This window comes from Myxocyprinus asiaticus, chromosome 1 (assembly GCF_019703515.2).
Source record: "Myxocyprinus asiaticus isolate MX2 ecotype Aquarium Trade chromosome 1, UBuf_Myxa_2, whole genome shotgun sequence".
Lineage (NCBI taxonomy): Eukaryota > Metazoa > Chordata > Actinopteri > Cypriniformes > Catostomidae > Myxocyprinus > Myxocyprinus asiaticus.
This window is the reverse complement of record NC_059344.1, coordinates 47,862,396-47,923,343: the sequence shown is the minus strand read 5'-3', so window position 1 is coordinate 47,923,343 and position 60,948 is coordinate 47,862,396. Positions and strand designations below refer to the sequence as shown.

General features: G+C 37.6%; 1 protein-coding gene across 2 annotated transcripts; it reads right to left on the bottom strand.

Annotated features, from left to right (window-relative positions):
• Nucleotides 1–5,578: 5,578 nt before the first annotated feature.
• On the bottom strand, nt 5,579–44,692 carry si:ch211-288d18.1 (USP6 N-terminal-like protein). 2 transcript variants are annotated; one of them, XM_051702116.1, is made up of 14 exons: nt 44,549–44,692; nt 26,578–26,651; nt 25,644–25,729; nt 23,845–23,884; nt 18,985–19,065; nt 18,576–18,683; nt 17,927–18,036; nt 14,414–14,462; nt 13,960–14,080; nt 13,702–13,796; nt 13,149–13,214; nt 10,782–10,881; nt 6,865–7,017; nt 5,579–6,537 (listed from the first exon to the last, which is right to left on the bottom strand). In XM_051702116.1, exons 2-14 carry the CDS (start codon nt 26,641–26,643, stop codon nt 5,717–5,719), a joined length of 1,896 nt encoding a protein of 631 aa, XP_051558076.1. In that variant the 5' UTR covers nt 26,644–26,651; nt 44,549–44,692; the 3' UTR covers nt 5,579–5,716. The 2 variants fall into 2 exon arrangements, with proteins under 2 accessions (XP_051558076.1, XP_051558082.1); XM_051702122.1 differs by lacking the exons at nt 26,578–26,651; nt 44,549–44,692 and having other exon boundaries at nt 5,580–6,537; nt 23,845–25,544.
• Nucleotides 44,693–60,948: the final 16,256 nt, after the last annotated feature.

The window sequence follows — 60,948 nt, the reverse complement described above, 5'->3', positions numbered from 1 at the left end:
CAGGTAGGCTATATTTATTAGCTATAAATGACAATTAAACGGCTACAGTTGTTCATAAATGTCATGGGCAGTTATGAATGCATTCAAACTTTGGGGATACATACCGTGGAAGTATTTTTGTCATTAAAATGGGCATGTCTAAACGCAGAACTGCTGTGAATGGTATCACCACAGGATTGGCAGATGCTCTGTTGTCCTGTAACTCTCCATACTGTTCACTTGAGTCCAACTGGGATTTTTTCCCCCCGTAAAATCCCGTTTATAAGGGACGCATAGAAAGAGGGGCAATTCTTCAAAACACACCTTTATCACTCAAAATGAATCTGGTGATGTCTATCGGTCACTTTTATGAAGCCGTCAAACTTAATGTTTTCAATTCCATTGTGTCTTCATAGAGGGATCATTTCATTTTCAAGTCTCGTTAAATTGTGTTATTGCCATCAGAGTTTGTCACAAATCCTTATTCCAGTCGCCGGATGTGATGGGAAGACAGTGAAAGCGTTAAGGTTTGGTTTCTTTCGTTTCAGTCTGTTTCAGTGTTCATCGTCAGATGAAGACACATAAAGCGCCGTTCGCATTGAAGCATCGCTGTTTTCGGGTTGTGTTTCTCTTCTCGCGCTTATATCGCACTGATATGTATGAGCACGCGAGAAGGCGCACGCTTTTGTTTCACCGATGTCTTTTACAGCCGTAAAGGACAACTGCTAACATCTTCGTGCGATGCCATTATAAATCCTTGTGTCTGAATCGTCCTCATTAGAGCTCTTTCCTTTTTTTGTCTTGAGTTCTTTTCGTTCTCAGCTATGAAATATTTAGCTGAGCAGCATCGCCGCACTTGCATGACCGCATCCTAGTTACATACTCAGTGCGCTTTTACAGATGGATAGAGGGAGCTGTTACCTTCTTGTGCCAACCTGGGAAACAGTCACAATGAACTGCCAGTGCGTTTATTTGTTTATTTTTTGGACCAGAAAGCAAAATGCTGAAGATCTACTATATTTTAAGCTCCGTAGTCTTATTGCCTTTAGACTGACATTCAGGCTTAAAGTATTGAGTTACTTTAATTAGACTATTTCCCAAAGTTGCCATTCATTTGGTATACAGACATTCTGAACTTCTGAAATGCAATTTCATTAAACAATTTGATGAAATATGTCTATATACTGTATAGCATTAATTGAATGAATGTTTGCTTTATGCAGCACAGAGATATCTCTGTATGCAGTATTTATATTGTATATACGTGTGTATTTATACTAAATTGTGTGGACCAAATGTCCCCACGAGAGAAATGGCTTATTAAACTTTTTTTTAATTAAAATTATTTATTTATTTATTTTTAATGTAAAAATGCAAAACGTTTTCTGTGAGGGTTAGGTTTAGGGGATAGAAATTAGCATTAGATCTGTATAAAATCCATAAATGGCAATGAAGTCTATGGAGAGTCCCCACAATGATATAAAAACAAGTTTGTGTGTGTGTGTGTGTGTGTGTGTGTGTGTGTGTGTGTGTGTGTGTGTGTCAGCTCAAAATGTGTTACATTGAAAATGTAAAAATAGTTTGTACAGTATGAAAATCATTATGTCTATGGACAGTCCTCATAAGGATAGCCACACCAACGTGTGTGTGTGTGTGTGTGTGTGTGTGTGTGTGCAGGTTTAAGTGGTTTACAAGGACTTTTTTTTTTTAGGTTACAAACTGGTAATTACAAGGGTATTATGCTATAAATGTGGTTTATGAGGACATTTCTAGTGTCCCCATAATTCAAATTGCTTAAAAAACATACTAAACGATGTTTTATTGAAAACGTAAAAATGCAGAAAGTTTTTTGTGAGGGTTAGGTTTAGGGTTAGGGGATAGAATCTATAGTTCGTACAGTATAAAAATCATTATGTCTGTGGAGAGTCCTCATAATGATAGCTGCACCAACATGTGTGTGTGTGTGTGTGTGTCAGCTCAAAAACCAAACCAGAAGAGTCTTTTATTACAGAGTAATGGAGGAGTGCTGTATAAAAGTTTGGTCTGAATGAAGCATCGTTTAGAAAAAGAAAAGCATGTTTGGATTAAAGGTGCTCCCTTTAGAGATTTTTCTTCCAGACAACTATAACCTTTTAACACTGAATACTGCCTTCCTTGTCTAGGATACTTAAACACCAATGCAATGTCAAAATAAACAGGTCTTTGAATTAATAACCTCAGGTATATACCTGGAGGAGATGCGAAGGTAAGTGTAATCTCAGCCTTTCCACATGTGTGATGTTCAGCATTTGAGGGTTACACACCCTGGTAGTTGACTCAAATTCAGATCAGATCAAAGTCTAAAATTAATTGAAAAGAGATATTTTTGCAAGACTACATGCTTTGTACCTTTATCGGCTTTCTTTCATCTTTATCTAAAATACAGTATATGAGAGATATTTTCCTTTTTCTACAGATTTCTCTGGTTAAAAACCAGAGAAAGTTTAACTGATTGTGCAGATCACAATGTGGTCTGATAACTTTTGTAGTGCTGCATGGTAGAATTGTACACAGATGAGAGCATCAATACAAAGGGTTGGGGAGTTACGTATTTAAAATACAAAATAACTGTATTCCACTACAGTTACAATTTAAATCATTAGTAATTAGAATACAGTTACATTCAAAAAGTATTTTGATTACTGAAGAGATTACTTTGCATTTTATTGTCATTTGTTTCATTTAATATTTAGTCCTTTCAGATGGAAAACATTTATACATATAAATGATACGATCAAAAGTGCATTTGAACAGTAGTGAAACACTTTCTTATGATGTGTTACATTCATACGAGCAGACAGAGAAGTAAGTTTGAAGTCTGGAGCACAAAAAATAGAAATGAACCTTGTGTAAATTGTCAGCTTTACGCTAAGCTAAAATGCTATTTCTAGCCATTTTACATGCACATGTAAAAAATCGTAGGGCAAAAAATCGTATTCTTGATAATAATTTTTGTATTGCTTTCTTGTAAAAATATCTAAAAATCCTTAAAACAAGATCAATTTGATTTATCTTGTTTTAGAAACAACACTGCATAAGATATTTAGGTTTTTCAGAGAATGTATTTTTAACATGTGTATTTTGTCTTACTGTACTGGCAGAGTTTTTATAGCAAAACAAGTGAAAAAATCTACCAGTGCTGAAGAAGTAATCCATGTATTTAAAATACATTTCAAAAGTAACCCTCCCAACCCTGTCAATACATGCTCACTTATGATGATGAGTGATGATGCATCATCTGTGTCTGCATTTAGTCTATTTCTGTCAGCCCTTCTCTCCAACATGGGCTCAATTATGATGTATGGCACTCACAATTTGCCAAGGCGTGGCATCAATCACCAAAATGCTGTCAGTGTCCTCAGAGAGCAGGAGACAGACAACAAAAGATACACCATACTCATATTGCAGGCAAAACTGAAGGCGTTTGATGATGCCTGTATCAAATATCATTGAAGGTGTATCTCCAGTGTGTCCTCACTGAGGTGGAAATCTAAAAAATTGCTACTCCTACAGCCTAGTTCACAGAGTTTTTATCTAGAGCATTTAACACGTTTCCCCATGCATCACAAAGACACTGAATCATGAGACTCATTTTAATGCTTTTGAACTTTTTCTATAGGAATATAAAGAGGAAGTAAAATTTGGCATGAAGTCTGAATTATAAATAAGTGAAGGTCTATTGTACACAAACTTATGTGTTTGCAGAGCCCTCTTGTGGTCACATAGAGCACTGAAGTATTGTGTGTTGCTGAGTGTCTGAATATACAGTATTTCAGAATAAATCTGCACATCTAGCACAAGATTAGAAAATGTCTATTTTTGCAAAACTAACTCAAACATAGATGCAAATCTACCTCAAACATAGAATCACAAAGTAAATATGTTCACTATGTACATTCTGAATAAAACCAATGTCTTTTGGTTGGAGTTCTCAAAACTCCTTAAAAAAGGAACGTACACTAATGTATCCATAACTCAAACAATGCGCTGAAAACATGTCTATCCTTACAATACTCAGTTTAGAGGATAAGACATTTTCAGAGGATCAAATTTACATTGATATTCAATATAGATCCTTTACGAGAAAACCTGTTTTAAGATGTGATAATCCATTCATAATTATTGAAGTTCAGAATACTTATTTTCATTGTTTACCAAGGATTACATCTTACTTTCATAGTTATTTTCTCTTAAAATTATAGTTTTTGTATACATAGCAATGAGAAATTACTACAATACACATCTCAAAGCATGAATCTGTTAAATAAGTTGAAAATGTAAGCAGCACTTCCTTGGTACAGTCTTCCGGGACCAGTTAATTGTGTACAAAAAGTAGGCCTTCGTTAGACCATGCAACCATCAGAGAGAAAATCCATTTAAATTACCAATAAAAAAAGAAAATAAAAAAAAAAGCCAATGAGCATTAAAATACAATACTAATGCTACATGTACAAAAGCTAAATGTACAAAATGTTCATACAAATGAAAAACAAGTACATAAAAATTTACATCAAGTTGTGGTTAGAAATAACCAGAAAAATATCACTCAATCTTATTAAAGGCCATTTTTTCTATTTTCTATTATTTTAAGATTTGTGCATTTCAATTTCATAACAAACCTGAATTGAATGGAGTAATCTTTAATAAAATAAATAAATAAAAAACTAAATATTTTAAGCTTTATAAGTTTACATTTGTTAAACATTACACAATTCAATTTGATGGAATTTTGTTATGAAATGAAAACATATAAATGTTAAAATATTTTTTTAAAGTATATTGGAAGTTTCATTACAAAAACACTGCAGCTACGGATAACAAATTATTTTGGCAAATCATTTTGAGGCATTCTCTGACAGCCTGGTGCTCATTTGAATAGCTGCACATTCCATTATACTATTTACCATTAGTGGCATTTTCTATCAGAATTATAAATATTGGCATGTGGACATTGCAGAAATTGCATTTTAACATAAAGCTGGCATCAACAAATCATATCACAGACTGAGCCCATTTGAAATAAAATCACCAAGGACTACGAGTATATAAATCCATTACTTATAATAAAGGGCAAGCTGCTGTCATTTAATATGGATTTGAATAATATTAATAAATAAATACTGTAAATGTAATACATACACAAGCCATATCATATTAGCGAATGACTGATGACATTTGGCATGTTTCATAAAAAAAATTAAAATAAAAAAAAATGCTGCAGTGGAAATGTGTCACATTCCAGAGTGCGGTTCAGAACAACTCTTTTACAGCTATTATAATTTCATCATATCTGGTCAAAGAAATTGCAAAGACATTGGTGGTGTTGTTGTGTAATTCAGTGGTGGTTCTGTGCAAACCCACATCCAGCCTAGAAAGTGGGGGAGAAAAGTCAGAAGGTAGTTCATAATTTAATTGGTTATAGTTCTGTCTTGAGCAGTGAGCCAGCTCACTTTTGTTCTGAAATCTTTATCTTAGCATTATGTTGAGCTTTTAGAGTATCCTGGTCTTAAAAGTACATAATGCTGCTTCTAACACCCCCCCCCCCCCCCACACACACACACACACACACACACACCCTCCCCCTCCCCAAATCAAATCAATGGTAAATATTAAAATATTTGCTTAACAAAAAGCATTAACTGTATGCTTTCCAATAGAACACTGGCAATACATTGGGGTACAACAGTTGGCTGGCAGCTTAAAAAGTCTCTGACTTGGGCAGGCATTGGCTGGTTTGGGGTGGATGCTGAAAAAGAGGGTCTGAGTGAACTGTGGGGATTCCCTTAGCTGGTAACTGGGACTGGTCACAGGCTGTCAAGGAGATCTTGGTTGATATGGCAAATCTCTCTGAACATTTTTCCATATACTGATTTTCATCATCTCCCACCCGTCCCTCATTTAGATTTTCATAATTGGAAATCCTGGAAGGCCGACATGACTCACAAGCCATGGAAACGGATAATGTGGGTTGGAAATTGTCTGGGGGTATAGCAACCTCCACACTGCCCCCTGCTGTCTCTAAAGTGTCCTGCTCAAACTTCTTAGATGTTTGTGAAGGCTTTGTACCAGAAGACATTCCAGATAGCAATGTATTATCCAAAGTTGGAGATGGAGTAGGGTCGTGCAGCACAGGTTGGTTTTGCATTTCACCAAGCTCTGGGACAGTGTTCTTAGGGGGTTCATATGGAGGGGGCCATTCCCCACCATCTTCAGGGGCCCCTATCATTCCGTCAGGAGTAAGGGGAATCTGACTGTGCACTAGAACAGGATCGGGTGAGGGCAGGGGTGACATACTGCCTGTGCCTCCATCTTTGAAGGGCTTTTTGTCCTGTGGAGGACTGTCATCCAACATGATGGACTCCTGCTCTAGAGAGATGTGCAGAGAGGAAGGTAGGCGTTTGGCGAGTTGGGCTTTGTTGGGCGTATCTTCTGAGGGGTTTGGTTTGGGCCATTTCAACTGAGTCAGAACTACCGGCAGCTCCAGACCCAGAGGCTTTCTTGGAAACTCATCAGGCTTAGCTGAAAAGTAAAAGTAGTAATGGTTAACAATAAGAGTGGACTGAAAAATCTAGGTGACCTACATAAACTCATTAGCTGTGGTGAAAAATACATAATTTAGATACTAAATTATGCATGATCATTGCATAGGCTTTGATCAATTTCAAAATATAAATATTTAAACATGGAATATAGATTGGGTGATATGATCAACCACATACCATAAATGTTTAGGGAGTAGTAGTAAGCTCTCATCACTGATTATGTAAAGAACTTAGTGTACAGCTAAGCATAAGTGTATTGTATAGCTTCATGCAGTTAGATATCATGTGAAGAAAATTAATGGACCTGGTGGTGGGAAGTCCAGCTTCATTTTGCGAAGTTCAGACATGAACACTTTAAGCTGCTCTATGACCAGGTCATCACTGAGGTAGATGGATTCTCCTATCTTCTCCTGCAGGAACTCTCTCAGGTCCTCCAGGGACATCTTAAGCAAACGCTCTAGACAAGAGTAGCTACAGTTAGTGATTTGACACTTTAGAACCTTAAAGGGAAAGTTCACCCAAAAACAAAAATTCTATCATGATTACTCACCCTCATTTTGTTCCAAAACAATATCACTCTCTTATTTTCTGTGGAACACAAAGGGAGATGTTAGCCAGAGTGACAGCCTCAGTCACCCTTTACTTTCGTCATATCTTTTTTTGCAATGAAATTAAATAGTGACTGAGGCTATCATTCTACCTTACATCTCTCTTTTTGTTCCACGGAATAAAGAAAGTAATACGGGTTTGGAATTAAATGAGGGTGTGTAAATGATGACAGAATTTTAAATTATGGGTGAACTATTCCTTTTTTTATTTTTCTTTCTTTTTTTTTTATCCCTTTCCTCCCCAATTTGGAATGCCCAATTCCCACTACTCAGTAGGTCCTCATGGTGGCGCGGTTACTCACCTCAATGCGGGTGGTAGAGGACAAGTCCCAGTTGCGTCTGCTTCTGAGACCGTTAATCCGTGCATCTTATCACGTGGCTCATTGTGCATGACACCGTGGAGACTCCCAGCACGTGGAGGATCATGCTACTTATCCACGCACAACTTACCACGCGCCCCATTGAGCGCGAGAACCACTAATCACGACCACGAGGAGGTTGCCCCATGTGACTCTACCCTCCCTAGCAACCAGGCCAATTTGGTTGCTTAGGAGACCTGGCTGGAGTCACTCACCACACCCTGGATTTGAACTTGCGACTCCAGGGGTGGTAGTCAGCATCAATACTCACTGAGCTACCCAGGCCCCCCTGGGTGAACTATTCCTTAAAGGGGTCATGACATGGAGAATTACATTTTCCATGTTCTTCTGACAAATAAGAGGTCATTTTTTTATTAAAAAAAAACATATCATAAATTTCAGTTTCAGAAATATGTTCTTTGATTGTAATCTCGACCAAACGATTTGAGGTATTCAGAACCCCTTTCAAGTAGATAAGACTATTATACCGATTTTATCCATTGAAAATAACAGCATGGGAGCACTCCAGAGATGGCCGCTGAGTGGACTGACTTGCCTTGAAAGAAACTTTGGCGTGCTATGTCTTTTCTAACTGATTTACGGTTTCTAACTGATTTAATAGAATTATTGTTTTCAAACAGCAGACAATCAAAACTCTGAAAAATCCCATAGACTTACATAAACAGAATGTTTATGAGGGGCAAGCAACCTCCAATTTAAAAAAAAAAAGAAAATATAAACAAACCCACACAAGGCATTTGTTCTGCTTTAAAGATGCTGTAAGCTATTATTTTTTTCTCCCCAATCTGGCATGCCCAATTCCCAATGCGCTCTAGGTTCTTGTGGTGGCATAGTGACTCGCCTAAATCTGGGTGGCGAAGGACGAATCTCATTTGCCTCCGCGTCTGAGACAGTCAATCCACGCATCATATCACGTGGCTTGTTGAGCGCGTTAACGCGGAGACCTAGCGCGATTGGAGGCTTCACGCTATTCTCCGTGGCATCCACGCACAACTCACCACGTGCCCCACTGAGAGCGAGAACCAGGTTATAGCGACCACGAGGAGGTTAACCCAACGTGACTCTACCCACCCTAGCAACCGGTCTAACTGGTTGCTTAGGAAGCCTGACTGGAGTCACTCAGCACGCCCTGGATTCGAAATTGCGACTCCAAGTGTGGTTGCTGTAAGCTATTTTAACCGTTCTGTAATTTCCATGAGACTTGAATTAAAGCCGTTAAATTAGACAAGCCCCCTCTTTCCAAATCACCACCCTCCAAAGATAGCGTTGAGAATGACACCAAACAGTAGAGCAGCAGTGCATCTTCTCATGGTTGTCAAACACAACAGTAGCAAAATAGTCCCCTCAATGGACAACCTATATGACCCTGAATATGACGTTAAACCATAATGTGCTCAAAGAACATATCCACGCATCACATTTTGTTTGCTGTTTACACAGTCTAGTGCTGTCACTGAGACTGGTGAGATATCTCAGGACACTAATTTCTGATATTTTTCAGGGCGAAGGAACATTTTCTGCAAACCATTCCATAAAAATAAAAAAAACCTTACCGCACCATTAAGCTGCTCTCTCTCTCTCTCTCTCTCTCTCTCTCTCTCTCTCTCTTTCTTTCTTTCTTTCTATCTATCTACAGTTGAAGTCAGAATACATACACCTTAGGCAAACACATTTAAACTCAGTTTTTCCACAATTCCTGACATTTAATCATAAAAAACATTCTCTGTCTTAGGTCAGTTAGGATCACTACTTTATTTTAAGAATGTGAAATATCAGAATAAAGGTAGAGAGAATTATTCTTTCATCACATTCCCAGTGGGTCAGAAGTTTATATACACTTTGTTAGTATTTGGTAGCGTTGCCTTTAAAGTGTTTAACTTGGGTCAAATGTTTTGGCTAGCCTTCCACAAGCTTCTCAAAGTAAGTTATTGGCCCATTCCTCCAGACAGAACTGGTGTGACTGAGTCAGGTTTGTAGGCCTCCTTGCTCGCACATGCTTTTTTAGTTCTGCCCACAAATGTCCTTAAGCTATTGAAGGTATGCTTTGGGTCATTGTCCATTTGGAAGACCCATTTCTGACCAAGCTTTAACTTTCTGGCTGATGTCTTGAGATATTTCTTCAGTATATCCACATAATTTTCCTTCCTCATGATGCCATCTATATTGTGAAGTGCACCAGTCCCTCCTGCAGCAAAGCACCTCCACAACATGATGCTGCCACCCCCATGTTTCACGATTCTTCGGCTTGCAAGCCTCACCCTTTTTCCTCCAAACATCACAATGGTCATTATGGCCAAACAGTTACATTTTTGTTTTATCAGACCAGAGGACATTTTTCTTAAAAGTATGATCTTTGTCCCCATGTGCACTTACAAACTGTAGTCCAGCTTTTTTATGGCAGTTTTAGAGCAGTGGCTTCTTCCTTGCTGTGCAGACTTTCAGGTAATGTCGAAATAGGACTCGTTTTACTGTGGATATAGATACTTGTCTACCTGTTTCCTCCAGTATCTTCACAAGGTCCTTTGCTGTTGTTCTGGGATTGATTTCCACTTTTTGCACCAAACTATGTTAATAATACGTTAATGTGTGGCCCCATGGTGTTTATCCTTGCATACTATTGTTTGTACAGATGAAAGTGGTACCTTCAGGCATTTGGAAATTGCTCCCAAAGATGAACCAGACTTGTAGAGGTCCGCAATTTTTGGCTGATTTCTTTTGATTTTCCCATGATGTCAATCAAAGAGGCACTGAGTTTGAAGGTAGGCCTTAAAATACATCCACAAGTACACCTCCAATTAACTCAAATTAGCCAATTAGCCAATCAGATGCTAATTGGCTTATAGCCTAAAGGCTTGACATAATTTTCTGGAATGTTCCAAGCTGGTTAAAGGCACGGTTAACTTAGTGTATGTAAACTTCTAACCCACTGGAATTGTGATATAGTCAATTAAAAGTGAAACAATCTGTCTGTAAACATTTGTTGGAAAAAATACTCGTATCATGCACAAAGTAGATGTCCTAAACGATTTGCCAAAACTATAGTTTGCTAATATGAAATATGTGGAGTGGATAAAAAATGAGTTTTAATGACTTCAATCTAAGTGTATGCAATCTTCTGACTTCAACTGTATCTATCTAAGCCAACATCAAAGTTTGCTTTAAAAACACTTTACCTATGGATTTTAGTATTATAACACTAAATGACAAAACGTGACAAAAAAAGAGGAACTCACTTTTGTGGAGCTGTAGGATAGTGTACGCCATGGCTGTCAGAACTTTTTCGCCCTCTAGGATGAAGATGTCCCACAGACGTAAGGTCAAAGTGAATGGGGTCTATAAAAGGTGACAATTATGTGGATACATTAAAACTGACATCTCAATCAGTTCCTGACTTTATAACAAAAAAATTTACTCTGTGAGATATCTCTGTGCATAAGACCACAAATCCAGCTTTAAACTGGGGCCCCTATTGATCTAAAGCAAATCTCCCTCAGTCAGTGATCATCCTGCCAGCAGGGTTGGGGACTAACGAAATACAAGTAATGGGAATACGTATTTAAAATACAAAATATAAGTAACTGTATTCCAATACAGTTACAATTTAAATAATTGGTATTTAGAATACAGTTACATTCAAAAAGTATTTTGATTACTGAAGAGATTACTTTGCATTTTATTGTCATTTGTTTCATTTAATATTTAGTCCTTTCAGATGGAAAACATCTGAACAGCGGTAAAACACTTTCATATGATGTGTTACATTCATACGAGCAGACAGAGAAGTAAGTTTGAAGTAAGTTTGGAGCAGAAGAAATAGAAATAAACCTTGTGTATATTGTCAGCTTTACACTAAGCTAAAATGCTATTTCTAGTCATTTTACATGCACATTACCAGGCACGATCATATTTTTTTATCAAGAAAATTCACGTTGGATCATAATTTCTTTTTTCTAGTAAGACCTTTGATATTAGGGCAAAAATCTTATTCTTGATAATAATTTTTGTATTGTTTTCCTGTAAAAATATCTAAAAATCCTTAAAACAAGATCAATTTGATTTATCTTTATTCTGTAATCTGTAGTGGAATACATTTCAAAAGTAACACTCCCAACCCTGCCTGCCAGTCAACAAACAGCTCTGTGACAGTGCTGGACAGGATTCTGCAGTGCTCACAACGGCTGCTCTCTTTCCTCCACAGCCAAACCCACAGGATTGTGTAGACGTATAGTAAACACTGAAACAGCCTTGTCTGTCTGCTAATTACACAGTACTCCTGCCTCAATCCCTCCATCAAGAGGCCCTGACAAAGAAAGAAACAGGGGGGAGCACTTTCTTCCTTCTCTTTCCCATCAGTTTCTTAAACCCTAATTCCTCTCAGCCAAGCACCAACCTCAAATCTACGTTCTCATGATTTAGACTGGTGTATTGTGGCTGCTTATTTAAGCATTTATCAAACGAGTATGTCAAATATATCACTAGCTTGTACTGTGCTAAATGTGTTGATGGATAAAGAGTAGGGTTATTCCAAAAAGTTGCCCCCCTACTTCAATGACAGAAACTAGTGACCTCCTTCCTCCCACTTCATGGCAAAAGCTCTGGAACATGGTGTATTGAGCCAAATGCCAACCAATAAAAACCTGTTTGACTCCTATTAATCAGGCTTTAGTCACTCTACCTAAACTGTTTCCACGTGTAGCCAAAAGTGTATTCATCCGCTAATGTATCCTTGCTTAAAAAGATATCTGGAGTAAAATGGATAGTTCACACAGAAAGGAAAATTCTGTCATCATTTACTCACCCTCATGTTGCTCCAAACCTTATTTTATTCCGTGGAACACAAAAGGCGATGTTAACATACTGTACACCATTCACTTATATTGCATCTTTTTTCCATATAAAGTGAATGGTGACTAAGGATAACTCTGTGCCAAAAATCGTTTTGTGGCATGGAAGAAAGTCATATGGGTTTGGAACAAAATGAAGGTTAGAAGATGATGACATCATTTTCCTATTTGGGTGAACCATCCCTTTAACTCTTTATTTATTCTTGGATTACTCTGTCTCAACACTGTCACCCACAAACTGCTGATCACAAAGTTGAAGAGATGGTCATCTAGTGATCTGCACTTTCTTAGTTTATTTTCTGCTCGGATGACAGGCCATACCAAGTCAGCTGGAAAGTCTCACTCTCTTTACTATTTACCATGCTTGGCCCCTAACTTTTGTACACCAAATCATTTAGATTAGTCATCCCATCACATGGCATTTCTTTTACTGCATCACTGCTATTCCGATGATCCTCAGTCTGAGTTTCCACTTCTGTGTTCATATATACTATATCAGAAAAAATATCTGCCTGTATAACCCTTAATGTCCACTTAACACCTCAAGATAAATACACTGAGTCTGAACAGGTCTCTGCACACACAACTGATGTATAATTTCCTTGAATTTTGATATTTAAGCTTAGCAGGTGATTTAGCATGTAATCCTAGCTACCTAATATTTGCTGCTCATATATCACACTTATAAATCACAATGTAAAAGGTTATATTCATTCATAACAAATGGCTTCAAAACATCTACGTGCAAACACTTACCCTGTCAATAAAACATTGGAGGAACCATTTAGTGCTGTAAATGCCGCTAGACATCTGCTCCTTATCCTAAGGTTAGTGCAACACCAACAAATTCAGGTAGAAGATGGTGGGCAGGGATGAAAGAGAAATGTTAAGAGGGAACCACGGTGAGCAGGGAGAAATGAAGGGAAAGAAAACTCATTAGAAATTGATATACCTTACGTTTATATTTTTATTTAAGTGACAGTACGCCCAAAAAATAACTGACTTTACTCCAGTCATGTTGCTCCAAACCTGTATGACTTTCTTTCTTCTGTGGAATACAAAGGGAGATGTTATTGAGAATGTTATCCTCAGTCACCCTTCACTTTCATTGCATCTTTTTTTCCATGATATGAAAGTGAATTCTGACTAAGACTTACATTCTAACATCTCCGTTTGTGTTCCACGGAAGAAAGAAAGTCATACAGGTTTGAAACAACATGACTAAGTAATTTTTGGGTGAACTAACCCTTTAACTAATCTCAGAAATGCAAAATATATATGCAGTCTTTTATATGCTGAACAATCTTACCAAATGTTTCTTTAGTTTGGGTAAAAGCTTGGAAAGAATCTGGTCGTGGTGGTTCTGGAACCGCTGAAGTTTGGGAAATCCGGGGATGAAGAATCCTTTGATGGGTTGAAAAGGGAAAAGCATTATCAGAATTGCACATCTTTCCCAACACTAGAGGTACACCAACAATCTGTTAAATTCCCAAGCAATCTGAATCTCATGTTGTAACATTATGTATCTTATATGCATGAAATTAAATAAACATTTAAAATAGCTTACCATGCATGGCATGTTTCTGATTGGTCAACAACTGCGTCAGAGCCCAGAATGCATCCTCTTCATTCATGAACATTAACAGAATAGCAGCAATCTGACTCATGCCCTGGCAGTAACTCACTTCCTGTGGACAAGAACAGACGAAGTCAGCTGTTATGTAACTCACTCTTTTTTTAAAGGATAGTTCACCCATGAAAATTCATTTCGACCCTTGTGTTATTCCAAACCCCTATGGCTTTCTTTCTTCCAAACGGAGATGCTAGGGAGAATGTAAGGAACTAACAGCATTAATCACCTTTCACTTTTAATGTGTGGAAAAAGGATGGATTGAAAGCAAGTAAATGGTGACTGAGGCTAACACTCTGCCCTTATGTTCCATGGAAGAAAAGTGATGCCAGAATTTTAATTTGTGGGTGAACCATTAATCCTTTAAGCAAGTATCAGAGTGTATTCTTACCGTGTTATAAACTGAGTATGCAGAGAGTACATGGAATAAAGATTGCTGCCTGTGAAGAGAAGAACAGCTTGTGTCAGGCTCAGATCACAACCAAAAAACTCTCCTCTAGCAGTCTTTACTGAAAGCCACACCACAGTGAAACAAACAAATATCAGCAACACGTGAATCAAACATCCATATTTTTCTACAACGATCCACAATTCATTCCTTTAAATTACAGTTGAGTCCCTCCCTTCATGTGCAAGCATTAATGACACCCTTTAGATGAGCAAGACTTTCCACTTGGCTCTCTTAGGTCTGCAATCTATTAAATCCTCAGTGACACAAATCCTGTTTCTGGCCTGTTGGGGGAACAAGCTTTGAAAATCGAAAAACAGCTCCAGACATTGTCTGCAGCAGTAGTAAAGAGTGAGCACAATTATAAAGCTTTATTATCATACTATCTATTTTATAAACATAAATGTATATATGATACTATTTATTGGGATAATCATTTATACACACTTAGAAATAACATACGAACATACAGTGGCCCCACAATGTATCTATTGTGACGGAATTTAGACTTAAAGGGATGGTTCACCAATTCTGCCACAATTTACTCAACTTCTTGTTGTGCCAAACCTGTATGAATTTTTTTTTTTTTTTTTTTTTTATCCCTAGGGTACACAAAAGCATGTGTTAGGCAGAATGTTAGGAAAAATGACAGCCTCAAGGCCTCTGCAGACTTCCTTCGAAATCAAAGAACAAAGGGTTGTGACGTCATTTAGAACAAAATCTGGTCAAAAAGGTGTTTTTGAGTTTGTTTCTGTAGTTCATAAAAGCTTGCTAGGTCAAACATTCAGGAAAACGTCTTACTGGCTGTTAAATACCTTCTTAAGCCCCATGCACATTGTCAGCGATTTTGTCGCTGGATCCGACAGGAGACCATTCATTTTCAATGAGAGCTGGCGACTTCTGGTGACTCGAGCGACAGCGACAGTTGGTGACAGGATGTGGGCGTATCAAGAGATGCAAAAAAACTGAGAAAAGTTCGACTTTATGCAAATGCAGAGCGATATCGCAAAACAACAGTCACTGAGAAAAGACTGTCTCCTGTGAGATAATGGAGTGCAGGATAGATGGAGGAATTTTTGTTGTCATCGATTTCACTATTTTATATCATGTTTCTGTAACAACTTACAAGGATATAATAAAGCAATGATGTGTGGAAAACCGTGTCAGAAACTGTCAGCATTCTGAGTGAGTTTGATTGATACATTGAAAAATCTATCTTTGTGTTGATATAATGCATTGAGTTTTGCTACAATTTATAACTTTCCCATTCAGAATGCTCATTTTTAGCGGTAAGTAAACTGATTTATTATCAAATTGGATAATGTACCAGAAATTGTCGACATTGTGAGTGAGTTTAATTCATACATTAATAGATTGTTCATCTTTTTCATGATAGGATGCATTGAGCACAGCTGTGGTTTATAGAAAAGCACTCTCCCCTGCAGAATGTTCATTATTAGAGGCAAAACAAATTATTCCTTGACAAATAAGAATAATATATTGGTTTTATTGGCAATCTAGTTCATCTGCGATCAGATTTTCTAAAGCTACGGCCAGTTGTGCAGCCAACCAATAACTTTAGAGTGACAGCAGTAGGAACGCCCACTAGCAACAAGATACTGTTACAGATACAGATACTAGCGACAAAATCACTGACAATGTGAACGGGGCTTTGCTCCCTAGCAACCAGGCCAATTTGGTTTCTCAGGAGACCTGGCTGGAGTCACTCAGCACATCCTGGATTCGAACTCGCGACTCCAGGGGTGGTAGTCAGCATCAGTACTAGCTGAGCTACCCAGTACCCCCGAGCTCCACCTACTTTGAGGCTGACAGCTAATTCCTGTTCTTCAGTCAGTTAAGATCAATCAACATGAACACACTGGCGTGCAGAGTTATTAGAGAGCTGTTGCAAACTTACCTACATCTGTATGACCATTCGCATAGAGACATTTTCTAAGAACATGTCATTAAATTCTTATGTTCCATTAGTCTACAAAAAGGAGTCAAATCTACTCGAATACTCTTAAGTGCCCATTCACTCTATTCATGTGCCTACAGCAGCGAAAGCCATTCACACATCTGCCTATAGTACGGTATGCCTATCATCATTCTTTTGTCTGTATTCTGACCACTAACACTTTTATACACCCATTTTTGCAGTAGTATCAGTGCCACCATAAATTACAACAACAAAGTGTAACTGGCACATATTATGGCCATGAAAAACATGTTAGTGCATTAGTTTCATGAATTTAGAATGTAAACAAGACAAATTACACATTTCTCCTTCATACATATTACTGTAAATCATCATCAAGAAGTTAAAACAATTTATTTAATTGATCTTGTGTGAATTCTACTTATAGAATGAGGCATGAAGTCATTGATAAAACATTTTAATGTCATATTAGTTGATGTTTTACATGTACTCTTGAGCATCCTCATATTTAAATGTTCCTCAAATGCCTACCACAGCAGCATGGCCATTGTCTGAATGTTCACAAAAAATGTCGTTGCTCAGCTGTTTCAAACTTCTGTTTACCTCTGAATGAAGTATAAACAAGAACTTCTCCGTATGTGTGCTGGGGCCTTTAGTCACCATTCAGTTTTGTTTTATGGAAAAAAATATGCAATGAAAGTAAATGATGACAGAAATGGACATTCTGCCTAACATCTCCTTTTGTGTACCATGGGGAAAAAAGTCATTCAGGCCAGGAACAACATGAGGATGAGGAAATGATGATCATTTTTGGGTGAACTCTCCTCTTAACTACCTAAATATCTTTTTAGATTTGTTTTGCAATAAAAATGTGAATGTGTCTCTATTTTGTAAATGTGTTGTATGAAGTAGCCTACTGTATGATAACCCTTTTATAGGAAGACAATAAAATGTATACATACACATAGACAAAAGTAGATGTGGGCAGCTTGTTACTGGTTGTGGTTTCTTTAGACATGCATTTTTTCTATTTGAATGGGCCATTACTGTGATGTGAAACTTCAATATAAAGTAAAAATCAGTTTATTGTCATTTCTCTACTGCATGGGTGGTGAAACCAAGCAGAGCTGTTAAGTAACCCAAAAGCCTGTAAGGAATAAATAGTTCTTGAGTCAAGTGGTTCTGATGCAGACACTCCTAAGCCTCTTATACTGTATATTCAGCTGTAAACTGTGGTGCTCAGCCTATGTGCAGAAAATTAGTGCCAGTGTAGTGCAGAATGTTGGTGTCAGTGTGCTAGTGTTAATTCATTGACCAGCATTCTAAGATAAGCGTTTACATTGCACATGAGGGAGATGAATAGAACAGAGCTAAAGAAACAAGCATTGTTTTGCAGAAATAGTAGTAGAAGACACATTTTGGAACCGATTTAATTTCAGACTTCAAATGCAAAATCAAATGAAATCTATTACTGTATCTCACTATAGTGCATTTTGAAGCATGACTGTGTTACTTACTTCAGACCGAATCTATCCATGAACATGATGTGGTTTCGAAAGGTCCTGTTGATATCAAGGTCAATTTGTTTTATTTCTGGGGAGTACAGTTGGGCTTGCTCCTTCATTCTCTGTCAATCAAATAAACTTCATTTAAATGGTGTTCAAGACAAGCATTTCAGATACACATTTACGTAATCATTTGTGTAAAATAACCTGTATAAACTGTAGAAGTGGTAACTTTTTATTAATACAATTGTTACCTTTCTATCTGATCTAAACTAATTTTTCTGGTGAAACCTAATGTAGTCAGATTGATTCAGTCATATTAAAACATATTTTTGACTAGATTAAAACCAGTTAATTTAGATGTTCCCAAATGAAGCACATTTTTTTGGTTGCCTGACAAAACAGGTAATGTTTGTCATGTTTTGTTCTATTCTATCTCTAGCCATGCTTTGTATCAGCCATCTGCCTGCTTTCAGATCCCAAACTAATCCTTATGAAATAGCTCTACCACAACACCACTCCAGTAATCCCACTCTCACCAAACAACTGGCTTAAAGCCAGCAGAGAGTCACGATTACACAGTGACCATAGGTTGCAGCTAAAACTGCTGAACTATTGTGTGAGAATGAGTATGTGTGTTTACGGGTTTTAGTCCCTGTACCTCATACTTTCCTGCATTATCATTCTTCACTTTCTCAACATCCAGTAGCAGGGCCCAGGCCTGCCCTCTCAGCTGTAGTGGAATTCCTTTATAAACCCTCTTAATCATCTGCACAAAGACACAACGAGTAAGGGGGTGTGTTTAATACATTAATTGGCTTTTCCTTTGAGAAGAACTAAAGAGGGTTTAAGAACATCAAGGCCAGATTTGCCAACATTTAACTTACTTAATCTTTAAGATACAATGCCAAATTATACATTTCTTTGGTCAAGTTGTGTGGTACATTTAATTTAGGCCTTATTCAGGGCTACAAAACAAGAGCTCTCTCTGATTTTCAGATAAATTATTGTGTAACAGCTTTGCTCTGCATGCTTGCAGCAAGTTTCTGAGATAATGGTTGCAATATCACCCGGTCACTGTTCTTGTACTTGCTCCAGTTCTTTAACATCTTCAGCCATTTCTGCACCCTCTCAATCTCCACCTGTTTTTGCTGCACAGGAAGAAACAATGAGATTTTAAAAAAATGATTTGCAAAACAAAAATAATTATAATAAAAAAAGACCAAGTGAATTAATTTTATAATTGTCCCTTCCTTTCCTGAGTTGACATATTTCCTATTGAAATAGGAAGTTTGGGCGAGACATAAATATATATAGAAAAAAAATACTCAATAGGCTTTAGTTATGTCACAACCATGAACATGATGTGCTACATGCACTTAAAGCCACAAACTTCTTATTTTGATTTCATTGAAATGTTTTTTTTTTCTCTCTGATTAACACTTTTATTGATTCAGACACATGAAACAGAAAAGCAAACATATATACACCAAATCAACTTTTAACCCCCATAGTTCCCTTTCGCCATCCCAATCCCCAACCCCACCCTGACCCCGACCCCCAATAAACATACCTGTGGTCCAACTTGAGAATACACAAAAAACAAAAAACAAAACAAAACAAAAAATATATACATAAAAAATCAAAAAAAATCACACATTTAAAACTACACATCTTTCTCCACTTCCCCTCCCTGAGAGACCTCCAAATATGCCAAATAGCTGCCCCATTTTCCATTAAACAATTCCAAGTTTCCCTGCCTTCTATATGACATTTCTTTGAATGCCGCCACCCTGCCCATCTCTATGTACCACTCCCGAAATGAGGGTGCTCCAGCCAACCTCCATCCCCTAAGGATGACCTGCCTGCCGATCATAACACTGGCTAGGACCCAATATTTTATATATTTATCCCTATATTAATGACCACCCCATCGCCTAAAATACAGAGTCTGGGGCAAAATGAAATTTGAGTGAACCCTCAACCAAAAATCTTGGATTTTAACACACCACCAAAAAACATGGGTTGTGTCTCTATCTTCTGACTGTCATCGCCAGCAGGTGGGTGTGTCTTTAAGACCAAGCCTATAAAAACTAGAGAGGGTCCAATAGAATCGTTGTAAAATCTTAAATTGCATAAGGCGCACCCTGCATCTCTAAATGTAGACTTGATGTTTTTTAGAATACTAGCCCACACTCCCTCCTCCAATACCAAGTTTAAATCTTTCTCCCATAATCTCTTGAGAGAAGTTGAAGCTCTGCCCCCAGACTCTGAATTAGCAGGGAGTAATACACTGATGCCTCATGGCCTTTTCCAAAAGCAGTAATCACCACTTCCAGAACATCTGCTGCTTTAGGGGGGTGTATGCTACTCTCAAAAATAGTACAAAACAGGTGGCGCAGCTGTAAATACCTAAAGAACTGAGATCTGGGAATCCCAAAATGATGAACCATATTTTCAAAGGATCTCAACACTCCACTCTCATACAAGTAACCGAGCGTACTAACCTCCCTCACAATCCACTTTGTCCAGCAGAAAGGGGACTTATTAATACATCAATTTTGGGTTCAGCCATATGCTCGAAGCAACATTTAAATAAATGTCTGAATTAAACACTCTGAAAACTTTTATCCATACCGCGTGCAAATCCGAGATAACGGGGTATAACTTAACTTCTCCAGTTAGTTTGATAGAAAGGCTTTGCAATGGCAAAATAGGGGCAAGAACTTCCTGTTCAATACAAAACCAGGGAGGGGCTCTCTCAGGTGGAAGCGACCAATGAGCCAAATGTCTGAGACCGAATGCATTATAATAAAACTAAATCTTTTGTAAGCCTAGCTCACCTTTGTCAGTCGGCATATGCAATTTACTGAAATGTAATCTGGGACGCTTACCATTCCAAATTAAGGACTTCGCTATGCTATCAAATTGCTTAAAATAAGAGAGAGGGACATCTACAGGGAGAGATTGTAGCAGGTAGTTGAATTATGGAATACAATTCATTTTAATAACATTAACCTTCCCAATCATAAATAAATGTAATGAAGCCCACCTGCCCACATCGCTCGAAAACCTTTTTATTAAGGGGTCAAAATTAACTCTTGTATTCTTTGGCGAATATAAATATCTGCTAAATGACATAAAGAAAACAAAATTAACTCTAACTAAATCACACAAATTTGCTGGGAATAAAATGCCCAAATACTTAATGCCCTGTTTGGGCCACTGGAAGGCACCTGGCTGAAAAGCCGTTATTGGAGAGTACGCTGTCAGAGCCAAAGCTTCGGATTTAGACCAATTGACTCTGTATCCTGAGGATGAATAATTCTGTGGAGGCAAGGCATAGATCTAGTAGAGTCGGAAACGAATAATAAAATATAATCTGTTTAAAGCAAAAGCTTATGCGACATACCTCCCGCCACCACCCCTGGAAAATCATCCTCCTTTCTTATCGCGGCTGCTAATGGTTCCAGGGCAAGACAGAACAATATTGGGGAAAGAGGGCAACCCTGCCGGGTGCCCCTATCCAGAGTAAAATAATCTGAAATTAATCCATTTGTTTCCATAGACACCCGGTACCGCCACTACTAGGTGTCTATAAAGTAACTTAATCCATCCAATAAAAGTATTCCCGAACCCGTATATTTCCAAAATCTTAAAGAGATAATCCCATTCTACCATATCAAACGCCTTTTCGGCATCAAGTGAGATGGCAGCGACCAGAGTCTGATCATTCGCCACTGACCACATGATATTGATGAAACGCCTAATGTTATCAGAAGAGCTACAGCCCTGAATAAACCCCACCTGATCTATATGTATAAGAGATGTCATAACTTTACTTAATCGGTTAGCCAAAATTTTTGACGATATTTTAATGTCTATTTTTGTCCTTTTTAAGAATCAGACTGATCCGGGCTTGTGTCTTGGTTGGCGGAAGCTTTCCATTTTTTAATGATTCCATATAAATTTCTAGCAGAAGTGGAGCCAGTTCTGTCATGTAAGATCTAAAAAATTCAGCGGCAAAGCCATCTGGCCCCAGAGCCTTGCCTGTAGGCAAGGCCTTAATTACCTCGCCAAGCTCCTCCAAGGTTATCTCAGAATCAAGAGAATTTTTTTTTTCAGTAGTCAGTTTAGGAAGTTCTAATGGTTCCACAATGTTTCTAACATCTTCATCAGTAGACGAAGACGTGGAACTATAGAGATCAAGATAGAATTCTTTAAAAGCCTTTATTAATAACAATGGCCGAGGTAAATATTTCAACACCAGCAGATTTCACTGAGGGAATGGTAGAAAAAGACTGTCTCTGTATTAAATATCTACCCAAAAGCTTCCCTGCTTTGTCCCCTGACTCAAAGTATGACTGTCTTGCCCTGAATAGCCAAAACGACACCTTCCGTGACAAAATAGTATTATATCTGTATTTGAATTGGGTCAATTCTCTGAGGCCATTAGACGACATTCAGTGCTTCAGCTCTGCCTCGGCACTTTTAATATTTTTAGTATGATCCGGCCCCTAAGAAAAAAAAAAAAACCTGCGCATTAACCCCACGCACAACAGCGCCAACTGGCGTCCATCCCTCCAAACACAAACAGTCCATGTACGCCTACGAGAGCCCCCGTGAAAACTTTGCCATCAGATTGCTCAAGTCCAATGATTCTATACAAATTTTGTGAGACAGAATTACACAGCAAAAGATAATCTATAAAACAAACTCCAGCCAATAGGCAAAATAAACACAACGAGTGTGTAGCTTCATCTACATAACTGTCCAAAGGGTGTATTATTCTACAAAATAAACTCCAGCCTCTAGGCGGAACCAGCACAAAAATAGCATGCAGATTCTTCATCCAGTCAAACGAATGTTCAGTGAGCCGGTCCATTCGGCTGCAACATGAGTACAAGCAAATTACTTACTCACTCTAATGACTTTTCCAGAAATACTTGACAAAATAAACTCCAGCCAACAGGCGGAATAAGCACAAAGAGCATGTAGATTCATTCACAAAACCATCCCGAAGGTGTGTTGCTCTACAAAATAAACTCCAGCCACTAGGCGGAACCAGCACAAAAGGAGTGTGCAGAATCTTCAAACAGTGGCCTGCTGATCAGGGGTGTCAGCCTAAGTACGTAAGTGTCTTTTAATGTCTCCAAAGCCCGAGGATTTTGAATTCTTTGACATACTGTCCTAGAACAGTTATGGAACAGAGTGTATCGAATCTCACCGGTTTATGTCATTAAAAGTTATCAAAACCAGCAAAGTGCGCAGAGCTCGCCATTCACACCTCCAATCCTCGCATGGCGTCACATGACTCCCGATTTCAATGGGTCTTTAAAAGAAGACAGAACTCTTACAATATACTGTATGATGTCAATGGTATCTGGTGCATATCACACAATGCATAGTATTCTTTGACGAATATAAATACCTGCTAAATGACATAAAGACAAAAAAAAAAGTTATGTAGTAGTAATGTAGTAATGTTTCATTCCTCATTTGAGAAAGTTGTGCTCTGGGATTAGGTGCAGGATAGTATTTTACCCTCCTGCTATTCCCATCTGTTCTAAGGACAGTTTTCACTCTTTCCATCCCTAGTCTTTAAACTTTATGTCCCATAACACAACTGCACAAATGTAAGCTGGGAAATGCATCAGCCACTTCCATGCTGTATATGTGTCACACAGGAACACACCTGCAGACGGCCCAGCTGTTTCTGCAATACATTCCTCTCAGATTAAGCAAATAAGAAATCAAGCTGACCTTCAGACATGCCATTTTCTTATGTGTTTTGTCTATGATTTTCATCTTTCCCACCATACTACAAAATATAATTTGTATAGTATATACAAATGTTGTTTGTATACACAACCCCTATTTACAGTAGTATATTAATATTATTTTTGTGTATGAATGGTACTTCACATTACCTTCTCTTCAAGCACACTTGGTGTGGGGAGTTCTTCTTCACTGTGGGAAAAACAAAATTTGCACAATCACACTAATAAAATCAGACTGCTCGACGTGTATTATGTTGACTGAAATTGCATGTTGATACAAAATAACAGTGACTAAAAGAAACTGTTATTATAAGTGATGATTTGTTACAGACAAAATAGTTTAGAATAATTTTTTTTTAAAATGGTTATGAAACCCCAAAACACATTGCTATAGATGTTAATTAACAGATATGTACAGGTTGCATACATCATTGAAAACAATTATAGCACTCATTATGTTTATTGTTAACGTTAAGTTGTTATTTTTCTGTTGGTTTTTTTTGTTTGTTTTTTTAACCATTTTGTTCTTCTGGTTAAACAAATTTAAACTAGAAGTAACGTCATAAAATACGAGGTATATGCCTACACTCTTAGTTGTGATTGGTATTAGGGCTGGGCGATATGGCTTCAGAAATTATATCTTGATATTTTTCAGCAAATTGACGATTTTTTTTTTTTTTTTTAATCAGAGGAACCATCATTTAATCTAAACAGCCACTGTAGCCAAGTAGAATGAATATTTCAAAGGCATTAAATAAAAATCTATTTAAAAATAATGAAGGCATGTTTCCCACAGTTTTTCGCTAAATAACCACAAGGGAGAGTAAAATGTAATCATTTTCATTGATTTGCACGTTTATACTTATTTTTTACATACAATCATACTGGATATGGAAGCTTAATAAAAATCTTATTTACCTTCATATATTTTTACTAAAAAAAGTTTGTGAATGAACAAGGTATGCAAAAATTACTTCACTTCACTGGAAACCAGATGAATACTGCATAGTACTAAATTATTACTGTAGAACCAAGTCAAGTTTATTATTATCATATAACACTGAATCATTATTATATGCTGGATAAGACTTGTTAAAAATAAATGTATATATTTCTGTCCTATTTAAATCGTTAATTATACAGCCCTGAAGGATCGTGAAATTAGTCTACTGATGCATTCTATGAAACTTAATGGCCAAATAAAAGGCTTAGATTATAATCATCGCAATATTCACGATTTTGTTGACATTTTTATCGTCAGAAAAATTCTCGCGATTATATCGTAGGCATTCAATGTATCGCTCAGCCCTAATTGGTAGTAGAACATGCTAATACATCATTCGATTCTGAGTTGTTCTCCATATTATTCATGAGAAGGAATGCTTTCATCCAATCACTGTGCTGCCTCATGCACGAGCTGGCATAACAGCTGGTTCCTGACCGGCAAAATTTCAATGGTACTCGTGGAACAGATATGAGATATGAGGTATCCTGTGAGGATAGCATTAAAGAGGAGAAATCAAAAACACATGCGGACGTGACAGCAGATCTTGGACAGGTGTGAGAGTGAACATTTACACAGAACACTGTGGTGAGATCGGAATCACTAGTCAGAATGGACCGCAGTCGATAACTGGCCTGGAGCGAGCATGTTTCTTGGCAGCCCGCAGTTCTGCTACTCGAGCTCCAAACATGAAGCGGCTTACAGATGCACATATTCCATCGCGTCTTCTCCATACGTATGATCATGGAAAGGATAACCCGACCTCCGATACCCTCCCACCTTTTTACATCTTTTCACGAGTCTGAGGTGTGAACAACTGGTGCTGAACTAGGTGGGTTTCATGGCACTTTAAAATTAACAAAGGCATGTTTCAAAAGTTATGACAGTGTTATATTGATAGACTCTGAAAGATAAAATACAGAGTCAAATTTTATCCAGGACTTACTGAAGAAATCCAAAGCGATCTGTGACTCTGTATATACTGTAGTCTGCATCCTCCCAAGGATCAATCTGAACACCTGCGTCTCTGCCCTAAAAACAAACGCACAAATGAATACTTACATACTAGTCAAAGAAACATTCGATTCATCTGAAAAGAAATTGTGTAGAGTTTAGCAGAGGTACAACAATTTATCATACGCAATTTCCAGGGCAGCATTTTAGACTTCCATCTTGACTGAACTAGTAGATTATCAAAGAGCTGACACTCAGAGTGTATATTATTGTGTTACAAATTGAAATGGCAATGATTGTAATAGCACATAATGGCCAGGTGAGGAATTTGTTAAATTCACTAAATACAGATAAACACAGCAAAATCATATCAAAGGGGTTTTCATTTACACATCTATCATTTTTATTTTTAGGATTTTTTGAAGATCTCTTACATTAAGACTGTCTAACAAACTTATCCACTGTATATTTTTCTTTCTTTTTTTTATTTTTTTATTGTTAGGCTGTTATGAATGAAGTGGCAAAATAATTTTCACCCTGTCTACTGAGTTTAGAACAGCTGAAATTTAAAAGCTTTTCCAGTTGGTGTGGATTGATTCCCTGAGGGGGACAGCTGCTGCTCTCTTGCCCCCTCTCAACACCATGGTGGAGTGAAGAGTGGAAAGCAAGCAGTGATCCGTGACAGACAGCCGAGTATCATGGTCCCAGTTTTCCCCCAATTTCCAATTAGTCTGAAAGAGGTGATGTCAGGATCAGAAGGGGGGGGGTGTAGGCTCTCTCTTTGAACTCCATCATCTTGATGCATACATTTTAATGATCAATGGATGAATATCAGCTAATATCCAAATAGCACAGTACCATTTCAATGAGTATCTGCACTAAGTATTTGGGTAAAACACAGTATTAGGATTTAATAATTCATGTACCTTATTATATTTAGAGAGGATCTCAGCACGTTCCTCTGCTATCAGCACCTCTATGTCCTTCTTCATGTCAATATCTAGAAACACAAATAATGAACAATTATTTACTACAGGAAAATCAGAAAGCAATATTATAAAGGAAAAAATTTAACAATCTGGAAGAAAAGGTAGGTAGATCATCATCACACGCAAAATCTACATGTTGCTACCGAATGCTCAGGTACCCAGAAATCGACCCCATTCTGCAGAGTTACTGCACATAAGCAGCACTTCCCATCAGACATTTTTGCATCAATTCACTGTATTCAATGTATTTACCTTTTCCTGTGCAAATACTGATAGCACGTCACTGCACGAACAGCCTCTGAGACACGGGTTATGGTCCATTGGACACCAGGAAGTAATCGCGTTCATATAAACAATGAGCTAAAAGGGCCTCTGAGGTAGTCAAAATGATAGAGTATCCATAGTAAGAAACATTGAAAGCAAACGTTCATTAGATGTATGTCAGTTTATGTCTACTGTGTCTCCGCATCCATATCTCCAATGTCTAGCACTTCTTCGCCACTATAAACACTGTTAAACACTATAAAATCTGAAGCCAGTGGCTAATTACAGACTTTTGTAGTCGCATAGCATGAAATTCGGCCGCATATCCGAGTGATTTCCTTGCCTTGTAGAGGGTTGCGCATATAGTGTAAAAGATCGATCTTGGAATTTAAGAATCAATAACAAGATCATACAAATAAAAATCTATATTTTTCCCCATCCTTATCTAGTACTTTTGTGCAAAACATCATTATCTGCATAACTCCCCAAATCTCTTAACCAGCCAAACAATACTGAGAAACACAAGTTCTGATTTCTTGGTTTGGTTGCAAAACTGCTAAATATGTTGCTTGCTTTAATATTACCATAACCAATCTTTACTAAAGTGCATGTACTGCAAGACAGAGCTCTGTTACTGTATAATGTGGTTAAACAGATATGTCTTCTTCTTTAGATATATGTTGTAGACTTCAGCAATGGAAAAAAATAATTAGCAGTAGGCAGGGTTGGGAGGGTTACTTTTGAAATGTATTCCACTACAGATTACAGAATACATGCTGTAAAATGTAATTTGTAACATATTCCGTTAGATTACTCAAGGTCAGTAACGTATTCTAAATACTTTGGCTTACTTCTTCAGCACTGGTAGATTTTTTCACTTGTTTTGACTATAAAAACTCTGCCAGAACTGTAAGACAAAATACACATTAAAAATACATTCTCTGAAAAACCTAAATATCTTATGCAGTGTTGCTTCTAAAACAAGTTAAATCTAACTGATCTTGTTTTAAGGATTTTTAGATATTTTTACAGGAAAACAATACAAAAATTAGTATCAAGAATATGATTTTTGCCCTAATATCAAATTATGATCTAACATGAATTTTCTTGATAAAAAAATATGATCGTGCCTGGTAACGAGCATGTACAATGGCTAGAAATAGCATTTTAGCTTAGTGTAAAGCTGACAGTTTACACAAGGTTTATTTCTATTTCTTCTGCTCCAAACTTACTTAAAACTTACTTCAAATGTACTTGTCTGTCTGCTTGTATGAATGTAACACATCATAAGAAAGTGTTTCACTACTGTTCAAATGCACTTTGGATCGCATCATTTATATGTATAAATGTTTTCCATCTGAAAGGACTAAATATTAAATGAAACAAATGACAATAAAATGCAAAGTAATCTCTTCAGTAATCAAAATACTTTTTGAATGTAACTGTATTCTAATTACTAATGATTTAAATTGTAACTGTAGTGGAATACAGTTACTTATATTTTGTATTTTAAATACGTATTCCCGTTACATGTATTCCGTTACTCCCTAACCCTGGCAGTAGGGCATGCCGGAGCTCTCTGCATTTTATCTTACTCATCTTCATGAAAAGAACTATCTGTAATTTAACATGGAACATCAAAATGCAAATGGCATTGTTCAACATGACATTTTAGATTGTATTCCATATACATTACAGACCTACATTGCTTCAGTAAGGACCAGGACTGCTGGTGAAATTTAAACAGGATATTATGGATTCATGATAACCCATAAACAAAACAGTCGCATTAACACAACACTTATCTGAAATCTGGATCCATTGGCTCGATCCCAAACTTACAAAAACCAAGATGACAAAAAGTTCCAGGATCTTTCTGACATACTTTCCTTAAAGATAAGCCATGAAATCCTTTCTCCTGAGGAAAAAGTGTTGTCTTTGCAGCAAACAGCCTTACGGTTATACCATCTTCAATAAAATCTAAGATTACAACACTGAAGGTTGACATTCATGCTCAGAGCAACATCTATTTGACAATATTTATGTTAACATGTTCTTGTCCAAGTATAACAGTGCATTCACACACACTCAAAATGAATTCTCTGATGTGTCTATGAGGTCTTGTCTCTCTAGACCTCTAATGTGAATTTTCTGTTAGTCTGTTGAACAATCTGTAATATGTCACAAAGACACAGCTCCATCTCTTATGTTCACCATTACCTCAATGCAACCAAGGTCTGTATGTGTGCCTTGCATACAGTAGTATAAACTCCAACTAAAACAAGGCCATACTTTTCAGTGTATGCAAAATTATGTGTTCTTGTTGAATGGCTGCAGGTCTTAAATCAAACTCCCTGTAAGTCATCTGCATCTCCTGTTAGCATGTAACCTCTAAATAATCCTTTGCCCTCCAAGTAGAGAATGTGAAAAATGCATTTCCACTGCCTCTCACTGTAAGGTGACAACAAGTCCACAGCAGATGTTTTCTGAGGGGCTTGAGGGATTGTTTAATTGATTACAGTCCCCAATAGGAGGGGCAAGAGTCCCCTCCACAGAACACTGGAGGACACACAAGGCCTCAATATACATCCTACGAAATTGAAAAATGAACAAGTGTGATGTAATTTAGAACAAAATCTGGCCAAAAAGAAGGTGCTGGCTGTAATGTTATTTACATAATCTTAAATCTCAAATTTCAGCATGCTCTACTCCACACAGAATGCATTGTGGTAACATGTGGAATCTGCTTCTCTAGCATGGGCTCCTAGATTTGACTGTCTGTGAAGCAGGGAAAATGGAGAGAAAACAGACAGAAAAACTGTGGTTTTCATACAGTGACAGTATTCGATAACAGTACGCACCATCATAACTATTCTGCATTAAAGATCTACATTCTGCTGGATTCATTACTTGACTTAATCTTTATATTTTTATAGCATAGGTTAGTGATAGATGGACAGATTGCATGTATCATTCTCAACTTGGCAAGAAGTCTTAATGTCTTTGACTGTATTAGCATTGTGTGTAGTACATTAAAGGCTTAGTTCACCCAGAAATTTAAATTCTCTCATCATGTGCTCACCCTCATGCCATCCCAGATGTGCACGACTTTCTTTCTTCTGCTGAATACAAATAAAGATTTTTAGAAGAATATCTCAGCTCTGTAGATCCTCACAATGCAAATGAGTGGGTACCAAAACTTTGAAGCTCAAAAAAGCACATAAAGGCAGCATAAAAGTAATCCATAAGATTACAGTGGTTAAATCACTTCAGTAGTGACATGACAGGTGTAGGTGAAAAACAGATCAATATTTTAGTCCTTTTTTACTATAAATTTTCCTCCCTACCCAGTAAATGCACAAAGAATGTAAATCAACAAAAACAAATGAAAAAGAATGTGAAAGTGAAAGTAGAGATTGGTATTAAAAAAGGATTTATATATTGATCATATTATAATGATAAATATTTAAATGATGAGAGAATTTTCATTTTTGGGAGAACTATTCCTTTAAAAAACACACCATTATGGCGATATGCCATTATGGCAAAACTTAAGATCCCTTTCAGGACCAGTGTATGTGTTCATTCAAGTGAAACTACAAAAGGTCGAAATCCCACAGCCCAAACTGCATAGACTTTCTGAGACATTCTAGCTTCATAGATTATATTACAAAAATCTATTTCATAAAAATGAATTTAAAAAATCTGTTTAAACAACAAAAAGTCTGAAAATCTATTGCTGTTTCCATCCAAACTCATGATAAGTCACAATAATAGTACGAAATGGCGTAATTGTAAGAAATGGTGCAAGCTGGCTTGTATAATATTTTTTGACTTTTTCTCCCATAGAGAGAGAATATTTTTTATTTTTTTTATAAACAATGTTATAAGGAATTTTCCCTAAGTTTAAACCCTAACCCAAATCTAAAACTAACCATGATTTTAATAGGAAAATAACTGTTGTGTACCACAAAAGAAAAAGAAACATCGGGGGTTTAAACAAGCGTTCTTACGATTTTTCCTAAGTTTAACCCTAAACCCACAATTTAACCTAACCATAAAGTCTGACTCATTACCCAAACCCTAAACCTAACCATGATTTTAATAGGAAAATATCTTCTGTAACATAGAAGTAAACAAAACACTGTGGTTTGGAACGAGATGAGGGAAGAGTGTTACAAGTAATTGACATACATCAGTCATATGTTCAGTACATAAATGTAGAATGAATAATCAGATTTGTTCACTGATGTTTCCTATCTTGAAATAAGGTCTTGGATAGGAGGCTAAATACATTTTGATGCCTATATTGCATCAATCTGAAATTCTATATGCTGATTGGATGGTCTCTATGGTAATAAAATCCATACTTTTTTGTACAATCCGTCGTTGTCAAAGGATGTCTTACAATTTCGCCATCTCGTACGAATTATTACGAGTTGTCATGAGACTATGTTGGCTGTTTCCTTCAAAAATATTAAAAATATATTAACAAAGGACTAACCATTTTTACGTTGCATTACATTTTACATTGCTTTTACATTAACCGGCACTGGCCACAAACATACAGTGTGTGTCGTGAACCATATAAAACTTGCACTTTCCTCTTGTGATCACACTTAAAAGAAACAGTTTAATAGAGGCAAGTTTCTAAATGCACTGGACTGATTGAACAGTTCAACCCTTAGTTATTCCTGAAGAACAAGTATGACAGAAATTCAGAAAATATATTGTGTTCTTGTCTGAGAGCAAACTGGGTGTGGTTTTTATTTAGATTGCTTATGTTTGAGCAGTCAGCGCAAAAGACTGTTTAATTCATCTGAATTTTCCATTTTAGGTCTGACTGCCGATCTTCTCCTATTCTGTTTATAAGCCAAGTACAGAGGGAAAATGTTGACCTGTGGGCATACATCTTACACAAGGTGCCATAAATAGCCATTTCTCTAGAGAGCTAGAGTGTAACGGTTTGCTTTCTATTTGTGTCAACTCTCACTAGTCTATGGAATGGCAGGCCTTTCTGCTCAGTGTCTTCCCAGCTTGATGTGGAACTCCATGCCTGGCCAAGGAATCAAGGCTCACTTGTAAGAAATGTGCATACTGAATAGAGGAAGAGATTTTTTACAAATGCTTGGGGGATTTTATGTTTATGTTGAAAGAAAGCTAAATTCAAAACAGCAAATGAAATGCCTGGTAGCGATATACAATAATTTTCATTCATCATAAAACTCATTACCAAACAATATTATGCTTAACAAATCATTAGTACATGTACATTCACATATAAATGTATATGAAAACATAATGTTTTAAACTAAATAATGTTTGTTAGTTTTATTAATGACAGTTATTCTAAAATGTTAGAAAATATCCCCTTGAAATCTGTTTTCAGTGCTGTTTCAGAGTCATTGTCACATTAATTGTGCATTTGTTGTTAACTCGATCAAAGAATATGTTGGCAAAAGAACACAATGACTTGTATGTGACGGTAAATTTACATGATTGAATAAATGTGGGTTAAAGCTCTGAATTGCATGAGTCTTGGGCATTTTTAAAGAGTAATATGCATGGGGGCATTTGAGGTCCAACGACATCCCCACAGCAGTCAAACACACTGTAAAATTACATCTGCCCGTCTATTGTGAAACTTCTTGTATGAGTGCTATTTGGCCTTCATTTTTATATTTTTATCAGAACAATTTAGACCATCCATATGATTTATTGTGCTCACACTTCCTCTATAAAGACAGTGTCTTAAAACATTCAAAAGCATGTCAGAATTGTATTTCATACAAAATGTCAAAATATCACTAAAGTTTAAAATTCTACATTGTCTCCTGTCCAAAATCTGTTGGGAGGAACTTAAATAGTTTGTATTATAGGTCGGCCGATATATCAGTTTCACAGATTAATCTGTGCCGATAGTTGATTTTTGGTATTATCGGTTATCGCAAAATCTACGATAATTGCTTATATATTTTTTGATTGTATTTTTTTTATAACATATTTAACATATTACTCAAATAGCATTTATAGCCCATAAATGGAAGCACATTCTTTTCAAAATAAGAGTCCCTGGTGTATTTTGGGCTTGTTAATAGTTAAATGTCCCATGTTATGAACCATATCTTTATTTTTTTCTGGTTATTATTGGGATTTTGGTTGCACAAGAAACAATATCTGGGATTTTATTCATTTTGGACTCCTGTTGCCTCTATGCCTCTGCATATTACAGTAATGAAAGACTAAGATTTATTTTGTATTTTATTTTTTACATTCAGTAAATCGATTTTTAAAAATATCGGCCAATTAATCGGTTATCAGCCTTTTCTACCAACTTAGTTATCATATTGGCGAAATCCACTATCGGTCAATCTCATGTTTGTACATGGTTATTTTAAAAAGTCTGTGCCTCCCCTTGAGCAGAAGAGCCCAACACACACACACATTACTTTCAAGTCAAATTGCTTGTACTCCTTATGTTTGTGTACCTGTTAGGGTCATTCTCAAACCTCTGGTGACACTACATCTTTCAAACTTTGACATCAGGCCTAGTTGGCTAGACACCTAGGCATGCATGGTAATCTGACGACCAAACTGAGCTTGGCTACGTGACAAGACTAACTGAAAATATACTGGCACCCATTATGGAAACATTATGGAAACAGACAAAACAAAGAGGTCAAAGTTTAAGTAAAGCCAAGGCTGGACAGTATGACGTTTTTGTTTGATGAAAGAGTACTAACTTGGATTGGGTTAAATAATCATATAGGTCTGCTCTGTTGACATTTACTGTAATGACATGAAAGGGAGAAGCTAAACATTTAGAGCCGGGAGAGTAATAGTCAACAGGGGGTGAACGCTTGTCCAAGGTCAAGCCAGGACAACTGACATCACTTTCACCACCATCTGGGTGGGCCGTCACTGCCTCGTACTAGCTAACAGATGTAGAGCACTTCAAAACACTGAGGGAGCCTTGTCCCGGCTGAGAGTCTTCATACAAACACAGAAGACAAGCTCTAACACATTGTGTGCATGTGCTTGTATACCACGAACAATACTGAGTTCTAAATACTGTCTACACCATTTCCTGTCCACTTTACAGTAATGTTCAATAAACATTTGTAAAATAAATAACATAAATAAGATACAAAAAACTAAACAAAACAAAAACCAATGCATATCATACCATTAGTTTGATTCATAGTTATTTTCAAACTGCTTTAAACGGACTTTTCTCAGTAGTGAAGTCTCTCTAATAGGAAGGCAACTTTGACAGAATAACTCAGTGTCATCTAAATATGCTTCTTAAAATGTTCTCACTGCACTAAAGACAATGTCATCAGCACTTTGTGTGATATCAATACAAAGCACACACATTAGTGAACTGAAAGACATGAGTAAGGCCTGAGCCGTCACCTAGCTATAAGCTCACATTCTCTAAAACATTGAGTGCATTTACATGCTCTTTGTAAGTCTGATTTCAGTCAGACTAAAGCAATAATTTGTCTTTTTAAAATGTCATATGAACGCGTTAGTCCAACCAAAATTGTACCTTTACGGCTGCTGCAAAATTGACCATGACAGACCTAGATAATACAATTGTAGATCTGTACCATCTAGCATGTATAAACTTAAATCGTTCTAATTATAGGCCTCGGAGTATGCGCATGCTCCGAAAAACAGAGGTGCCGCGCAACCAGTGTCATAACTTGGATCTTGTGGGCCCCAGTGCAAATAAACCTTTGGGGGGCCTTGGTCGTTTTTCATCACTCCTTAGGCCCGCGGTCATTTTTATGTTTTATTTTGATCGACCGTTGTGGGCCTCCTCTTACCCCGGGCCCTAGGGCAGCTGCCTACCCTGCCCTCCCTCTAGTTAAGCCCCTGCACGAAACGTGTATTTAACCCGGAAGTCGAACGCAACACAAAGCAGAGAAAAAGAAGAGCAACAACAACAACAACAACACAGAGTGCGTTTCATTCAGAAGTAATCATCTGAGAGCTTTAGATAGTTGAAAGGTGTGGGACTAAAACATAACTTTTATCCTGATCTCATCTTTAAGTCATTTTTGTTGGAAATTCAGTTTCAAGAGATCTTACAGCATGGCTACTTTTGTCTACTGTTTACTACTGTTGTCCCTTCAAAGTGCCCTTCGGAGGCTGATTTATCCTGTTTGAAACACAAGGACACATGGTGAACGCTAGAAATTTTAATTTTTGGATGGATCAGCAGTCTCAACCATTTATGGCAATGACACATGATGTGCCTCTAAATACTATTCTTTTGTCTGTTGACTAATCCTCGTATCTGTCTGCCATAATAAGACTTATATCACCCAAGAACAATCTTTGCAGTAGCAATAAATGTCTTTCTTTAATAAAACAAGTATAAAAAATGTCTCATGATCTTATGTGGACTATTTTCACATATTCCATCATAAAATAAAATAAAAGATGGTAACAGATGCATTCCATGGCCAAGGTTAGCACTATGAATTCAAGATGTAAACATTACAAATAAAGCATTATTTACTGCACATACCGTAACTCACTTTCAATTATCATTGAGTGGTTATAACAGCTTCTTTTACTGATCTCATGTGGATTCCATTTATAGAATAAGTTAGAAAGCATGATATGTATTGAATATTCAGCCTAAATAGGGTTACCACCCATCCCGTAAAATACGGGATCGTACCGTATTTAAAGATAAAATGATGCGTCCTGTATTGAATCAGTACGGGACACAATTTGTCCCGTATTTAAGCTGGCCAGATGGCGTCACGGTGAAATCTTTCCAGATCACCAATTTAACAAAATTTGCCTACGGTGGGTAAGGGACCATCTGAAAAGTCCACACATTGTGCTAAAACATGCTAATACTGTGGAGGGTGTAGTAAGGGACCGTCTGAAAAGTCCACAAATGGTGGTAAAACTGTGGAGTTTTTTCTATATAAATGTTCAATAAGATCAAACAATGTATGAATACAATCATAAAGACAAGTACAGGCGAAGGAAAAATAAATAAATAAATAAAATAAATTATATGTATAAACCATCCAAAATGTATATATAAATAAGATAAAGATGACAAACAATAATAAATAAATATATATATATATATATATATATATATATATATATATATATATATATATATATATATATATATTTAACATATAAATGATGTTTTTGTTTTTTTAAAGTCATGGGTCAGGAAAGTTCTCATTTTAGCATATAAGAAAGGATATACAATTTTTTTTAATAACGCATATTAACTCAATGCATTTATTGCTAAAACTGTGGAGGATGTGGTTAGGGGCCGTGATTCTGAAAGCTGTTTATACAATGAACTATATTTTTTAAATTATTAACAACTAAAACAATAATAGCATTTGTCGCTCCACAGAGTTACAACTTAGGAACCTTGGCTGTTGTCCACAGCTGTAAAGGCTGAGAAGAACATTTTTATGTTTGAGGAGGGCTGATGAGAACGTAAGATGAATGACAATGTTATACACATTATTCATGTCACTTCTAAGATCTGTTTTACACTATTTAATAACAAGAAATGAATGCATTAAATTAATTGCTTAAATAAAAGGCAAACTTTCTTTGGGTTTTAAGCATTATATATGCAATAGCACAGCAGGAAAGTTTACAGGATCTGTGCTCAATAAAAGCTCACTGAAAGATTCTAATATTTCAAAACAAACATTCTGAAATACATATGTACACATGATACACAAAAACGGATAACATTGTAGTCCTTGAGCAGATTTATAAGAATAACTAATCCCTTTGACATCAACAACAGCAGATAATGCACAAGCTATCAGTGAGAAATGTATTTGGCTGCCAGATGAGCAGTGCTGATGTAACATAAACACAGCCAAAGCAGTCCCCTACAAATCCTGAGATAGAAACTAAAGGCCTTTTTGTAAAAAAAAAAAAAAAAAACAACAACAGCAACACCACAGTCATCAGAAACACTGGACTCAGTTCAGTAGAATTTTTAAATCTCCCTCTGATCATCACTGAAAATGTGTATTACTTAGTTTAAAATACATATGATAAAACAACACAATTTCACTAAAGGAACTAACATATCATTAATACAGTGCAGTGCACAATAAATAAGACAGTATACACAGACTTAGGCCTCAGTAACATTCATAGGCAGAGCGTGTGTAAGGCTGGGCGAGGCTTAGCCTTCCCCTGGCCAGTAAACTTTCTCAGTCCCCCCACCTCATATAGCCTACAAACTTTAATTACTAGCGGGAATGGATAGCTGACTCTAGATCAGTGGCCGTGGCCAAATTCATCTTAAAATGAGTCACTGTATGGGTTGTCTTTATTTCTGAAAGAATTTTACATTTTAAAACAAATATAAAATAACGTAGTGCAATTCTTACATTAATGCATATTTATTAGATTATAGTTGCATTGAAATGAGTGTATCCGCATTTGTAACATTCCATTCCTTGCATCCATTCACATTTAAATCAATAGCCTAAGCATCCAATCAAACTCAAAACAATCCAGCAAGGAGATGACTGAAAATATCGTTCCTTGAGCTTGTGAATAAGTCTCTCTCCTCTGGATTTTATGAGTGGTGGATGAGTAGAGTCCCCTGTTCACTGTGTAAAGTGCTTTGAGTGTAGTGTCAGAAAAGTGCTATATAAACGTAACATTCATTCATTCATTGGTGCGGGACCACTTTTAACGGCGTAGGCAGGTCCAAGTGGTTCTGTTTTTTATTACTTTATTTTATTTTATTTATTTTTTTGCTGCGTAAGCAAAGAGTGCTTACTATATGGTATTTAATTTGCTGTTATGCCAATAAAATAAATCATGCATATTTGCTTACTGTAGCCTAATATTGAGTCGCTAAAATAATTTTTAATATGAGTAGCCTACTGGCATCTGTGAAAACAACAATAATAACCATTTATTCATCTGGAAGGTTTTGTATGGAGTGTGAACATTTACAGTTGGTAGAAGGTGCCATTTAATACAATATTTTGTCTTGAATGCAGGGGTTATTTCGGAGGTGGGGAACCTGTTATAACATCCATTCAATTAAATATATTGGTGTCTAAATATGTATATTCATAGGCCTGTATGGTATGGTATTTCATAGAATATATATATATATATATATATATATATATATATATATATATATATATATATACAGGTGCATCTCAATAAATTAGAATGTCGTGGGAAAGTTCATTTATTTCAGTAATTCAACTCAAATTGTGAAACTCGTGTATTAAATAAATTCAATGCACACAGACTGAAGTAGTTTAAGTCTTTGGTTCTTTTAATTGTGATGATTTTGGCTCACATTTAACAAAAACCCACCAATTCACTATCTCAAAAAATTAGAATACATCATAAGACCAATAAAAAAAACATTTTTAGTGAATTGTTGGCCTTCTGGAAAGTATGTTCATTTACTGTATATGTACTAAATACTTGGTAGGGGCTCCTTTTGCTTTAATTACTGCCTCAATTCGGCGTGGCATGGAGGTGATCAGTTTGTGGCACTGCTGAGGTGGTATGGAAGCCCAGGTTTCTTTGACAGTGGCCTTCAGCTCATCTGCATTTTTTGGTCTCTCATTTCTCATTTTCCTCTTGACAATACCCCATAGATTCTCTATGGGGTTCAGGTCTGGTGAGTTTGCTGGCCAGACAAGCACACCAACACCATGGTCATTTAACCAACTTTTGGTACTTTTGGCAGTGTGGGCAGGTGCCAAATCCTGCTGGAAAATGAAATCAGCATCTTTAAAAAGCTAGTCAGCAGAAGGAAGCATGAAGTGCTCCAAAATTTCTTGGTAAATGGGTGCAGTGACTTTGGTTTTCAAAAAACATAATGGACCAACACCAGCAGATGACATTGCACCCCAAATCATCACAGACTGTGGAAACTTAACACTGGACTTCAAGCAACTTGGGCTATGAGCTTCTCCACCCTTCCTCCAGGCTCTAGGACCTTGGTTTCCAAATGAAATACAAAACTTGCTCTCATCTGAAAAGAGGACTTTGGACCACTGGGCAACAGTCCAGTTCTTCTTCTCCTTAGCCCAGGTAAGACGCCTCTGACGTTGTCTGTGGTTCAGGAGTGGCTTAACAAGAGGAATACGACAACTGTAGCCAAATTCCTTGACACGTCTGTGTGTGGTGGCTCTTGATGCCTTGACCCCAGCCTCAGTCCATTCCTTGTGAAGTTCACCCAAATTCTTGAATCGATTTTGCTTGACAATCATAAGGCTGCGGTTCTCTCGGTTGGTTGTGCATCTTTTTCTTCCACACTTTTTCCTTCCACTCAACTTTGTTAACATGCTTGGATACAGCACTCTGTGAACAGCCAGCTTCTTTGGCAATGAATGTTTGTGGCTTACCCTCCTTGTGAAGGGTGTCAATGATTGTCTTCTGGACAACTGTCAGATCAGCAGTCTTCCCCATGATTGTGTAGCCTAGTGAACCAAACTGAGAGACCATTTTGAAGGCTCAGGAAACCTTTGCAGGTGTTTTGAGTTGATTAGCTGATTGGCATGTCACCATATTCTAATTTTTTGAGATAGTGAATTGGTGGGTTTTTGTTAAATGTGAGCCAAAATCATCACAATTAAAAGAACCAAAGACTTAAACTACTTCAGTCTGTGTGCATTGAATTTATTTAATACACGAGTTTCACAATTTGAGTTGAATTACTGAAATAAATGAACTTTTCCACGACATTCTAATTTATTGAGATGCACCTGTATATATATATATATATATATATATATATATATATATATATATATATATATATATATATATACGTGTGTGTGTGTGTGTAACCGGTCCTGCTCGACCCGCTCCGAACGGCATCTCTTATGTGGGAGGCGGGCATGCTAACAAGGAGGCTAAAGGCTACAGCCTTTAGTGTCAGTCACTAGTGCGCCTGGGGTGTGAAGTTTACACACTGCACAGCTACCTGCCAGCTGGCTACCTTTACATATATATATATATATATATATATATATATATATATATATATATATATTTCTCTCTCAAATGGATCTCTTTAACTGGAAGTCTGTTATATAATTTGTCATTATTTAACTTAATTGTGAACATAGTTATTTGATTTAGTGTTTTACATTAAATGACAAAAAATAGATTTTTTTAATAATGATATCAGATGTATTTTACGCATTTTATAAAAATCAGATGACAGCTGGAACAAGTTTATCTTCTTCTTGCCCGAGGTACGGCGTCATCTTGCCTTTGAACATGCTGAACTATCCACCTATTTTACAATTTAAATGTAGGCTAAATGCACATTCTTAAGGGGTATTGTGACGAGGCAGGCGAGGAATGATGATCTAAACGCAGCTTTAATAACAGAAAAATAAACAAAGAAACTCAGAAATTAAGGAAACAAAACACAGAGAACCAAGCACAGAGCATCAAACAATACATGCGAAGACTGACAAACTAACCAGGGGAAACAAGGGCTTAAATACACAAGGGAAAACAAGGAACACCAGGGGGAAACAATGAGGGAACGAGGAACACTGTCTTTCATGAAATAAAACTACAAAGGACTACAAAACTAACACACGAAACAGGAACGGGGAACTAAACAAGAATTTCAACATAAAAGTCTAGACAAAAACAGGGAATACATGACAGAGCCCCCCTTTAAGGAGCGGATTCCAGATGATACACAAAAAAAAACTAATTGTCCATGGGGTGTGGGGGGAAGGGGGAAACAGGTAGTTCAGGGGGGCACAAGGGGCAAACAGGCAGTTTAAGGGGGCACAAGGGGCAAGGGGAGCAAAGGAACAAGGCAAAGTCAGGGAGGCTTGAGACCAAGGAGAAGCCGGAGGGATGGAGAGCCAGGGCGAAGCTGCAGGCTCGGAGGACCAAGCTGGAGCCAGAGGTTCAGAGGGCTGAGGTGGAGCTGGGGTCTCGGAAGACCGAGGCAGAGCCGGTGGGAGTGAGGACCAAGGAGACCATAGCAGATCAGGCAGACAGCCAGGATACCAAGGAGACCAGAGAAGATCAGGCGGATGGCCAGGAGACCAAGGAGATGTCCTCAAGGTGGGGACTGCGTCAGGAGGCCTGGGAGGTGGCCAAAGGTCCGAGACAGGGTCAGGAGGCATGGGAGGTAGCCACAGGACAGGGACTGGGTCAGGCGGTGGAGCCACTGTGAGAGGAGTCTCTGGTAAGGTGGACAGAACTGCTGGAGAAGGAGTCTCTGGACGAGCGGGTGGAGTCGCTGGAGGAGGAGATTCTGGGGGAGTGGGCGGAGCCGCTGGAGGAATAGACTCTGGGGGAGCGGGCGGAGCCGCTGGAGGAGGAGTTTCTGGGGGAGCGGGCAGAGCCGCTGGAGGAATAGTCTCTGGGGGAACGGGCAGAGCCGCTGAAGGAATAGTCTCTGGGGGAGCAGGCGGAGCCGCTGGAGAAGGAGCCATGGGAGGCTCGAGACAAAGAATCCTGGATGACTGGGAAACGACCTCCATAGTCGCGAACATGGGAAGAGACTCGGGAACGACCTCTGTGGTCATGAACACTGGCAGAGACTCGGGAATGACCTCTGTGGTTGTAAACACTGGCAGAGACTCGGAGACGACCTCTGTGGTCGTGAGCATGGGCAGAGACTCGGGAACGACCTCTGTAGTTGTGAGCATGGGCAGAGACTCGGGAACGACCTCTGTGGTCGTGAACACTGGCAGAGACTTGGGAACGACCTCTGTGGTTGTAAACACTGGCTGAGACTCGGAGACGACCTCTGTGGTCATGAACATGGGCAGAGACTCAGGAACGACCTCTGTGGTCATAAGCATGGGCAGAGACTCGGAAACGACCTCTGTCATTGGGAACACTGGCAGAGACTCGGGAACGACCTCTGTGGTCGTGGGCATGGGCAGAGACTCGGGAACGACCTCTGTGGTCATGGGCATGGGCAGAGATTTGGGAACGACCTCCGTGGTAGTCAACATGGGCAGAGACTTGGAAACGACCTCTGTGGTCATGTATATGGAAAGAGACTTGGGAACAGAAGCCTTTCTTCTCCTCCTCCTCCTCTGGATGGCCGAAGTTGGCAATGCTGGCTCTGGGAAGGACGAGGCTGGCAATGCAGGCTCTGGGACGGACGAGGCAGACAACGCAGGCTCTGGGAAGGACGAGGCTTCCAGCTCACTAGCCGTGGCAGGCGCGGGTGCTGGCTCGTTGGCCCTACGCACCGACATCAGTGGCAGATCATTCAACTTGGAGACAGGGGCAATGGAAGGCTTGGCTGTGACATGGCGTGGAGCAGACTCAGATGTGGCTGTGACTTGGCTTGGAGCAGACTCAGGCGTGGCTGTGACATGGCATGGAGCAGACTCAGGCGTGGCTGTGACATGGCGTGGAGCAGACTCAGGCATGGCTGTGACATGGTGTGGAGCAGACTCAGGCGTGGCTGTGACACGGCGTGGAGCAGACTCAGGTGTGGGCGATGGCTCGTTGGCCGTGGCAGGCGTGGGCACTGGCTTGGAGCAAGGAGCCGTGGAAGGCTTGGAGCAAGGAGCCGTGGAAGGCTTGGATCCACTGAGTAAAGGGATCTGCAAAGTTCCAGAGCCTTCTCCACATATACGCAGAGCGTCCAGTGAGGATCGGTCGGAGGCATTAGTTCCTTCAGTGCACTATTCAGACTGGTCCGGAAGAAAACCACCAGAGAGTGGTCTGGATAGTGCACTAAATTTGCTAGCTCTAAAAACTCGTGGACGTGATCCTCAACTGGACAGTCCCTTTGCTTCAGAAGCAAAATTCTGACAGCCTCTAGATCCATTTTTGATCAGTCTTTCTGTGAAGAAGCAGGCGAGGAATGATGATCTAAACGCAGCTTTAATAACAAAAATAAACTCAGAATATAAGGAAACAAAACACAGGGAACCAAGCACAGAGCATCAAACAATACATGCAAAGACTGACAAACTAACCAGGGGAAACAAGGAACACCTGGGGAAACAATCAGGGAACGAGGAACACCTGGGGAGACAATCAGGGTGAACCAATCATGAAATAAAACTACAAACGACTACAAAACTAACACAGGAAACAGGAACGTCGAACTAAACAAGAATTTCAACATAAAATTCTAGACAAAAACAGGGAATACATGACAGGTATACAGCTTCGTTGCAAAATTGTTACTGCATATTGATCTCATGGGTGAGCAGTTGATTCCATACATTATTTTGCGATTTCTATGAATTAGGGATCGGACCACAGCACAACAGAAGATCAACGCGAGTCTGTATGCGGGGGCGTATGGTCTCAAGCCGTTCTTGAATAGCTGCCTCTACTCACATGCGGAACAGACTAGAGAGAAGCATAATTTGTCAAACAAATACGGTGCCGGAGCATAAAAGGAATAGAATAGACTGACAAACAAGCAAAGGTGCCGACCCTTGTAGGCCTTGACTGAATTGAAGCCCTGACGGAATGTATGGATATGGTAAAATTTATTATTATTATTAATTTATAATAATAATATAATTATATATATTTATATTATTAAATATAATAATATAATTATATTATATTATATAATTATATTGGGGGGCAGCCTTACCCTGCAGTTCTTTCACCCTCCGCCTATGATAACATTGCAGTTGAGGCTGCAACAGAGATACATGATTTTGAGTTATTTTGTGGTCATCTACAATTAAATGCCGTAGAAGGCTAAAATAACTATGAAAACAGACATAAAGAAGCCCACTCATAAGCTTACACATGACTTATGCACATATCTGTCATTGGCCTACTTCCATCAACTTAACATCTGTGTTGAGAAATGGCAAAAGCATCATAATTTACCCCTCAATGTGCGTGTGTATGTGTGTGTGACAAAGAGAGACAGTGATAAAATAAAGGCAGAGAGAGAGATTACAAATGTAGAAACAAAGGACCACATTTGGTCTGTGTCTGGCATTGAGGGATTCCAGCACACAACCACTTGCACTGCATTTTACTTGAGGGATACATTTCATAGGTGTAATCAAAAAGGGACCGTTTGTAAACAGTTTCAGTTTCACCCAGAAACAAACTCGTGCGATGAAAATGAATGAGTTTGCATTGCTTTCACTCATGCACCGACCAGTTCTTAGTAACTGCCAAATACACCTACCCGAATATTTTGTATTTCTTTCGGTAAATTGGGAGCACGCGATGTCCTAGGATGGAAGAGCGTGCTTTAATAATGCCAAAAACTGTATTAAATAATGATTCTTTATTATTACGAGAAGCATTTATATTACATCATCAATACTCGATGCGTTTTTAAACGTATACAGCCCACGCAAAGCTCAAGATAAGACACTGACTGTATTTTGACAACAGACGAGGTACAATGGTCTGAGCCTAAATGTGGTGGATTTTAGATCACTCTTAATCCAGCTGCAAAATAATAATAGCCTATATATAATCTAATGAAAATAACCTAAAATGACACTAAAGTGATTCCTGCTATATGTGAGATCTTAAATAACATCAATGTTACAGTAGTGGCAGAAAATCATACCGACAGTATATGATGGCATGACAGCGAATGTGTTCAGAAAATGCCTTCAGAAGAAATAAAGAAAAAACATATTACCGTTTATTGAGCAGCCTCTTCATTCCTGAGTCGCTGAATACATGGGAAGTCAAGCGGACCGGATACCTAAAATCTCGAGCAGAATACAACAGGCGAATTTAACAGCACAGCGAGCACCACAGAGCTGCACATCTGAGCGCACTGTATCTTGGCTAGCTGCGCGTCACGTGAAATGCCAGTGAAGCCAGGGTATACTGGCAGGTCACGTGACCAGTTGACCGCTTTTGGAAACTTGGACCAAGAGCATCTACATCGTGCAGGCTTGCATGCGTCGAGATATTTTGATAAGGTTTGTTAAATGTTAATTTGAATAGGGAATTCAAATTAAGATTTTGAATTCACATGTAGGCCTAATGCGTGGTCTGCACGAGAGTGTAGGACACACAGTGTTAAGGAGTACCAGAATACATGTAACAGGATTACATATTTATAATACAAAATATAAGTAACTGTATTCCACTACAGTTATAATTTAAATAATTGGTAATTAAAATACAGTTACATTCAAAAAGTATTTTGATTACTGAAGAGATTACTTTGCATTTTATTGTCATTTGTTTCATTTAATATTTAGTCCTTTCAGATGGAAAACATTTATACATATAAATGATGCAATCCAAAGTGCATTTGAACAGCAGTGAAACACTTTCGTATGATGTGTTACATTCATACGAGCAGACAGAGAAGTAAGTTTGAAGTAAGTTTGGAGCAGAAGAAATAGAAATAAACCTTGTGTAAATTGTCAGCTTTACGCTAAGCTAAAATGCTATTTCTAGCAATTTTACATGCACCAGGCACGATCATATTATTTTATCAAGAAAATTAACATTGGATCATAATTTCTTTTTTTCTAGTAAGACCTTTGATATTAGGGCAAAAATCATATTCTTGATACTAATTTTTGTATTGTTTTCCTGTAAAAATATCTAAAAATCTTTAAAAGAAATCAATTAGATTTATCTTGTTTTAGAAACAACACTGCATAAGATATTTAGGTTTTTCAGAGAATGTATTTTTAATGTGTATTTGGTCTTACGGTACTGGCAGAGTTTTTATAGTCAAAACAAGTGAAAAAATCTACCAGTGCTGAAGAAGTAATCCAAAGTATTTAGAATACGTTACTGACATTGAGTAATCTAACGGAATACGTTACAAATTACATTTTACAGCATGTATTCTGTAATCTTTAGTGGAATACATTTCAAAAGTAACCCTCCCAACCCTTAGGACACATAATCTTAAACATGTCAAATACTTCTTCAAAATAGTAGTTAAAAACTGACACATGCCATGTGAGATTTCTAGGAGATACTTATGTTCAAGTAAAAAAACAAAAACAAATACAAATAATAAATAATTCATGAATACTTTATATGGTAAATGCAGGTGGTGAAATCACAAAAGTTCAATTCATTTCAAATGCTCAGGGTGAAACAAGAAACAGTGCAGTCCTCTGTTGGTGAAAGGACCGATCTGGTCCAGGGTGGTATGCATACTTTTATTAAGGTGTTAAAGGAATTGTTCACCCAAAAATGAAAATTCTCTCATCATTTACTCACCCTCATACATCCCAGAAATGTATGACTTTCTTTCTTCTGCTGAACACAAACAAAGATTTTTAGAAGAAGGTCTCAGCTCTATTGGTCCAATCAATGGAAGTGAATGGTTTCCAGAACTTTGAAGATCCAAAAAGCATATAAGGGCAGCATAAAAATCCACAAAACTCCACTGGTTTAATCCATGTCTTCAGAAGAAATATGATAGTTGTGGTTGAGAAACAGATCAATATTTAAGTCCTCTTTTACTATAATCTCCAACTTTGAGTAGCCCTGGCCAGTAGGTGGCGATATGCACAAAGAATGTGAATAGGCAATAACAAAAGAAGAAGAGCGTGAAAGTGGAGATTTATAGGTAAAAAAAAAAAAGGAGTATAAGTAAAATGTTGATCCGTTATTCACCCACACAGTCTCTCACTTCTGAATACTGTATATGGATTTAACAGCTTGAGTCATATGGATTACTTTTATGCTGGCTTTATGCACTTTTTGGAGCTTAATAGTTCTGTCCACCATTCACTTGCATCTGGGATGGCATGAGGGTGAGTAAATGATGAGAGAATTTTCATTTTTAAATTATATTAAAATATTATTATCACACAGAAGAGATTTGTTGAAATAATTTTATTATTATTACTATTGATTTATTTAACCTATTATTTACTGTGGTATGGCAAATCCAACCAAACTTTGTTACCTGGTGGACTGATAAAATCCTATGCACCCCATGACTCCCACAAGTTGGCCAATAAAATTATTATTATTATTTATTTATTTATTTATTTATTTATTTATTTATTTATTTATTTTTTTTGCCAGCTCTTGCCATTTTTGTGTGCAATACGTATCACTCGAACCGTGAATGGTCTGTAGAAATTCCATGGGCATGCTGTATGAACTTGAGAGACTAATCACTTATATGTTCCCTCTAATTTTTTTTTTCAGCATTGAGCAAATTTACATCTCTTTAAAGCTTCCTTAAAGTGTTTTATAAGTGAAATAACATACACATAATTATAGGTGAGCTTAATGTAATCAATCAAATTTTTATTAAACCTAATGCATAACAATTTTTGTATATATCATTTAATATTTAATTTGGCCTGCAATACATATTTATGTTGCCTCATAATTTCCTTGACTTATTTCCTGCTTTGTACTTTAAACAACAATAATATTGTTTATTATTCGATTAACTGCAAATATACATTTTAACTGTACTGTATGTATATATTGTATAACTTTGATATATTTAATGCATTAGCTTTCCAGACCAGAGTATGTGAGTGGTGCAGTTTGGAGTTGTGTGACTTTAACCTGGAGTGTGGAATCTTTCATGTACCAATCTTTTTTTATTTTTTTATTTTTTTATTTAAAATACAAAAAATATGATAATATGACAATATAGTATTTCTGTAAAAGCAATGCATGGCAAAGGCATTGTCAAGTAGAAAGTGACCCAAATTTAGTTTGTCAAAAGAGACAAACTAAATGTGTAGTCCCCTTTTTTTGGAGGTCTCAGTCACTCTATCTTTACATGTTTTCAGTCTTAAAGGGACAGTCTACCCAAAAATGATGACCAGAACTTTGAAGCTGAAAAAAGCACATAAAGGCAGCATAAAAGTAATCCACATAACTCCACAACTTCTCTTAAGAAGCCATATGATTGGTGTGGGTCATTTGTTTACTATAAATTCTCCTCCCTTTCCAGTATATGGCGAATGTGAATCGGCAAAATCAAAAGAAGATAAAACTCTTAAGCTGCCTTTTCACTGTCTCCAACATTCACATACGACTGCCATATTTCTCCCTCTAGTGGCAGTAGTGATGAACTGTCATTTTGATCACAATGGATTTTATTCATTGAGGGAGATGCTATCAAAGGTTTACCTCAGAATGACATTACTGAGTGTAATTTTGTTGAGCAGATGGATGAATTCAATGAAATACATGAATAACATTCACTCAGTATTTAATTAATATTATTTATTATTTTTATTATTAATACTGTTTTTACAGTTGTTATTGTGATAATTAACAGCAACAATATCCATAATTCAGGAAATAGAAAGCAGACATTCAAAGATCTGATTTTAAATATGTAGGTTTTGTGTGTGCAGACATAAATGACACATTTAATCACACATTTACTTTAATTACAAAGCTTTTTGTGATAGGCTATATTTTCAACGTAAACAATAATTTCTGACTTTAACATTTATAATTGTCCAAAATATAGAAGTAGCAGGCATTTATATATAAAGTTTAGGTGAATATCCATTTATATTTCTCACTTTGCGCTGATAGTTTTGCATGAATACATCACATCAGTCAGTCAGTCGCATACGGTCTAGTCGCACAAGTTGAAATGTTTCAACGCAGCCGAAGCTCAAATTGGATCCGAAAATGTCGCATCTGCAGATGGTTGGAACCTCTTGCAGCCCCCGTGCAATTCTCCATTGGAAATGAATGACTTCTGGTCTATTGTTTGTCGTTTGTTGGATGCAGTGAAAAGGCGGTTTTAGGAGAGAAGAGTGTTTATAAGGCTGGTGAAAGTGGACATTTATTGTAAAAAAAGAACTTAAATATTGATCAATTTCTCACCCACACTTATCATATCGCTTTAGAATACATGGATTTAACCACTGGGGTTGTATGAATTAATTTTATGCTGCTTTTATGTTATTTTTGGAGCTTCAAATTTCTGGCCACTATTCATTTGCATTGTATGGACCTACAGAGCTGAGATATTCTTCTAAAAACTCTTCATTTGTGTTCAGCAGAAGAAAGAAAGTCATACAAATCTGAGATGGCATGAGGGTGAGTAAATGATGATAGAATTATCATGTTTGGGCGAACTATTCTTATAAAAAAAAACAAAAAAACAGCTACATCCCACTGTTGACCACCAGGTGGCAGAAATTCCAAGCTAAAGGCGTGACATCCACAGACATCCTCATCTTCCAACATGTGGACTCAATGGAGGGGTCAAGGGTTGCATGAGTGTTTCCCCTCTGTTCTGTTTATGCTGGCTGTGTTTTCACCATAGTTAGATGACACATTCCCTCAGTGATTGAGGCATACAAGGTTACAATCTGGAGGGTTTATTTATTTGATTTTTTACAGTCATTAAAATAAGCTCAAAACTGATGACAGAATACATTGCAAAGGTCGATTCTAAATAATTACAGATGAAAGTGAGGCGGTATCTTTACCATATTTATTTTTGTTACATATTATGACAGTCTGCCCATTCAAACACTGTTGCTTTCAAGTTTTCTTTTCTGTGCTCATGGCAGGTGTGCAGTATGGTTACGTAAGCCTGTTTTTCTGAGGGGATTTGCTGTCTCTGGTGAAAAACAAGGCACTAGAGAGAGGGGGGCAAGGGCTACGCCTTTTCTTTTGTTCTTTTACCTGTTTCTGAGTATCTTATTGCCTTCTATTATCCCAGATGTATTTATTAAATCTATCCAGAGAAAGCGGATTAACAAGAGTTCGCCTGAAATCAACCATGGAAGGTTCTCATCTGAGAGTAATTTAAAGGAATACTTATAAAGCAATTTACATTTAAGTGTGCAAACAGTTATATGTAGTATCACATACCATAAAATGACTAGTAACTGTAGGCATACAGGTCCAACGCTGTTCCCATTTCTCTCATTAGAAGGAACAGTCTGTCTTTTTAATATAAAGGCAGTGGATAGTGCCTCACTTAAAATGCATTTGAAAAAAGTACAATTAAAGTAGTGCATGTGATTTGTGGGTCCTATTCCAAGTCTTCTGTAGGCATACGATTGGTTTTGGTGAGAAACAACCTGAAATGTGAGTCGTTTGTTTCAGTGAAAATGCAGGAGAGAAGCTTGTTTAGCGGCACATGTGTTCACATGAGAACTTGCTTTGTTTGTAATGCTAAACAATGTGTTATCGCATGAACATCCAAGCCACTGTGAATGAACTTCTCTTATAGCGTTCATGAACACGCAACAGATGTCAAGATTTATCACTGAAAAAAATTTAGAAAATATTCGTAAACCTGTTACAAAACTTCCTTTTGTGTTCCAAACATGAAAGAAAGTCATACTGGTTTGGAATGACATGGGGGTGAGGAAATTATGACAGAATTGTAGTTTTTGAGCAAACTGTTCCTTAAAATGAGAGAAATGGGAACAGCATTAGACCTGTATGCCTACAGTTACTAGTCATTTTATGGTATGTGATATTGCATATATTTGTTTGCACATTTAAAGGGATAGTTCACCCAAAAAGGAAAATTCTCTCATCATTTACTCACCCTCATGCCATCCTAGATGTGTATGACTTTCTTTCTTCTGCAGAACACAAATTATGATTTTTAGAAGAATATCTCAGCTCTGTAGGGCCATACAATGCAAGTGAATGGGTGCCAGAATTGTGATGCTCCAAAAAGTACATACAGTCAGCATAAAACTCCAATGACTCCAATGTTTTAATCCATATCGTCAGAAGTGATATGGAGTGTGTGGATGAGAAACAGATAAATATTTAAATCCTTTTTTGCTGGAAATTCTTCTCCCTGCCCAGTAGTGGGCGATATGCACGAATAATGTGACTCACCAAAAATACAAGAAGAAGAATGTGAAAGTGAATGTTAAAGTGGAGACTGTCTGAGCAGTGAGGATAATTTAAAGTAAAAAAAGGACTTAAATATTGATCTGTTTCTCACCCACATCATATAGCTTCTGAAGACATTTATTTAACCATTGGAGTCTTATGGATTACTTTTATGCTTACTTTTATTCTTGATTTTGGAGCTTCAAAATTTTGGCACCCATTCACTTGCATTGTATGGACCAAGATAGTTGAGAAATTCTTCAAAAAGTCTTCCTTTGAGTTCAGCAGATGAAAAAAAGTCATACACATCTGGCATGGTATAAGGGTGAGTACATGATGAGAGAATTTTAATTTTGGGTAAACTATTCATTTAAATGTAAATTGCTTTATGAATAATGAACAAGTCAGTTAGCAGTCTTTTGTGTAATATTCTTGGAATCTTTTGGGTGTGCTGGATACATATTTGGCATGAAATAGAGCAGTGCATCAGAAGGCAGTATTTTGATGATGAATGAAAATAAATTACTATTAAAAATCGTGCAGGTTGCTGTTCATCCTTTTTGCTTTGAACCAGTATTCTCTCATCTTTGACAATGAACCTCCTGTAGGCCTTTGGGCCATGTGGCTTACTGTATATTGGGGGCATCATTTTACAAAGAATTCTTTGATTAATGATTTTGCTTTATTGAATGACAACCGCCCCAACTGGTAGTAAGTACAAAGGGTTTGTGGAAATGCGATTGGACTAATACATTCAATGGAAACAGGCCTATAAATGCTTTTTAATAACCCTCTGTGATTGTCCACAAATGAGAGACTGAGAAACTGTTGTTTTGTACAGTCCAGTTCAGTTTCATCCCACGTGGCGTGTTTGATTTCAATTAACTCAATGAAAGTCTTTTGTTTATTTACGCACTTCAAACGTCACATTTACCATGACATGCTTTTCACTTTGATTGGAGAGCTCTGATGTGAAAACCCATTCATGACAATACACTTGTCTTTTTTGTTTGTGCATACAGTATTAGTGTGTGAGAGAGAGATTCTCTGTGAGATGTCCCCTTTCATGTATTGTGGAAATCAGAGTGTCTGTATGAGGGTGTGTGTGTATATATGTTGTGTGGGTGTGTGTCTGTGTGTGAATAAGGGCATAGTTATAATAGCTAGCAGAATTTGAGAGTTGCCGCTTTTGTCGGTTCAGTATTTAAGAAAGAAGATAAATTGATGAATTGGCCTATATTTAGTTGGAACAGTACAAGCCTGAGGCAGTGCAACCTGATTCAGTGCTTTTGGGCAGACCCCTTTCCTTCCCTCAATGACAGAGACATCATCCTCACTGAACTATTGTTAAATGGGCCCTGGTGTGATCCAAGACCTCCTGTGCAATTTGAGAGTCAGTGCCAGTCCAGGTGGAGACATTCTCTTTTCTATGTGTATATGTGGAGATGGGGGAGGCAGTGTTTGATTTGGCACAGCACAGCGCTCTATTCTACAGATAAAGTATAGATGTATAGTAGCATAAGAGGGCAATAACCCTCAGGGGACTATACATTTAGGTTGTCTCTTTTGCTGATTATACACTTTCTGCTTGATAATGCCTTTGCCATGCATTGTTTCATTTTTTGCAGAAATACTATATTCTCATTTTTTTATATTATTATAAATAAATGACCACTTTCTTATTCCAAAATAAAAGTTTTAAGAAATCCAAGACTTCAACAGGTTTACAACATTCCTACACCAAATGATGATGTAATCTGGATTATTTTATCAGATTACAGAAAAATCAGTTAACTGTAATTATATTACATTACATTTTTATGATTACATTACATTACATTACATTTTAGATTACACTACAACACAGTACAAATAGAAAATTATGTTTGATTTAATGTTTACTAATGTTTAACGTAAGAGTTTTAATGATACTTAATTCACTTAAAATAAGATTTTCATGCAGTAAGTAATCAATTGCAAATATTGCAAACAAAGCAATCCACTAGTAATCAGATTATATTACCTAAAATATCATCTAAAAGATTGTTACTGATAATTTTTTTTTTGTTATTAACAATTTTTATTGATTCCATTCACAAATTAAATAAACATAACAGAAAATACAGAATCAAATTATATACATTATCTTAACACATCACCAAAAAACATGGGTTGTGTCCACATCTTCTGACTGGCATCGCCAGCAGGTGGGTGTGTCTTTAAGACCAAGCCTATACAATCTAGAGGGGGTCCAGTAGAATCTATGTAAAATATTAAATTGCATAAGGCACACCCTTGCATCTCTAGATGTAGACTTGCCATTTTTTAGAATCCTAGCCCACACTCCCTAATCCAATACCAAGTTTAACTCTTTCTCCCATAATCTCTTGAGAGAAATTGAAGCTCCATCCCCCAGACTCTGAATTAGCAGGGAGTAATACACTGATGCCTCATGGCCTTTTCCAAAAGCAGTAATCACCACTCTCAGAGTATCTGCCGCTTTAGGGGGGTGTATGCTACTCCCAAAAATAGTACAGAGCAGGTGGCGCAGCTGCGAATACCTAAAGAACTGAGATCTGGGAATCCTAAAATGTTGAACCATATTTTCAAAGGATCTCAACATTCCACTCTCATATAGGTTACTGAGCATATTAACCTCCCTCGCAATCCACTCTGACCAGCAGAAAGGGGACTTATTAATATATAATTTTGGGTTCAGCCATATGCTTGAGGCAACATTTAAATAAATGTCAGAAATAAACACTCTGGACACTTTTGTCCATACCGAGTGCAAATGCGAGATAAAGGGGTGTAACTTAACTTCTCCAGTTAGTTTAATAGAAAGGCTTTGCAATGGCGAAATAGGGAAAATAACTTCCTGTTCAATACAAAACCAGGGATGGGCTTTCTCAGGTGGAAGCAACCAATGAGCCAAATGTCTGAGACCGAATGCATAATAAAAAAAAAAAATATCTTGGGTAGGCCTAGCCCACCTTTGTCAATCAGCCTATGTAACTTATTGAAATGTAATCTGGGTCGTTTACCATTCCAAATGAAGGACTTCACTATGCTATCAAATTGCTTGAAATAAGAGAGGGGGACATCTACAGGGAGAGGTTGTAGCAGGTAGTTGAATTTTGGAATACAATTCATTTTAATAACATTAACCTTCCCAATCATAGATAAATGTAATGAAGCCCACCTGCCCACACCGCTCGAAAACCTTTTTATTAAGGGGTCAAAATTGACTCTAACTAAATCACACAAATTTGCTGGGAATAAAATGCCCAAATACTTAATGCCCTGTTTGGGCCACTGGAAGGCGCCCGGCTGAAAAGGCGTTACTGGGCAGTATGCTGTCAGAGCCAAAGCTTCGAATTTAGACCAATTGACTCTGTATCCTGAGAAAGACATTAATAATTCTGTGGAGGCAAGGCATAGATCTAGCAGGGTCAGAAACGAATGATAAAATATCATCTGCATAAAGCAAAAGCTTATGCACAATACCTCCCGCCATCATCCCTTGAAAATCATCCTCCTTTCTTATTGTGGCTGCTAAGGGCAAGACAGAACAATAATGGGGAAAGAGGGCAACCCTGCCAGGTGCCCCTATCCAGAGTAAAATAATCTGAAATGAATAAATTTGTTTGTACCGCCGCTACCGGGTGTCTATAAAGTAACTTAATCCATCCAATAAAAGTATTCCCGAACCCATATATTTCCAAAATCTTAAAAAGACAATCCCATTCTACCATATCAAACTCCTTTTCAGCGTCAAGTGAGATGGCAACGACCGGAGTCTGATCATTCACCACTGACCACATGATATTGATGAAATGGCTATTGTTATCAGAAGAGCTGCGGCCTCAAATAAACCCCACCTGATCTACATGTATAAGAGATGTCATAACTTTACTTAATTGGTTAGCCAAACCGATTTATTTTTGACAAATATTTGAACGTCTAGCTGGATCAGGGAAATTGGACAGTAACTCTTACACTCATTTGGATCTTTGTCCTTTTTATGAATCAGACTGATCCGGGCTTGTGTCATGGGTGGTGGAAGCTTTCCATTCTTTAATGATTCCATATAAACTTCTAACAAAAGTGAAACCAGTTCTGTAGCATAAGATCTAAAAAATTCAGCGGCAAAGCTGTCTGGCCCCGGAGACTTGCCTGTAAGCAAGGCCTTAATTACCTCGCCAAGCTCCTCCAAGGTTATCTCAGAATCAAGAGAATTGTTTTGCTCAGTCGTCAGTTTAGGAAGTTCTAATGGTTCCACAAAGTTTCTAATATTTTCATCAATAGATGAAGACGAGGAACTATAGAGACCAAGATAGAATTCTTTAAAAGCATTATTAATATCAATGGCCATGTTAAATATTTCACCACCAGCAGATTTCACTGAGGGAATGGTAGAAAAAGACTCTCTGCTTTATATATCTAGCCAAAAGCTTCCCTACTTTGTCCCCCGACTCAAAGTATGACTGTCTTGCCCTGAATAGCCAAAACCCCACCTTCCGCGACAAAATAGTATTATATCCATATTTCAATTGGGTTAATTCTCTGAGGCCATCAGACGACATTCGGCGCTTCAGCTCTGCCTCGGCACTTTTAATATTCCCTTCCAACTCCACGAGTTCTCGTGCTTTGGATTTTTTGGTGAATGAGGCATACTGTATGATCCAGCCCCTAAGAACCACCTTAAGTGCCTCCCTAGCTACGCCCACAGAGGATACTGAGGAACAGTTGGTCTCCATATAAACACTGATTTCAGCCTTTAACATATGTTGTAATTCAGGATTTTGCTAAAGGGATACATTAAAGCACCAACTATATGATTTCCTTTTCTCCATATGTGGCAACACCTCTAAACTCACCAGGGCGTGATCTGAGACTAAAATGATTGTGTAAGGAAGTGGACTTACTGAAGGAGGCGGAAGCCGGTCAAACATCCAACATAAGATACTTTATTGTCAACACTTTTCAATGTAACAAACACATTCAACATCACTGCATTTCAGCAGCACGAACACACACTAACGTGTTGCTTTTCAGCTCCACATAGACATACACAGCTTTGTTGCATCTCTCTCTCTCCCGGAATCTCTCCCGACTGCAGCTCTCGCTGCGGCTTTATCCCCCGCCCGCCAACACCTCAATCACCAACAGCTGGCTGGGATAATTCACTCCAGGTGTCCATCCCGGCCTCGCTTCGCACAATCGTCGCTCGGCCCACCCCACTCTCCACAGTTTCCAATTGAGCAATCAACAACAGATGAAATGAGGGACTTAGATATCAGAAAAAAATCTATTCTAGAATAAATCTTATGGACTGATGAAAAAATGTATAGTCCCTACCAGATGGGTTCAAAAGTCTCCAAATATCTGTAAGACAGGATTTTTACACATCCTGTGAAACGTCAATGTTGCTCTAGGGGGCTTACACACTTTTGCTTCACTATGATCAAGGACTGAGTCCATCAAAAGATTAAAGTCTCCTCCAAATATTATATCATGAGGGGTGCCAGCGGCATGCAACATCCCTTCAAGATCTATAAAAAATCCCTGATCATCAACGTTAGGTGCATAAATATAGCTAAAATAAGAATTTGCCCCTGAATTTCTGCTAAAACAATACTGACTCTTCCTAATTTATCTTTAATCTGTTTGAGACATTTAAATTGTAAATGCATACTTATCAGTATAATGACCCCCCTGCTCTTACTTGAGCCAGCACTAAAGAAAACATGTCCACCCCATATCTTCCCAACTTTTTCATCCTAAGGGGAAAAATGTGTTACTTGAAGAAACACTATATCATATTTCTTATGCTTAAGAAGATAAATAACCTTCCTTCTTTTTATCGGGTGCCCCAACCAATTCACATTCCACGTGGAGAGAGACAATCCACTCATATTAACATCTGACATTTTGACATATTAGAAAAAATAGATGTCAAAATAAAATTATAAAGACCATATTCCAACATTAGTGCAACAATCAAACCCCAAACTTCCCCCCGAACAAAACAAACAGAAAAAAGAAAAACATGCGCCAACAGGCGTCCATCCCTCTAAACTCAAACAGTCCATGTACGCCTACAAGTGCCCCCACGACAACTTTGCTGTTGGATTGCTCAAGTCCAGTGTTTTTATACAAATTTTGTGAGACAGAATTATACAGCAAAAGATAATCTATAAAACAAACTCCAGCCAATAGGCGGAATAAACACAAAGAACGTGTAGATTCATCCACATACAGTCAAACGAATGTTCAGTGAATAAATTGAGTGCAACAAATAACCTAATCACTCCAATGACTTGCAAGAAATACTCCACAAAACAAACTCCAGCCAACAGGAGGCATAAGCACAAAGAACGTGCAGATTCATCCACATAACTGTCCCGAAGGAGTGTTACTCCACAAAACAAACTCCAGCTGCTAGGCAGAACCAGCACAAAACAAAAAAGGCACTCAGTTTCCTCGGACAGTCAAGTGAATGTTCAGTGAGTCGGTCCACTCGGCTGCAACGTGAGTACCACAAAATAACTTCTCACTCCATTGACTTTATGAAGGACATCGCTTACTGGGGACATGTGAATGTTTTACAGCCATCCTCAGCATCTATTCTCAATTTGGCTGGGAACATCAGTGTAAAAGCGAACTTCCTTTGATGTAAGAGTTTCTTGCATTCCTTGAATCAATCATGTATCTCTTGTCGAATTCGCAAAGTCTGGGAAAAAGAAAATGCTGTGGTTCTTCCAAGAAAGCCTTCCTTTACTCCTCGCCTCGCGTAACACGAGATCTTTATCGGATGATCTCAGAAATTTGGCTAGAATTTGATCGGGGCCTGTCTCCCTCAGCGGATCGCCGAACTGGAACCCTGTGAGCTTGCTCGATTTCCAGCTTATGGCCTGTTATGTTGAGCAGACTCAGAAAGAGCACGTCCAGGAATTTCACCATATCCTGACCCTCTTCGGCCTCAGGAATTCCAACAATACGGATGTTATTCCACCGTCTACGGTTCTCCATGTCCTCCCATTTCTCCCAGACACGCTGTAAATCCACCTTGGTTGCTAGCGGATTAGCAGCTAATTCCCTCTTCGATGACTCCAGATAATCGATCCATTTCTCGACATCCCCCACTCTTGTAACCACCTCAGTGAATTTCATCTCCATGGCAGTGATCAATCGACATATTACAGCAAGATCCTCCAAGTCAGCAACGACCTTTGTCGGCATTCCCGACATGTTCAACATTTCTTTCAGAATTTCACTAATTTCTCTGACCAAATCGACTCCTGGGCTCGAGGCCTCTAAGGGGGTGTCAGCTTGAGCATGTAAGTGTCTTTTAATGTCTCCAGAGCCCGAGGATTTTGAATTCTTTGAAATATTGTCCTCCTAGAACAGTTATGGAACAGAGTGTATCGAATCTCACCAGTTTATGACATTAATAGTGTTAAAACTAGCAAAGTGCACAGAGCTCGCCGTTCACATGTCCGAACCTCACATGGCATCATGCGACTCACTGATTACAATTTTAGGAATTAATACACTTTACAATAAGGTTCCTTTTTGTTAACATTAATTAATGCATTAGGTATCATGAATTAACAATGAACAATATTCTAAAACAGCATTTATTAATTTTGATTATTGTTAATTGATAAAAATGGTTCATTGTTAGCTCATGTTAGTTCATATTGCATTAACTAATGTTAGTACACTGTAAACTGTACACATTTTAAAAACTTTTAACAATTTTATACGTTTATTAGTAAATGTTGAAATTAACATCAACTAAGATTTTAAAAATGATGTAAAAGTATTATTCATTGTTATTCATCATGTTAGCTAATGAAGTTAACTAATGTTCATAAATGGAACCTGATTGTAAAGTGTTACCTTGTCATCAAATATGTAATAAATAATCAAAAAGTAATCAGGTTAAATTACCTAAAAAGTGTAATCTGAAAGATTTTTAAAATTTTATGAATTACTATTTTAGTTACTAATGTTAGTAATTTTTAATCAGTTCCAGATCAGAAGTATTTTACTCTACAATGCCAACACCTTTATCAATTTTCTTTTTCCTTTTTTTTTTTATATGTTGAAATATAGCTTTCATTGTAATTTTCCAAATGTGCATATTAGAGGTAAACCAGTAATTTGCATTGCATCATTAATTCATCAGAAAAAGTTTGGTTACAACGTAACACATATTTTTTGTTTTAACTCAATATGTACCCAGGTGTTCACTCCCCTCGTAGAAGTCCAGAATTCCAAGACTGGAGACTGTCAAAGCGTGTCAAAGCAAGGTTATTGACACACTCCTAGACACAGGTCTTTTCCTTGTTTTTGCATTCTTGCTGTGTGGACAGACTGAATTTCAGGGCATTTCCTCGACCCAGAGCTTGCTCTCAGCTAATTGAGGAAGGTTCACTAGAATGAATGAGGAGCGAGGCCATCAGTCCCTACCACAGCTCCTAATTTCCTCTTCCCCACTGCCAGGTGGTGCAGGCATAAAGACCAAAAACATCACCATGTGACTCAGCTGATCTGGACAAAGTAGAGGGGTCAATAAAATATGAGGTCATGAAAGAGTGTGTGTCATCAGGAACAGTTAGGAGGGAAGGATCGAGCCGTTTGTTTGTGTCCCTAATATTAATTAGTCCCTCCACACCGATGGACTGGAAGTAATTTTTCACTGAAATCTGGCAGCTCTGATCATGTGCTCTCTAGGAAAGTCTCTGTCGCCATACAGTGGTAATAAAATGGAACTTATTTACATGGTTTCCATGGCAACTGCCCATTGGATTTATTGGATTCATACTTTTTACTTTAAATCAGAGAATTTGGTTTATTTATCCTCCTCAGTGTTTTTTATTTTTATTTTTATTTTTTATTTTTTTTGAGGTTCCTACTCTCTCTCACTAAGCTCGATCTGTGTTATACTGTACTGAAAGATATTTTTAAAATACATTTCATGAAAGATTTTTCTGACCTTCACATTACAACTGTTGTCAAAGTCTAATTTGTTGCAAATTACCTGCAAATGATAAATAAAGGGAGTGGATTACAGAATGTTCAATAACCTTTCAAATATTCTCTTCAATTTGCTTTAATTCGTCAGAAACTTGGTTTTACTTGGAGGTGAAGCACACGTTGGACAAACTGAAATGGTCATGAACTTTTTCCTTGAACATGCACCTGCTCTCATACTTTAATTAAACAAGTTCTAAAAAGAGTCTGAAAAACAGATGGAAAGCAAAGGGAATGGGGAGGTAGGGGGACACTGTTTTGCGTTAGGGAAAGTCTTATTACCTGCGTCATGGGTTTTCACTCACAGAGAAAGGCTGTCTGCAAGTAAGCCTTAGAGCACCACCATCTCCCAGGCTTCCAGTGTGGAGTAATGTTGTAGAGGAAATGGTTCAGCTATTTGTGTCTCAAATCTTTTGAACTGAACCATTTTTGTATCCCAAAGATCTCGTCAGTCCATGACCAAATCACTCATTGGTGCAGAATAACAATCTTAGCTCTTGCTGTCCTTTCGTTGCACAGTTCTTCAAAGCAGTAGAACAACTGGCTTTCGCATACGTCAAGGATATTTCTGTCTGCGTCACGGGGTGATGTTTCCATTAACTAATACACTGAACACCATAGGAGCCACCCTACCTTATGAGCCAGAGCCTTGACTGATGTGTCACTGCCTATAATGGTCTGGATTTGTGGTACGTAGTATATTATTTTTTGATGTGAAGTTGGACTAGATCTGTGACCTCACTGACGGACATGAAGAAAGCTCTCTGTTTAGATTCAAGTCCAACTTTTCTGTAACTTTAGGACTTTCGTGATTTGACATGGTTTGTGGTGCTAATATTTTTTCCATTTGAGATGCGTAACAGTTGTATTTAGGCCATTCAAAACCAAGAAAGAACAGCTTTGAAAAACACATTTCAGAGTTTCCAAAGCTAACAAATTACTTGCTATTAGCCATTACAATTAAACTGTTTTTGCTCATGGTCAAATAAGCTAACTGAATTTAACTTATCCAAACAACTTTCTCTGCCATTTGACCATTAAAACCACAAGTTTTCCCAAAGTGTTTTCCCAAAATGTTCAGGCTCAGTTTTGGCTTGGCGTAATTTGCCACATAAAATTTCCCTATAATCCTGATGTGGTTTGGTAGTCAGTGCAATAAACTGTGCCCTGAAGGTACAGTTCATTAACAACACAAGTTTGTGAGCAGAA

Coding starts and splice junctions, on each gene's coding strand:
- si:ch211-288d18.1 (XM_051702116.1), bottom strand. CDS start 26,643: ATGAAGAAGGACATAGAGGTGCTGATAGCAGAGGAACGTGCTGAGATC. Junction 14,081..14,413: donor CATACTCAGTTTATAACACG/GTAAGAATACAC, acceptor TCTTGTCCACAG/GAAGTGAGTTACTGCCAGGG. Junction 13,215..13,701: donor CCAAACTAAAGAAACATTTG/GTAAGATTGTTC, acceptor CACTAACCTTAG/GATAAGGAGCAGATGTCTAG.